Source organism: Meriones unguiculatus, chromosome 4 (assembly GCF_030254825.1).
Source record: "Meriones unguiculatus strain TT.TT164.6M chromosome 4, Bangor_MerUng_6.1, whole genome shotgun sequence".
NCBI lineage: Eukaryota > Metazoa > Chordata > Mammalia > Rodentia > Muridae > Meriones > Meriones unguiculatus.
The window spans coordinates 14005243-14075176 of record NC_083352.1 but is presented as its reverse complement, the minus strand read 5'-3'; the positions used below and the strand labels follow the sequence as shown (position 1 = coordinate 14075176).

The 69934-nt window shown below is 43.7% G+C and overlaps 6 protein-coding genes across 6 annotated transcripts; 4 read left to right on the top strand and 2 right to left on the bottom strand.

The window, feature by feature from the left end:
- The first annotated feature begins 8236 nt into the window (after positions 1–8236).
- LOC132653560 (putative protein FAM90A13P) lies at positions 8237–13024 on the top strand. Its single transcript, XM_060381339.1, has 5 exons — positions 8237–8308; positions 9329–9481; positions 10282–10493; positions 10710–10791; positions 11828–13024. The coding sequence occupies exons 1-5, from the start codon at positions 8237–8239 to the stop codon at positions 12779–12781; spliced, it is 1473 nt and encodes a 490-aa protein (XP_060237322.1). The 3' UTR covers positions 12782–13024.
- Positions 13025–23510: 10486 nt separating this feature from the next.
- LOC132653559 (putative protein FAM90A13P) lies at positions 23511–28211 on the top strand. The gene is made up of 5 exons (XM_060381338.1): positions 23511–23582; positions 24603–24755; positions 25556–25767; positions 25984–26065; positions 27102–28211. The coding sequence occupies exons 1-5, from the start codon at positions 23511–23513 to the stop codon at positions 28053–28055; spliced, it is 1473 nt and encodes a 490-aa protein (XP_060237321.1). The 3' UTR covers positions 28056–28211.
- Positions 28212–39451: 11240 nt separating this feature from the next.
- Positions 39452–41556, bottom strand: LOC110566874 (beta-defensin 13-like). Its single transcript, XM_021664780.1, has 2 exons — positions 41487–41556; positions 39452–39594 (listed from the first exon to the last, which is right to left on the bottom strand). The coding sequence occupies exons 1-2, from the start codon at positions 41554–41556 to the stop codon at positions 39452–39454; spliced, it is 213 nt and encodes a 70-aa protein (XP_021520455.1).
- Positions 41557–46494: 4938 nt separating this feature from the next.
- Positions 46495–49103, bottom strand: LOC110566873 (beta-defensin 12). The gene is made up of 3 exons (XM_021664778.2): positions 49019–49103; positions 48635–48676; positions 46495–46818 (listed from the first exon to the last, which is right to left on the bottom strand). Exons 1-3 carry the CDS (start codon positions 49086–49088, stop codon positions 46694–46696), a joined length of 237 nt encoding a protein of 78 aa, XP_021520453.1. The 5' UTR covers positions 49089–49103; the 3' UTR covers positions 46495–46693.
- Positions 49104–51359: 2256 nt separating this feature from the next.
- On the top strand, positions 51360–54015 carry LOC110566879 (beta-defensin 106A-like). Its single transcript, XM_021664785.2, has 2 exons — positions 51360–51423; positions 53771–54015. The coding sequence occupies exons 1-2, from the start codon at positions 51360–51362 to the stop codon at positions 53956–53958; spliced, it is 252 nt and encodes an 83-aa protein (XP_021520460.1). The 3' UTR covers positions 53959–54015.
- A 7551-nt stretch (positions 54016–61566) lies between these two features.
- LOC132653558 (sperm-associated antigen 11B-like) lies at positions 61567–68521 on the top strand. The gene is made up of 3 exons (XM_060381336.1): positions 61567–61612; positions 67134–67285; positions 68399–68521. The coding sequence occupies exons 1-3, from the start codon at positions 61567–61569 to the stop codon at positions 68519–68521; spliced, it is 321 nt and encodes a 106-aa protein (XP_060237319.1).
- The last annotated feature ends 1413 nt before the right edge of the window (positions 68522–69934 follow it).

Sequence of the window (69934 nt, the reverse complement as noted above, 5' to 3'; positions counted from 1 at the left end):
ATTAAGCATCATGACATAACAAGAATACTTGGCCTGAGCCACCCACCCGGGTCTGCAGTCCCCAAGACCAGGACAGATCAGAGGAAGCAGCAGTTCCCTGGCCTGCGCCGTTTCCTGGAACCCAGCCTGACCTGCGCCCTGAGACCAACCCAGTCCCCCTGCCTGCACCATTCCCCAAATCCCACCCCAATCTGAGGCACAGGAGACAGTACAGATTAGAAGGCAGCAGGAAAACCAGCAGACTCCGGCCATCAGGGACCATGAGCTCTATCTACAACCCCAGAGACATATTTCCATCAGAGCCCACCAGGCCTCCTAGTAACAGAAACTAAAGGGCTAGAGGTCAGCACAAGAACACCAGCAACAAAACTCAGAGCTGAATGGCACCCCCCAAAACGCAGATATCCTACCACAGCAAGCCCTGAGGATACCATCACACTGGAAGCACAAGAAAACAATCTTAAATTCGAGATTATGAAAATGATAGAGGCCTTAAAAGAAAAAAAAATAATCACTTAAAGAACTACAGGAAAATACAACCAAACAGGTGAAGGAATGAAATAAATCCCTAAAGGAAACACAGGAAAATACAATCAAACAGGTGATGGAACTAAGTAAATCCCTGAAAGAAATACATAAAAAGACAACCAAATGGGAAAAGGAAATGAATAAAACTGTCTAGTACCTTAAAATGGAAATAGAAGCAATAAAGAAAACACAATCCAAGGTAATCCTGGAGAAGGAAAATCTAGGGAAGAGAAAGGAAACTATAGAAACAAGCATCAATAACAGAATACAAGAGTTGGAAGAGAGAATCTCAGGTGTACAAGATATGATTGAAGAAACTGATACATCAGTCAAAGAAAATGTTAAATCTAAAAAGTTCCTGACACAAAATATCTAAGAAATCTGGGACAATATGAAAAGACCAAACCTAAGAATAATAGGAATAGAAGACTCTTAACAATAACGATAGACTACCTCAGAATAAAGGGCTAGAAAAAGGCTTTCCAAGCAAATGGACACAAGAAACAAATGGAGTAGCTATTCTAATATCTAATAAAATAGGCTTTCAACCAAAATTAATCGAAAGTGATGGGGAGAGCACTTCAGACTCATCAAAGAAAAAAATTGACCAAAATGACAACTCAATTCTAAACATCTATGCCCCAAATACAAAAGCACCCACATTTGTAAAAGAAACATTACTAAAGCTTAAATCACACATAGATCCACACATGCTACTATCAGGAGACTTCAATACACTTCTCTCACCAATAGACAGATGACAGATCATTGAGACAGAAACTAAACAGAGAAATAACGAAAGTAATTGATGTTATGAGTCAATTGGAACTCACAGATATCTACAGAACATTCCATCCAAACGCAGAAGAATACACTTTATTCTCAGCACCTTATGGGGCCTTCTCCAAAACTGACCACATACTCAGACACAAAGCAAGCCTCAACAAATACAAGGAAACTGAAACAGAACGTTGTATTCTATCAGACCACGATGGATTAAAGCTAGACTTCAACATAAATAGATGCAATAGAATGCCTACAAACTCATAGAAACTGAACAACTCTCTACTTAATGATCACTGAGTCAGGGAGGAAAGAAAGAAAGAAATTAAAGACTTTCTAGAATTCAATGAAAATGAAGGCACAACATACCCAAACTTATGGGACACAACGAAAGCAGTGCTAAGAGAAAAGTTCATATCATTCAGTGTCTTCATAAAGAGGAGAGAGTTCATACTAGCAACTTAACAGCTCACCTGAAAGCTCTAGAAAAATAAAAAAAAAGGAAACAAACACACTCAAGAGGAGTCAACAGCAAGAAATAAATCAAACTCAGGGCTGAAATCAATAACCTAGAAACAAAGAGAACAATACAGAGAATCAAAAAACCAAAAGCCGGTTTTTTGAGAAAATTAACAAGACAGACAAACCCTTAGCCAAACTAACTAAAAGGAGGGAGAGTATCCACATTAATAAAATCAGAAATAAAAAGGGGGATATAACGACAGACACCAAGGAAATCCAAAAAATCATTAGATCATACTTCAAACACCTATACACCACAAAATTGGAAAATCTAAATAAAATGAATGATTTTCTTGCCAAAGTTAAATCAGGTTAACAATTTAAATAAACCCATGCCCCTAAGGAAATAGAAGCAGACATCAAAAGCCTCCCAACCAAAAAGAGCCCTGGGCCAGATGGTTTTAGCACAGAATTTTACCAGGCTTTCAAAGAAGAACTAATGCCAATATTCCTCAAAGTATTCCACAAAATAGAAATGAAAGGAATATTGCCAAACTCATTCTATGAGGCTACAGTCACCCTGATACCTAAACCATACAAAGACCCAACAAAGTAAGAGAATTTCAGACCAATATCCCTTATGAACATTGACGCAAAAATAGTCAATAAAATACTTGCAAACTGAATCCCAGAAACACATCAAAAATATCATACTCTATGATCAAGTAGGCTTCATCCCAGGAATGCAGGGATGGTTCAACATACAAAAACCATGTAATCCACCATATAAACAAACTGAAAGAAGGAAAACCACATAATCATCTCATTAGATGCTGAAGGCCCTTGGCCAAACCCCTTCATGTTTAAAGTCTTGGAGAGATCAAGGATTCAAGGCACATACCTGGACCCAATAAAGGCAATATTCAGCAAGCCAATAGTCAACATCAAGTTAAATGGAGAGAAACTTAGAGCATTCCCGCTAAAATCAGGGCCAAAACAAGGCTGCCACTCTCACCATATCTCCTCAATATAGTACTTGAACTTCTAGTGAGAGCAATAAGACAAGTAAAGGAGATCAAAACTAGACAAATTGGAAAGGAAAAAGTCAAAGTATTGCCATTCGCAGATGATATGATAATATACATAAGTGACCCTAAGACACTAAGTGACACCAGAGAACTCCTACAGCTGATAAATACCTTCAACAAAGTGTCTGGATACAAAATTAACTCAAAAAATCAATAGCCCTCCTTTATAGAAGTGACAAAAGGCCTGAAAAAGATATTAGGGAAACAACACCCTTCACAATAGCAACAAATAATATAAAATATTTTGGTGTAATTCTAACCAAGGAAGTGAAAGACCTATATGACAAGAATTTCAAGTCTTTGAAGAAAGGAACTAGAGAAGATTTTAGAAGATGGAAAGATCTCCCATGCTCTTGAATAAGTAGGATTATCATAATAAAAATTACCATCCTGCCAAAAGCCATCTACAGATTCAATGCAATTCCCATCAAAATTTCAACAAAATTCTTTACAGACCTGGAAAGAACAACCATTAACTTAGTATGGAAAAATAAAAGACCCAGGATAGCCAAAACAATTCTGAACAATAAAAGAACTTCTGGTGGTATCAACATCCCTGATTTCAAGCTATACTACAGAGCAATAGTAATAAAAACTGCATGGTATTGGCATAGAAACAGACAGGTTGATCAATGGAACAAAATTGAAGATCCAGAAATAAACCCACACTAATACAGGCACTTGATTTTCAACCAAGAAGCCAAAACCATACAATGGAAAAAAGAAAGCATCTTCAACAAATGGTACTGGTCTAACTGAGTGTCTGCATATAGAAAAATGCAAATAGACCCGTATTTATCACCCTGCACAAAATTCAATTCCAAGTGGATCAAAGACCTTGACAAAAACAAAACAAAACAAACAAACAAACAAACAAACAAAAAACCATAGACTCTAAATCTGTTAGAAGATAAAGTGCGAAAAAGTCTGGAACTTACTGGCATAGGAGACAACTTCTTGAACAGAACAGCAACCGCACAGTCTCTGAGATCAACAATTAATAAATGGGATCTCATGAAACTGAGAAGCTTCTGTAAGTCAAAGGACACTGTCAATACAACAAAATGGCAACCGACAGATTGGGGAAAGATCTTCACCAACCCTACATCAGAAGACTAATATCTAAAATATACAAAGAACTTAAGAAATTAAACATCAATAAATCAAATAATCCAATTAAAATATGGGCTACAGAGCTAAACTGAGAATTCACAACCAAGGAATCTCAAATAACTGAGAAGCACATAAAAAAAAATGCTCAATGTCCTTAGCCATCAGAGAAATGCAAATTGAAACCACTTAATCATAATTCCATTTTACATCAGTCAAAATGGCTAGATTAAAAACTCAAGTGATACCACATGATGAAGAGGATATGGAGAAAGGGAAACACTCCTCCATTGTTGGTGGGAGTGCAAACCTGTCCAACCTCTCTGGAAATCAATCTGTCAATTTCTTAGAAAATTGGGAATAGTTCTATCTCAAGACGCAGCTATACCACTCCTGGGCATATACCATAAAGATGCTCCACCATACCACCAAGACACTTGTTCAACTGTGCTCATATCAGCTTTATTCATAATAGCCAGAAACTGGATGTCCCTCAACCAAAGAATGGATAAAGAGACTGTGGCACATTTGCACAATGGAATACTACTCATCTATTAAAAACAAAGAAATCATGGAATTTTCAGGCAAATGGATGGAACTAGAAAAGATCATCCTAAGTGAGGTAACCCAGACGCAGAAAGATGCACATGGTATGTACTCAGTTATAGTGGGTACTAGATCCGCAGTACAGAATAAACCAGACTACAATCCACAGACCCAAAGAAGCTAAGTAACAAGTGAGGAGAATAGTAAGTCAGTCTGACTCCATGGCAGGCTTCAAAATTGGCTTCAGATTGAACAGACCTGGGTTTCTATTTCTCAAAACATGAAACTACAGTCCATGTAAGCCAGATATTGTTTCCAGCTTTCCCTGAAAGCTAGAAACAATAACTTAATAAAGTTCCCAAGCACTTGACCAATCAAATTAAAGGTCAGTTAGAAACACGCTGCCTAGCTAGTCAAAATTACACTTCATTACCTGGGCACACTTTGTTACCTGGGCACTCCCTGCAGTCCCCCTAACTGCACACCAATCATGAGTTCCCCTGTATCCCCTAGATCAGTACCAACCAATCAACATAAAGATCACCTAACCACACTGGGAAATCCCCTAACTGTCTTTAAATTGAGCCTTTAAATTGCCCCAGCATGCTGGCAATTTCTGTAGAGTAAACACTCCTTGCTTTTGTATACTACCTGAGGCCTAGGTCTTCTCTCAGGGATTCCTGGACCTAGTAAAAGAAGGGCCCAATGGGTGGTGCTGGAATGTCACTCCGAAGGGGAAATAGAATAGACAGCAGAAGTGGATTGAGAGAGGGAACTGTGCAGGAGATGGAATGGGGATCAGATGTGGGAAGAGGGGGTCTAAAGCAGGATCTCTGAGCTGTGCACACCAGGCAAGAGGCTGCTCTCAGAAGGCCGGCTGCAACTGGAGTGGAAAGTTCCTCCCCAGGCTATTTACAAGGTCCAGTCAAGATTGTGGAATCCATGAAGTCATGTAATCCAATTATCACTTTAAGAGGAACACCTGATCTTGAGGCAGGATCACACAGGCTTTAGTCTGGATCTTAACTACCCTGAGGAGGAAAAAATGGAGATGACCACACACTCTAAGTGCCTCATTTTAGGCAGACAGATGAGTAGAGGCCACAGCAGAAGGCCAGAACCTTGGCTTCCACTGCATAATGTATGTTTGCATGGAAGGTGAAAATCTGGGGACTGGCCCATAGACACCTAAGCACTCACAAGGGTCACCTTGCCATCTAATCCTCGTCATCTGATCCACTCAACTGATTCCTCTTACATTTAGATATTTCTCAGCATTAAAATGAGCCTCAACCTACAGTGTGTTGACTTAGTGCTCATCAGTAGGGAGAGGAACCTAGTATTCTACCAGCTGAACCACCAAGCACATGAGTGAAGCTGCTATACTGGCAGCGAATTCTCTAATTCCTATGATAACATTTTGCAGTGCCATTGCCAAAGATGTGTAGTGAGACTGTATCTGTGAGAGAGGGTTGAGGGGAAGAATACACATGGAGAAAGAGGTGTGTGGGAGTAGATGGGAAGCTGGATGGGGCAGGGAAGGGACATAGGGGGGAAGGAGAGGTGGAGGTAGAGGAGGAGGAGAAGCAGGATAGAGTTAGAGACACTTGCAAGGGAAAGGCAAGATGAGCGGCCCAAAGAGAATGTGTGGAGGAGTTAGGGGAGCGGGAAATGTGGAGAGCAGGGAGGGAAGGATGAACACAGGGAAGTAGAGATAGAGAGATAGTGATGAAGATTGAATCATAGACAGAGAGGGGGTGAAGAGAGAGAGGAGACCGACAAAGACACTAAAACAAAGCGGACTGGACTGAATACAGGGTGTGGCTGAGACCAGAGCGGCCCTGCTTTGCCACACCCACGCCAGTGTCGCCATAGTAGCATAAGCTACAGGGCGGGGGATATGATTTCCCCGGAAATAATGCCCCCTGGAAGGTCCCTGGCAAACTCATCCCACTTGGAAAAGAGACGTGTTCTGAGATTTCTACGCTTCTTCAGTTGTGGCTCTGGGGCTGGAATAATAAATTCTTTGATCTTTCCCTGTGACACCTGAAACAGCACAACTAACTTTATAAAAAAAAATTATTATTAGTAGATTGTTAAAGGCTTTAATAAAAATAAGTTTAAGAAAAGTAATGAATTAAATTTAGTATTAATAGGCATTAAGAATAGTAAAATAATAATAGGCTCCTTCTTAAGAAATAATAGCATGAGAGGTGCAGCTGGCGGGAGTTTCCCCCTCCCTTCAGTGCCTTGTTCCTAGAGAAGATCATAAATCTTAAGCAGGACATATGGGAGGAGGGTTAACAAAGGTGTAGTTAGATTTTGTTATAGAGAGGGACTTTGGCAGGCATCTGACTTAGCTCCTGACTTTCCTCTTCATTGGTTAGCAATAATGAAACTATATTTGAGGTTTCTTTTCCTTTGTTGACTCTGATCAAAAAGTTTTTAGGCCAAGATTATTTGTGGGTACTGCTTTATGTTTGATTGCATTTTGAGTTAAAATGTAAACTTTGTATTCTTGGTAAAAGTCTAAATGTTCTGGGAAGTATGCCAATTTTAAGGTGCCTTTTGTGAAATCATTATAAAAATACTAGCTTGATTTCAGTAAAGTGGCAGCAGAGTCAAAACCATCAAGGTGTCTCTGTCTGTCAATTCTTCGCCGAAACCGTGTCTTCCTGTCTAAAGCCTTGTTCTCCCGCGGACGACGGGAGCCCGACTGGGCCGGTCCGTGGCAGCTGTTTTTGTTCAGTGCTGGGCTCCTGGACTGCTGTTTTCTTGCTCTTTTCAGCTGAATCTTTTAGTCCAAGTCTGTTGGCAATGGGAGGGAACTGCCTATCCTGGCAGGCCTACAAAACAGTCATTGCATTGCTCTCCACTGATGCACTGGTAGAGTTGACTCTTGGTTTACTCGGGAGATTCTGGATAGGCCGTGTGTGATGCCAGAAAGCTTTCTCCTGTGGGTCCCAGAAGCTGAGTTTGGGATTCTGTCTTGTCCTAGCGGTGAGCAGGATTCTGACTGGGCTGCTTTTTCCCACTGGGACCCTGGGCTTTTGACTCTGTGTGAAATGCTTCACTGACTCCATTCTTTTGGGGACCGCAATGGTTTGTTGATGCATGGTACCCTGTAGCTTTTGATCCAGCAGGTCTTGTGAGGCTGTGTTTCCACCATTCTGCCTGAGCACTGGCTTGGGGACATCAAAAACAGCCATGTTCTGACCTTCTTCCTGCCTGGAAGGCAAGATGCAGGAGGCATCAAAACTTTGGATGGCAGGGTTTCCAGGGCACACCTGCATCCCAGGAGACTTTCTGGAGGGTAGACTGCCACTGACCTCCTCCTCTTCCCAGGAATGAACCTGGGCATCTGTGAGGGTTATGGAAAAGACAGATATATGGAAAGATTAAGGGAACTGTGTCAGGGTGGAAATTCCTCCATTTGTATGGATGTGCCTTCTTTACAGGTACATATCGCTTGTCCTTAAGCATGATCTTGGATTTGGCTATGAAGATAAACACCTCTAATTCTTAATCTAGATTCACTCTTGGCCACACCTTTGCTGGAAGCCTATATAAGAATTTGGGAGGAGGAAGTTTTTGCTCTTTGCCTGTTTGCAGTAGAAACTGGAGCCTATTTCTTCGGGACACTAGCATCTAATGAAGACAAGCTGAGACACCGTGCTGCATAGACTGATGAAGCAGACATTTTTCAGACATTTTGCCCCATGAAAGAAATCCAGCACCATATTTGGAAAAAGACCCTGAAGACACAGGAGCTGCTCAGTTGCTCTGCAAAGGTGAGTCTTGCAGTAAGTCCTGTAAGAGGACATTTATTCACCTGTTTCAGTTGTTGTCTGGGAGGCTTCCTCTGTCTGCTAACCTAGCCCTACTCTTGGAAGCTTCCAGCCTCCATACAATATAACCGAGGCCTAGAATGATTTTAGCCTCTGAGACTGACTGCTATTCAGCTCATCCTGTCTAGTTCTTTCTAAGCTCATAGCTGGCTGATTCAATTCAGCTGTTCTGACCCAAACTCTCTCCCAGCTGACTTATTCAATCTGGCTTTTCTCTTGGCCTCTGAATTGTTCTGCTTGGCCTCAAACTAAATCCAGCAATCTGCTCTAATCCCCTGGCTCCTTCTCATTCTCTAGTTCATTTGGTCTTCACCCGAGTTCTCTCTCTGCGACCTGTCTCAGCATTACTGTCCCTCTAAAACTGCCTCCTTCCTCTCTCTGCATTGCCCCTTAAGTTTTTCTCTCTTCTTGTGAAAGTGGGTGTATCCTGTTTTGTAGAATCTTCTCAGATTTGTCACTTTCTTTTTCTGTGATTCAATTAGACATCACTTTCAAACCTGGGTGTTTCCTTTTACAAATTAACTTTACCTTCATCGTTTGGGGTTAAAGGTGTGTGCCAGCAGCTTTTCTGAACCTGAAACTTGCTCTATACCAGGCTGGCCTTGTCTATGCCTCCTGGATTAAAAGCATGTTTGTACTCCAGCCGTATCACATAGACCTAGAAGGTCTTTGGATCTCTTGCCAGAACAGTCATGCTCTGAATTAAAATTCCTCTACAAAATTTGTTACAGCTCGCATGTCCTATATCAAGGAGGCTGGCTCTGAAGCCTCTCTAAGCTGTTGTTCTGCCACAGATTGTGCCCTGTTATATCCAGTGAGCCCAGACCTGCATCGGGATGAAGCTCAGGTGCCAGGGGAGCTGGTTGCCAGGGGGAAGCACAGTCTAAGTTGGGAAAGGCTCCATGGAGTGGGAGCTGGACTAATTTCATTGGTTAAAACTCTTTTGTTTCCTTCTGATTCAAGAAATCAAAGCCAACAACTCCAGATTCAGCGATAAAGCAGGAGACACACATGAAGATTCAGGACCATAAAGCTGTTCCAGCCCAGAAAGTCCAGAGTAAGCCAAGAGGGCCCATGACACAGAAGGTTCCCCCATGGCAAGAAGAGAACATTATGGTAAGTAGAGCCCTTAATGTGTCATCAACCACTGGGGCTAGGTGAGACACGAACTGGGCTCCCTCAGAGAACCTATTTGTTGTGGGTTTTCCACCAGAGAAGACTGCTGGGAACATGGCTTTAAGTCAATAGAAAGTCCTGATTAGCCAGGTGGCAGAGTACTGACTGGATCCTCTGTATCCCAGGGGATCACTGAACCTTTCTTGGGGTGAGGTTTTAAGCACAAAAACAAAAACCAACCAAACAAACAAACATGTTTTGGGTTGACATACTTCTGTTACCCAGAACAGTAGGCCAGAAGCAGAAATGCACAGGTGAGAGACATGGGAGATTTTCCCAGGACTGTGGACTCAGACACATTGGGTCTTGTTTTCATTTTGTTAGGTGATAGTGTCTGTGGGTTGAGTTCTACAGTCTGAATGAAGCTTCCATTGTGGAATTAGTTGTGCCAGTGTCTGGGAATTTATTAAGTTCTGGGGCCCTGTGAAATGTTGCATCTGTCCATGGTCCTGACTGTAGCAGAGGTATCAGAAGGCCAGGCAAAGGAACTACTCCCCCTGCATGTGGACCTGAGTAGACACTGGGAAGTAAGCCCAGCCTCTCTTTAGCAGGATTGGTCCTTTGGCACATACAAGGCTCACTGACATCACTCATGCATCTTTCAAGTGTGCTTACCTCTTCCGGGTTCAAAGAAACAACCATTTTCTGGAGAGAAAACATTGCAGGCATTTTAACCCTTTATCCCTAAGAGGTACCTGGATCCCTTTTTGACTCACTAATATCTCATTTGCTACTCACAGGTAAAATGCAGAGAGTGTGGGGCCTTTGGCCACACAGCAAGGAGCAGAAGGTGCCCAATCAAGTATGGCCAAAAGCTCCTAGATCCACAGCCTCTGGGAGCCAGGAAGGAGAAAGAGAATCAGGATCCTCGCAGGACACAGGGTCTCCAGAAACCAGGGCCCATAAGCCAGGCCAAGACAGAAAAGAAACCTAGTCAAGTCACTGGACAGAGGTGAGTGATGGGGAAGGGCTGGCCAGAGGGAAGGCTCTGGGTGCAGCAAAGCTCATGGGGTACCATCACTCATCTCTCTGTCCCCAAACACTGAAAGGGCCAGACAGCTAGTAAGTAGTATACTAGCTACAGAGAGTGAGTGGAGAGTGGGTGAGTGAGAGTGGGTGAATGGGTGGGTAGAGCTGATGTGTTTCCACACCATTGTCTGTCCCACAGAGGTGATGAGCAGCAGAGGAAGGCTCCCTTCCAGAAACTCCCCATGGATCCACAGAGGAGGGGCCAGCACATCAACCTGGTTGTGAGTAGCAGCAGTTGCTCTGTTCCTGAAAGTCCCTTTCTCTGTGCTCTGCCCCACCTGCCCATTCCCTGCTGCACCACCTGCTTGCTCCATTCACGACCCCATGCATGTCACATCGAATCAGTCCTCTCTGATGCAGCAAGGACTCATTTGGTCATTTTCATAGTTCAGACTGACTTGGGTTTTGGGGAGCAAGTGAGCCTCTGCTGTGTGCTTCTCCTTTGGTAGACCAGTTCTCCTGGAGGATGGGCAGGCTCCTCCTCACCTGTCCTTGAGCATGACCTTGTCTCCTGGTCTCCATGTGGTCCTTCCTTCTGAGGTCATATTACAAACATGGCCTGCTCTTCTAGCCTTCTAATGATCTTCTCTCAGATTTTAATGTTTCCATTTTGAACTGATTCTGTGTGCTGCTTCCAAAATCTAGACTTTTATTGGAGAACTTTTAGGGCAATGAATATATCCTTTAAAATTTTTATTTTATTTTTATTCCATCCCAATATGTTGGCTGCAGAGTTGACTCTCATTTTGAGAGTCATATTCAAGTCATGTCATCTTAACATACCTTTTCCCCTGTTTTACATCCTAGGTGACATGATTAGGGGTTTTCAATACACTGGAAATTGCGTGGTAATTTGAATTGTTTTTCTCTTGACCACAAAAGGCTCATGGCCCTCTGCTTAGCTGTCTATTTATATCATATATAAATAAGTAAAGATTTCTGTAAAAATCATATATTCTTTACATAAAACACATGTACACATGCAGATACATTTGAGTGATGAGAGTTCAGCTCAAGGAAACTTCACAGTGAGGCTGAAACTCTTCACATTGCATGTCCCAATCCCTCTGCATCTCCCCCACCACAGGTTCTCATTCTGCAGCTTTTGGATAACTAATGTAGACCATTTCAGACTGAGTACCTTCACCTTAAAGTGAACTTATACAAGAGTTTTTCTGTCATGATAATCTTATGAGGTCCTTGTGTTATTTGGAAGACTTACATAGTCAATTTATCCTGCAATTGTTATTTTCACAGCATCCCAAGATGCCAGTGTTCAGTCCTGGAAACACAAAGAAGTCTGTGACCAACCAAATTCAGATTACTGTGTCACGTGCCAGAAAGTCTCCTGGGAAGCGGATGTGCCCTGGAAACCCTGGAGCCATCCAAAGCTCTGATGCCTCCTGCATCTTACCTTCCAGGCAGGAAGAAGGTCAGAACATGGCTGTCCCTGGGGTCTCACAGCCAGTGTTCAGGCAGGGTGGTGGAAACACAGCCTCACAAGACCTGCTGCATCAAAAGCTCCGGGGTGTCTCACATCAACAACCCATTGTGGTCCCTAAAAGGAATGGAGTCAGTGAAGCATTTCACACAGAGTCAGAAGCCCAGGGTCCCGGTGTGAAAACACAGCGCAGCCAGCATGCTGCCCTCCATCAGGGAAGACAGAACCCTGAACTTAGCTTCTGGACCCCAGGTGAGAAAGCTTCTTGGCAGCCCACACTGCCTAGCCAGAAATCCTCAAAGAGACTAAGAGTCAACTCTACCAGTGCACCAGAGGAGAGCAATGCAAGCACTGTTTTGAAGGCCTGCCGGGATAGGCAGTCTCTTCCCATTGCCAACAGACTTGGACTGAAAGATGCAGTGCCAGTGAGCAAGAAAATAGCAGCCCAGCTGCCCAGCACTGACCAAGAACAGCTACCAAGCAGGCCTGCTCTGGTCTCAGCCACACCCTATGCTGAGTCCTCTCAACCATCTACCAGCCATGCTGTACGCCAGTCCCTGAGAATGGTCTTTACTAGACTTAATGGTGACTGCTGGAGCTCCAGGTTCCTGACAGTGTCCCCAGCACTTGCCCATGAGAAGCAAACAGCTCCTTGGGAGGGCCCTGCCTTCCTGGAGAAAGGTGAAGCAGCACGCTCCCAGGTCCCAGTGAGTGTCCTCTATGAGGACCTTCAGGTCTCCTCCTCTTCAGAAGACAGTGATGGGCAGTGAGTGATGGGACAGCAGATGCCACCCTCCTGCTCAGACTTGACAGACACTTTCAGACTGGTCCTCTCTGGGTTAGCCAGCTAGATGACATGACTGGGACCTGTCAGATCCACTTCCAAATGACCCTTCTGGTGTGCGTGGACTCACATCTCTGCACAGAGCCTCACCTCAGCATGGACTCTGGACTCTGACCTGAGAAGACCTCTGAAGAAAAGTCACCTGTCCTCTCCATTGTGATTATCAATGACCTGTATACAGTATGTCTTTTCAGCTACCTCAACGTCCTAACTCTGCATGAGTTGTCATATTGTATGATGTTTTCCACTTCCAGTAATAAAATTGGCCTAGAAATTATGTCTGCAGTGGTGTTCTTGGGCCGAAGGCATGGGGTTTTCACAGGACCTATGGCCCAATAACGAGCCACAAACCCAAGAGGCTCTCAACCTACCCCATCAGGTTTGCCGTTCTGACACTGTGCATAGGTACCCCCACCTTGTGATCTTAAGACCATTGAGAGACAGGGCAGTTTGTAGGCCTGTCCTTCCAGGCTGCTGGTCACAGATGTCATGGTCACAAAGGTCAATTGCATCAATTTTAGGACTCAGTGGGCTTCTTACTGAGTTCCTATTCTGAGTTTTATCCACTATGAGGCCACTCACTGTCCCCATACCTCTGCTTTTGCTTGCTTTCCATTTATGAGGCCAGGACTTTGCATTCCTCACAAAGTCTAAATCCTGGCTGTTCATTACACCCTTTCATCTCAGCACCCTTTGTAGTTTGGGCTTGAAGGATGCATCAAACTGTTGTGTTCACTGCCCCTCACCCCCATATTGCCTCTCTGTTTGTTTTTGTGTGGCTGTGTGTATATATGTTTCTCATATTCATGTGAAAATCAAGGCACCTGGAGTTTCAGAGCAGAGTGCTGAAGCTCCTGGAAGATATTGGTTTCATCATGCATTTTTTTTGTAACTTATGTGCTTGAGGCAGTGTTTGACACTGAGTGGAAGCCCCACAGCTTGGCCTGTCTGACTGGCTGGCACACTTCAGTGATTTTCCTTTCTCTTCCCTGTTAGCCTGCTGAGATCTTTCAGAGCTGTGTCTATAGCTCTCTGTGAGTGGTGGGCCCCAAACAGATGTCAGCCAAGGTTTCTCTTTGTGCATCTCCTCAGGTACCACACCCTGTGTTGTCCTTGGGCTGCTACATGCCATGTGCTTCTCATGAGGTCATTCAATGTATTGTATCCAAGCTATATTTTATTAACAATACCAGTCATAAGACATTTCTCTTTTCTCATATAGAATTCAGCAGACAATGAAGAAGAGGGTAAAGTTTAAAGCAAGGGAGCTGGTATGAGAGCTCAGGCGTCTATGGGCTAGATTGGGAGATTCTCAACTTAAATCCATATGAACAATGTTTGGTGGAAGCCTAGGCTCTGTCATCCTTAGGATATGTAGAAGTAGGCAGAACCTGTCCATCAAGATCACCTCCAGCTATCTATATTTATAAATTTGGGAAGCCCCTGGGTGAGAACAATAGGCTTGCAGAGGAGACTGATGTCTCAAGGACACAAAAATCAGAACAAGTGAACTCAGGAAAAAAAAATCACAAGTCAGTGAGTGATAAGAACGGAGCATGAAGCAAAAAAAAAAAACACAAGCACACTTAACATTTGAATGGGTGTGAACCCTGTATCTGCCAAAGAACCAATCCTGCTGAAGAGCCTGGGCCTACTTCCCAGTGTCTTCTTAGGTCCACATGCAGGGAGAGCAGCTCCTCTGCCTGGCCTTCTGATACTTCTGCTATGGTCAGGACCATGAATGAACGCAACAAATTTAACAGAGCCCAAAACTTAGCAAACCCCTAGATATTGGCACAACTGACTCCCTGATGAAAGCACTATTTATGCTGTGAAACTCATTCCATAGTCACTACTTCAGTCGGCCATAATGAAAACAAGACCCAGTCCATTCAGGTCCATAGTTCTGGAAAAATATCTCAATGTATAACCCTTGCCTTTTGGCCTTGGCATTTCTGCCTTTGGCCTCATGTTCTGGGTAACTGAAGTATGTCGATCCAGAATATGATTTTGTGCTTGAAAGTTAACTCTGAGAAAAGCTCAGTTATCCCCTGGGATGCAGAGGACCTGCTCAGTGTACTTTGCCAGCTGGTTAATCAAGACTTTCTATTGACTTAAACCCATGTTCCCAGCAATCTTCTCTGGTGGAAAGCCCTCAACACAGATGTTCTATGAAGAAGCCCAGTCCATGTCTCACCTAGCCCCAGTAGTTACTGACACATACAGGCCTCCACTCACCCTAGGGTTCTCCTCTTCCGGTGGGGGCACATTCTGTGCCCATGGGCCTGTTGGCTTTCCCTGGTTGCCTGTTGCTAGAACTGCTCCATGGCCCTGGGTCTTCATGTGTGACTCCATCTTCTGGATCTGTTGGCTTTGATTTCCTGAATCAGATGCAAACAAAAGATTTTGAACCAATGCAATTAAGCATCATGACATAACAAGAATACTTGGCCTGAGCCACCCACCCGGGTCTGCAGTCCCCAAGACCAGGACAGATCAGAGGAAGCAGCAGTTCCCTGGCCTGCGCCGTTTCCTGGAACCCAGCCTGCCCTGCGCCCTGAGACCAACCCAGTCCCCCTGCCTGCACCATTCCCCAAATCCCACCCCAATCTGAGGCACAGGAGACAGTACAGATTAGAAGGCAGCAGGAAAACCAGCAGACTCCGGCCATCCGGGACCATGAGCTCTATCTACAACCCCAGAGACATATTTCCATCAGAGCCCACCAGGCCTCCTAGTAACAGAAACTAAAGGGCTAGAGGTCAGCACAAGAACACCAGCAACAAAACTCAGAGCTGAATGGCACCCCCCAAAACGCAGATATCCTACCACAGCAAGCCCTGAGGATACCATCACACTGGAAGCACAAGAAAACAATCTTAAATTCGAGATTATGAAAATGATAGAGGCCTTAAAAGAAAAAAAATAATCACTTAAAGAACTACAGGAAAATACAACCAAACAGGTGAAGGAATGAAATAAATCCCTAAAGGAAACACAGGAAAATACAATCAAACAGGTGATGGAACTAAGTAAATCCCTGAAAGAAATACATAAAAAGACAACCAAATGGGAAAAGGAAATGAATAAAACTGTCTAGTACCTTAAAATGGAAATAGAAGCAATAAAGAAAACACAATCCAAGGTAATCCTGGAGAAGGAAAATCTAGGGAAGAGAAAGGAAACTATAGAAACAAGCATCAATAACAGAATACAAGAGTTGGAAGAGAGAATCTCAGGTGTACAAGATATGATTGAAGAAACTGATACATCAGTCAAAGAAAATGTTAAATCTAAAAAGTTCCTGACACAAAATATCTAAGAAATCTGGGACAATATGAAAAGACCAAACCTAAGAATAATAGGAATAGAAGACTCTTAACAATAACGATAGACTACCTCAGAATAAAGGGCTAGAAAAAGGCTTTCCAAGCAAATGGACACAAGAAACAAATGGAGTAGCTATTCTAATATCTAATAAAATAGGCTTTCAACCAAAATTAATCGAAAGTGATGGGGAGAGCACTTCAGACTCATCAAAGAAAAAAATTGACCAAAATGACAACTCAATTCTAAACATCTATGCCCCAAATACAAAAGCACCCACATTTGTAAAAGAAACATTACTAAAGCTTAAATCACACATAGATCCACACATGCTACTATCAGGAGACTTCAATACACTTCTCTCACCAATAGACAGATGACAGATCATTGAGACAGAAACTAAACAGAGAAATAACGAAAGTAATTGATGTTATGAGTCAATTGGAACTCACAGATATCTACAGAACATTCCATCCAAACGCAGAAGAATACACTTTATTCTCAGCACCTTATGGGGCCTTCTCCAAAACTGACCACATACTCAGACACAAAGCAAGCCTCAACAAATACAAGGAAACTGAAACAGAACGTTGTATTCTATCAGACCACGATGGATTAAAGCTAGACTTCAACATAAATAGATGCAATAGAATGCCTACAAACTCATGGAAACTGAACAACTCTCTACTTAATGATCACTGAGTCAGGGAGGAAAGAAAGAAAGAAATTAAAGACTTTCTAGAATTCAATGAAAATGAAGGCACAACATACCCAAACTTATGGGACACAACGAAAGCAGTGCTAAGAGAAAAGTTCATATCATTCAGTGTCTTCATAAAGAGGAGAGAGTTCATACTAGCAACTTAACAGCTCACCTGAAAGCTCTAGAAAAAAAAAAAAAAAGGAAACAAACACACTCAAGAGGAGTCAACAGCAAGAAATAAATCAAACTCAGGGCTGAAATCAATAACCTAGAAACAAAGAGAACAATACAGAGAATCAAAAAACCAAAAGCCGGTTTTTTGAGAAAATTAACAAGACAGACAAACCCTTAGCCAAACTAACTAAAAGGAGGGAGAGTATCCACATTAATAAAATCAGAAATAAAAAGGGGGATATAACGACAGACACCAAGGAAATCCAAAAAATCATTAGATCATACTTCAAACACCTATACACCACAAAATTGGAAAATCTAAATAAAATGAATGATTTTCTTGCCAAAGTTAAATCAGGTTAACAATTTAAATAAACCCATGCCCCTAAGGAAATAGAAGCAGACATCAAAAGCCTCCCAACCAAAAAGAGCCCTGGGCCAGATGGTTTTAGCACAGAATTTTACCAGGCTTTCAAAGAAGAACTAATGCCAGTATTCCTCAAAGTATTCCACAAAATAGAAATGAAAGGAATATTGCCAAACTCATTCTATGAGGCTACAGTCACCCTGATACCTAAACCATACAAAGACCCAACAAAGTAAGAGAATTTCAGACCAATATCCCTTATGAACATTGACGCAAAAATAGTCAATAAAATACTTGCAAACTGAATCCCAGAAACACATCAAAAATATCATACTCTATGATCAAGTAGGCTTCATCCCAGGAATGCAGGGATGGTTCAACATACAAAAACCATGTAATCCACCATATAAACAAACTGAAAGAAGGAAAACCACATAATCATCTCATTAGATGCTGAAGGCCCTTGGCCAAACCCCTTCATGTTTAAAGTCTTGGAGAGATCAAGGATTCAAGGCACATACCTGGACCCAATAAAGGCAATATTCAGCAAGCCAATAGTCAACATCAAGTTAAATGGAGAGAAACTTAGAGCATTCCCGCTAAAATCAGGGCCAAAACAAGGCTGCCACTCTCACCATATCTCCTCAATATAGTACTTGAACTTCTAGTGAGAGCAATAAGACAAGTAAAGGAGATCAAAACTAGACAAATTGGAAAGGAAAAAGTCAAAGTATTGCCATTCGCAGATGATATGATAATATACATAAGTGACCCTAAGACACTAAGTGACACCAGAGAACTCCTACAGCTGATAAATACCTTCAACAAAGTGTCTGGATACAAAATTAACTCAAAAAATCAATAGCCCTCCTTTATAGAAGTGACAAAAGGCCTGAAAAAGATATTAGGGAAACAACACCCTTCACAATAGCAACAAATAATATAAAATATTTTGGTGTAATTCTAACCAAGGAAGTGAAAGACCTATATGACAAGAATTTCAAGTCTTTGAAGAAAGGAACTAGAGAAGATTTTAGAAGATGGAAAGATCTCCCATGCTCTTGAATAAGTAGGATTATCATAATAAAAATTACCATCCTGCCAAAAGCCATCTACAGATTCAATGCAATTCCCATCAAAATTTCAACAAAATTCTTTACAGACCTGGAAAGAACAACCATTAACTTAGTATGGAAAAATAAAAGACCCAGGATAGCCAAAACAATTCTGAACAATAAAAGAACTTCTGGTGGTATCAACATCCCTGATTTCAAGCTATACTACAGAGCAATAGTAATAAAAACTGCATGGTATTGGCATAGAAACAGACAGGTTGATCAATGGAACAAAATTGAAGATCCAGAAATAAACCCACACTAATACAGGCACTTGATTTTCAACCAAGAAGCCAAAACCATACAATGGAAAAAAGAAAGCATCTTCAACAAATGGTACTGGTCTAACTGAGTGTCTGCATATAGAAAAATGCAAATAGACCCGTATTTATCACCCTGCACAAAATTCAATTCCAAGTGGATCAAAGACCTTGACAAAAACAAAACAAAACAAACAAACAAACAAACAAACAAAAAACCATAGACTCTAAATCTGTTAGAAGATAAAGTGCGAAAAAGTCTGGAACTTACTGGCATAGGAGACAACTTCTTGAACAGAACAGCAACCGCACAGTCTCTGAGATCAACAATTAATAAATGGGATCTCATGAAACTGAGAAGCTTCTGTAAGTCAAAGGACACTGTCAATACAACAAAATGGCAACCGACAGATTGGGGAAAGATCTTCACCAACCCTACATCAGAAGACTAATATCTAAAATATACAAAGAACTTAAGAAATTAAACATCAATAAATCAAATAATCCAATTAAAATATGGGCTACAGAGCTAAACTGAGAATTCACAACCAAGGAATCTCAAATAACTGAGAAGCACATAAAAAAAAATGCTCAATGTCCTTAGCCATCAGAGAAATGCAAATTGAAACCACTTAATCATAATTCCATTTTACATCAGTCAAAATGGCTAGATTAAAAACTCAAGTGATACCACATGATGAAGAGGATATGGAGAAAGGGAAACACTCCTCCATTGTTGGTGGGAGTGCAAACCTGTCCAACCTCTCTGGAAATCAATCTGTCAATTTCTTAGAAAATTGGGAATAGTTCTATCTCAAGACGCAGCTATACCACTCCTGGGCATATACCATAAAGATGCTCCACCATACCACCAAGACACTTGTTCAACTGTGCTCATATCAGCTTTATTCATAATAGCCAGAAACTGGATGTCCCTCAACCAAAGAATGGATAAAGAGACTGTGGCACATTTGCACAATGGAATACTACTCATCTATTAAAAACAAAGAAATCATGGAATTTTCAGGCAAATGGATGGAACTAGAAAAGATCATCCTAAGTGAGGTAACCCAGACGCAGAAAGATGCACATGGTATGTACTCAGTTATAGTGGGTACTAGATCCGCAGTACAGAATAAACCAGACTACAATCCACAGACCCAAAGAAGCTAAGTAACAAGTGAGGAGAATAGTAAGTCAGTCTGACTCCATGGCAGGCTTCAAAATTGGCTTCAGATTGAACAGACCTGGGTTTCTATTTCTCAAAACATGAAACTACAGTCCATGTAAGCCAGATAAAATAACTCAATAACCTCCCTGAAAGCTAGAAACAATAACTTAATAAAGTTCCCAAGCACTTGACCAATCAAATTAAAGGTCAGTTAGAAACACGCTGCCTAGCTAGTCAAAATTACACTTCATTACCTGGGCACACTTTGTTACCTGGGCACTCCCTGCAGTCCCCCTAACTGCACACCAATCATGAGTTCCCCTGTATCCCTAGATCAGTACCAACCAATCAACATAAAGATCACCTAACCACACTGGGAAATCCCCTAACTGTCTTTAAATTGAGCCTTTAAATTGCCCCAGTATGCTGGCAATTTCTGTAGAGTAAACACTCCTTGCTTTTGTATACTACCTGAGGCCTAGGTCTTCTCTCAGGGATTCCTGGACCTAGTAAAAGAAGGGCCCAATGGGTGGTGCTGGAATGTCACTCGGAAGGGGAAATAGAATAGACAGCAGAAGTGGATTGAGAGAGGGAACTGTGCAGGAGATGGAATGGGGATCAGATGTGGGAAGAGGGGGTCTAAAGCAGGATCTCTGAGCTGTGCACACCAGGCAAGAGGCTGCTCTCAGAAGGCCGGCTGCAACTGGAGTGGAAAGTTCCTCCCCAGGCTATTTACAAGGTCCAGTCAAGATTGTGGAATCCATGAAGTCATGTAATCCAATTATCACTTTAAGAGGAACACCTGATCTTGAGGCAGGATCACACAGGCTTTAGTCTGGATCTTAACTACCCTGAGGAGGAAAAAATGGAGATGACCACACACTCTAAGTGCCTCATTTTAGGCAGACAGATGAGTAGAGGCCACAGCAGAAGGCCAGAACCTTGGCTTCCACTGCATAATGTATGTTTGCATGGAAGGTGAAAATCTGGGGACTGGCCCATAGACACCTAAGCACTCTCAAGGGTCACCTTGCCATCTAATCCTCGTCATCTGATCCACTCAACTGATTCCTCTTACATTTAGATATTTCTCAGCATTAAAATGAGCCTCAACCTACAGTGTGTTGACTTAGTGCTCATCAGTAGGGAGAGGAACCTAGTATTCTACCAGCTGAACCACCAAGCACATGAGTGAAGCTGCTATACTGGCAGCGAATTCTCTAATTCCTATGATAACATTTTGCAGTGCCATTGCCAAAGATGTGTAGTGAGACTGTATCTGTGAGAGAGGGTTGAGGGGAAGAATACACATGGAGAAAGAGGTGTGTGGGAGTAGATGGGAAGCTGGATGGGGCAGGGAAGGGACATAGGGGGGAAGGAGAGGTGGAGGTAGAGGAGGAGGAGAAGCAGGATAGAGTTAGAGACACTTGCAAGGGAAAGGCAAGATGAGCGGCCCAAAGAGAATGTGTGGAGGAGTTAGGGGAGCGGGAAATGTGGAGAGCAGGGAGGGAAGGATGAACACAGGGAAGTAGAGATAGAGAGATAGTGATGAAGATTGAATCATAGACAGAGAGGGGGTGAAGAGAGAGAGGAGACCGACAAAGACACTAAAACAAAGCGGACTGGACTGAATACAGGGTGTGGCTGAGACCAGAGCGGCCCTGCTTTGCCACACCCACGCCAGTGTCGCCATAGTAGCATAAGCTACAGGGCGGGGGATATGATTTCCCCGGAAATAATGCCCCCTGGAAGGTCCCTGGCAAACTCATCCCACTTGGAAAAGAGACGTGTTCTGAGATTTCTACGCTTCTTCAGTTGTGGCTCTGGGGCTGGAATAATAAATTCTTTGATCTTTCCCTGTGACACCTGAAACAGCACAACTAACTTTATAAAAAAAATTATTAGTAGTAGATTGTTAAAGGCTTTAATAAAAATAAGTTTAAGAAAAGTAATGAATTAAATTTAGTATTAATAGGCATTAAGAATAGTAAAATAATAATAGGCTCCTTCTTAAGAAATAATAGCATGAGAGGTGCAGCTGGCGGGAGTTTCCCCCTCCCTTCAGTGCCTTGTTCCTAGAGAAGATCATAAATCTTAAGCAGGACATATGGGAGGAGGGTTAACAAAGGTGTAGTTAGATTTTGATATAGAGAGGGACTTTGGCAGGCATCTGACTTAGCTCCTGACTTTCCTCTTCATTGGTTAGCAATAATGAAACTATATTTGAGGTTTCTTTTCCTTTGTTGACTCTGATCAAAAAGTTTTTAGGCCAAGATTATTTGTGGGTACTGCTTTATGTTTGATTGGATTTTGAGTTAAAATGTAAACTTTGTATTCTTGGTAAAAGTCTAAATGTTCTGGGAAGTATGCCAATTTTAAGGTGCCTTTTGTGAAATCATTATAAAAATACTAGCTTGATTTCAGTAAAGTGGCAGCAGAGTCAAAACCATCAAGGTGTCTCTGTCTGTCAATTCTTCGCCGAAACCGTGTCTTCCTGTCTAAAGCCTTGTTCTCCCGCGGACGACGGGAGCCCGACTGGGCCGGTCCGTGGCAGCTGTTTTTGTTCAGTGCTGGGCTCCTGGACTGCTGTTTTCTTGCTCTTTTCAGCTGAATCTTTTAGTCCAAGTCTGTTGGCAATGGGAGGGAACTGCCTATCCTGGCAGGCCTACAAAACAGTCATTGCATTGCTCTCCACTGATGCACTGGTAGAGTTGACTCTTGGTTTACTCGGGAGATTCTGGATAGGCCGTGTGTGATGCCAGAAAGCTTTCTCCTGTGGGTCCCAGAAGCTGAGTTTGGGATTCTGTCTTGTCCTAGCGGTGAGCAGGATTCTGACTGGGCTGCTTTTTCCCACTGGGACCCTGGGCTTTTGACTCTGTGTGAAATGCTTCACTGACTCCATTCTTTTGGGGACCGCAATGGTTTGTTGATGCATGGTACCCTGTAGCTTTTGATCCAGCAGGTCTTGTGAGGCTGTGTTTCCACCATTCTGCCTGAGCACTGGCTTGGGGACATCAAAAACAGCCATGTTCTGACCTTCTTCCTGCCTGGAAGGCAAGATGCAGGAGGCATCAAAACTTTGGATGGCAGGGTTTCCAGGGCACACCTGCATCCCAGGAGACTTTCTGGAGGGTAGACTGCCACTGACCTCCTCCTCTTCCCAGGAATGAACCTGGGCATCTGTGAGGGTTATGGAAAAGACAGATATATGGAAAGATTAAGGGAACTGTGTCAGGGTGGAAATTCCTCCATTTGTATGGATGTGCCTTCTTTACAGGTACATATCGCTTGTCCTTAAGCATGATCTTGGATTTGGCTATGAAGATAAACACCTCTAATTCTTAATCTAGATTCACTCTTGGCCACACCTTTGCTGGAAGCCTATATAAGAATTTGGGAGGAGGAAGTTTTTGCTCTTTGCCTGTTTGCAGTAGAAACTGGAGCCTATTTCTTCGGGACACTAGCATCTAATGAAGACAAGCTGAGACACCGTGCTGCATAGACTGATGAAGCAGACATTTTTCAGACATTTTGCCCCATGAAAGAAATCCAGCACCATATTTGGAAAAAGACCCTGAAGACACAGGAGCTGCTCAGTTGCTCTGCAAAGGTGAGTCTTGCAGTAAGTCCTGTAAGAGGACATTTATTCACCTGTTTCAGTTGTTGTCTGGGAGGCTTCCTCTGTCTGCTAACCTAGCCCTACTCTTGGAAGCTTCCAGCCTCCATACAATATAACCGAGGCCTAGAATGATTTTAGCCTCTGAGACTGACTGCTATTCAGCTCATCCTGTCTAGTTCTTTCTAAGCTCATAGCTGGCTGATTCAATTCAGCTGTTCTGACCCAAACTCTCTCCCAGCTGACTTATTCAATCTGGCTTTTCTCTTGGCCTCTGAATTGTTCTGCTTGGCCTCAAACTAAATCCAGCAATCTGCTCTAATCCCCTGGCTCCTTCTCATTCTCTAGTTCATTTGGTCTTCACCCGAGTTCTCTCTCTGCGACCTGTCTCAGCATTACTGTCCCTCTAAAACTGCCTCCTTCCTCTCTCTGCATTGCCCCTTAAGTTTTTCTCTCTTCTTGTGAAAGTGGGTGTATCCTGTTTTGTAGAATCTTCTCAGATTTGTCACTTTCTTTTTCTGTGATTCAATTAGACATCACTTTCAAACCTGGGTGTTTCCTTTTACAAATTAACTTTACCTTCATCGTTTGGGGTTAAAGGTGTGTGCCAGCAGCTTTTCTGAACCTGAAACTTGCTCTATACCAGGCTGGCCTTGTCTATGCCTCCTGGATTAAAAGCATGTTTGTACTCCAGCCGTATCACATAGACCTAGAAGGTCTTTGGATCTCTTGCCAGAACAGTCATGCTCTGAATTAAAATTCCTCTACAAAATTTGTTACAGCTCGCATGTCCTATATCAAGGAGGCTGGCTCTGAAGCCTCTCTAAGCTGTTGTTCTGCCACAGATTGTGCCCTGTTATATCCAGTGAGCCCAGACCTGCATCGGGATGAAGCTCAGGTGCCAGGGGAGCTGGTTGCCAGGGGGAAGCACAGTCTAAGTTGGGAAAGGCTCCATGGAGTGGGAGCTGGACTAATTTCATTGGTTAAAACTCTTTTGTTTCCTTCTGATTCAAGAAATCAAAGCCAACAACTCCAGATTCAGCGATAAAGCAGGAGACACACATGAAGATTCAGGACCATAAAGCTGTTCCAGCCCAGAAAGTCCAGAGTAAGCCAAGAGGGCCCATGACACAGAAGGTTCCCCCATGGCAAGAAGAGAACATTATGGTAAGTAGAGCCCTTAATGTGTCATCAACCACTGGGGCTAGGTGAGACACGAACTGGGCTCCCTCAGAGAACCTATTTGTTGTGGGTTTTCCACCAGAGAAGACTGCTGGGAACATGGCTTTAAGTCAATAGAAAGTCCTGATTAGCCAGGTGGCAGAGTACTGACTGGATCCTCTGTATCCCAGGGGATCACTGAACCTTTCTTGGGGTGAGGTTTTAAGCACAAAAACAAAAACCAACCAAACAAACAAACATGTTTTGGGTTGACATACTTCTGTTACCCAGAACAGTAGGCCAGAAGCAGAAATGCACAGGTGAGAGACATGGGAGATTTTCCCAGGACTGTGGACTCAGACACATTGGGTCTTGTTTTCATTTTGTTAGGTGATAGTGTCTGTGGGTTGAGTTCTACAGTCTGAATGAAGCTTCCATTGTGGAATTAGTTGTGCCAGTGTCTGGGAATTTATTAAGTTCTGGGGCCCTGTGAAATGTTGCATCTGTCCATGGTCCTGACTGTAGCAGAGGTATCAGAAGGCCAGGCAAAGGAACTACTCCCCCTGCATGTGGACCTGAGTAGACACTGGGAAGTAAGCCCAGCCTCTCTTTAGCAGGATTGGTCCTTTGGCACATACAAGGCTCACTGACATCACTCATGCATCTTTCAAGTGTGCTTACCTCTTCCGGGTTCAAAGAAACAACCATTTTCTGGAGAGAAAACATTGCAGGCATTTTAACCCTTTATCCCTAAGAGGTACCTGGATCCCTTTTTGACTCACTAATATCTCATTTGCTACTCACAGGTAAAATGCAGAGAGTGTGGGGCCTTTGGCCACACAGCAAGGAGCAGAAGGTGCCCAATCAAGTATGGCCAAAAGCTCCTAGATCCACAGCCTCTGGGAGCCAGGAAGGAGAAAGAGAATCAGGATCCTCGCAGGACACATGGTCTCCAGAAACCAGGGCCCATAAGCCAGGCCAAGACAGAAAAGAAACCTAGTCAAGTCACTGGACAGAGGTGAGTGATGGGGAAGGGCTGGCCAGAGGGAAGGCTCTGGGTGCAGCAAAGCTCATGGGGTACCATCACTCATCTCTCTGTCCCCAAACACTGAAAGGGCCAGACAGCTAGTAAGTAGTATACTAGCTACAGAGAGTGAGTGGAGAGTGGGTGAGTGAGAGTGGGTGAATGGGTGGGTAGAGCTGATGTGTTTCCACACCATTGTCTGTCCCACAGAGGTGATGAGCAGCAGAGGAAGGCTCCCTTCCAGAAACTCCCCATGGATCCACAGAGGAGGGGCCAGCACATCAACCTGGTTGTGAGTAGCAGCAGTTGCTCTGTTCCTGAAAGTCCCTTTCTCTGTGCTCTGCCCCACCTGCCCATTCCCTGCTGCACCACCTGCTTGCTCCATTCACGACCCCATGCATGTCACATCGAATCAGTCCTCTCTGATGCAGCAAGGACTCATTTGGTCATTTTCATAGTTCAGACTGACTTGGGTTTTGGGGAGCAAGTGAGCCTCTGCTGTGTGCTTCTCCTTTGGTAGACCAGTTCTCCTGGAGGATGGGCAGGCTCCTCCTCACCTGTCCTTGAGCATGACCTTGTCTCCTGGTCTCCATGTGGTCCTTCCTTCTGAGGTCATATTACAAACATGGCCTGCTCTTCTAGCCTTCTAATGATCTTCTCTCAGATTTTAATGTTTCCATTTTGAACTGATTCTGTGTGCTGCTTCCAAAATCTAGACTTTTATTGGAGAACTTTTAGGGCAATGAATATATCCTTTAAAATTTTTATTTTATTTTTATTCCATCCCAATATGTTGGCTGCAGAGTTGACTCTCATTTTGAGAGTCATATTCAAGTCATGTCATCTTAACATACCTTTTCCCCTGTTTTACATCCTAGGTGACATGATTAGGGGTTTTCAATACACTGGAAATTGCGTGGTAATTTGAATTGTTTTTCTCTTGACCACAAAAGGCTCATGGCCCTCTGCTTAGCTGTCTATTTATATCATATATAAATAAGTAAAGATTTCTGTAAAAATCATATATTCTTTACATAAAACACATGTACACATGCAGATACATTTGAGTGATGAGAGTTCAGCTCAAGGAAACTTCACAGTGAGGCTGAAACTCTTCACATTGCATGTCCCAATCCCTCTGCATCTCCCCCACCACAGGTTCTCATTCTGCAGCTTTTGGATAACTAATGTAGACCATTTCAGACTGAGTACCTTCACCTTAAAGTGAACTTATACAAGAGTTTTTCTGTCATGATAATCTTATGAGGTCCTTGTGTTATTTGGAAGACTTACATAGTCAATTTATCCTGCAATTGTTATTTTCACAGCATCCCAAGATGCCAGTGTTCAGTCCTGGAAACACAAAGAAGTCTGTGACCAACCAAATTCAGATTACTGTGTCACGTGCCAGAAAGTCTCCTGGGAAGCGGATGTGCCCTGGAAACCCTGGAGCCATCCAAAGCTCTGATGCCTCCTGCATCTTACCTTCCAGGCAGGAAGAAGGTCAGAACATGGCTGTCCCTGGGGTCTCACAGCCAGTGTTCAGGCAGGGTGGTGGAAACACAGCCTCACAAGACCTGCTGCATCAAAAGCTCCGGGGTGTCTCACATCAACAACCCATTGTGGTCCCTAAAAGGAATGGAGTCAGTGAAGCATTTCACACAGAGTCAGAAGCCCAGGGTCCCGGTGTGAAAACACAGCGCAGCCAGCATGCTGCCCTCCATCAGGGAAGACAGAACCCTGAACTTAGCTTCTGGACCCCAGGTGAGAAAGCTTCTTGGCAGCCCACACTGCCTAGCCAGAAATCCTCAAAGAGACTAAGAGTCAACTCTACCAGTGCACCAGAGGAGAGCAATGCAAGCACTGTTTTGAAGGCCTGCCGGGATAGGCAGTCTCTTCCCATTGCCAACAGACTTGGACTGAAAGATGCAGTGCCAGTGAGCAAGAAAATAGCAGCCCAGCTGCCCAGCACTGACCAAGAACAGCTACCAAGCAGGCCTGCTCTGGTCTCAGCCACACCCTATGCTGAGTCCTCTCAACCATCTACCAGCCATGCTGTACGCCAGTCCCTGAGAATGGTCTTTACTAGACTTAATGGTGACTGCTGGAGCTCCAGGTTCCTGACAGTGTCCCCAGCACTTGCCCATGAGAAGCAAACAGCTCCTTGGGAGGGCCCTGCCTTCCTGGAGAAAGGTGAAGCAGCACGCTCCCAGGTCCCAGTGAGTGTCCTCTATGAGGACCTTCAGGTCTCCTCCTCTTCAGAAGACAGTGATGGGCAGTGAGTGATGGGACAGCAGATGCCACCCTCCTGCTCAGACTTGACAGACACTTTCAGACTGGTCCTCTCTGGGTTAGCCAGCTAGATGACATGACTGGGACCTGTCAGATCCACTTCCAAATGACCCTTCTGGTGTGCGTGGACTCACATCTCTGCACAGAGCCTCACCTCAGCATGGACTCTGGACTCTGACCTGAGAAGACCTCTGAAGAAAGGTCACCTGTCCTCTCCATTGTGATTATCAATGACCTGTATACAGTATGTCTTTTCAGCTACCTCAACGTCCTAACTCTGCATGAGTTGTCATATTGTATGATGTTTTCCACTTCCAGTAATAAAATTGGCCTAGAAATTATGTCTGCAGTGGTGTTCTTGGGCCGAAGGCATGGGGTTTTCACAGGACCTATGGCCCCATAACGAGCCACAAACCCAAGAGGCTCTCAACCTACCCCATCAGGTTTGCCGTTCTGACACTGTGCATAGGTACCCCCACCTTGTGATCTTAAGACCATTGAGAGACAGGGCAGTTTGTAGGCCTGTTCTTCCAGGGCTGCTGGTAATGGATGTCCTGGAATGTCAGAGCCTTGGCTTCCACCAAACATTGTGCATATGGACAGAAGTTGAGAATCTCCCAAACTAGCCCATAGACACCTAAGCTCTCACACTAACTACCTTACTTTAAACTTAATCCTCTTCTTCCCTGTCTGCTGAATTCTATATGAGAGAAGAGAAATGTCTTATGACTGGGATTGTTAATAAAATACAATTTCGATACAATGCACTGAATGACTTCATGATTTAGCATTGTGAAATATCTTAGTAACATGAGTTTCTATAAATTAAAATACCCAGAACTTAGGGTGCTTTCAAGGTAGAGAAAGCTAATTTCTTTCCTGTGTTTCTATCTTGTGTTCAAGGACACTCTAGAAAACTGATGCAAATCCCGACTGAAAGTGAAAATGTAAATGGATTGGTATTACGTGACAGAGGTAAAGCGCTCAAGTGGAATGTGTGAGGCCCAATGATTGAATCATGGACACACACAGACCCACCCATAGGCAGACATACACAAAGCCACACAATCTGTATGAACGTACTGGATAAACAGCTAAGGCAGTGAACTGATTGATCAAAGAGCAAGGATCATATAATAAATAAAGCTTAAGAAACAAAAAACCAAGTAATGTTGTGGTATGACGGTTGCTAACTGTGCTTAGAAAGGGAAACACAGGAATAGGGCTTCAATGCTTCAAAAGGAGGCAAAATCCAGTGTGACTGTGTCAACATGGTGAAGCTAGCTGGCTGACTTTTTCACCTGCAAAGAAGTAACAGGAATGGGCTGTTACACTATAAAATACTATATAGATGGTATGGGTACTTCATTTATGTGCTGGATACAGTTGGTCAAATGCTATGTCCCCTCTGGATATATAGAAAAGAAACAGAGGGTAGGTGGCAGGTCATTTTGAGCTTGAGGAAGGTCTAAATGCAAACAGAAATCTACTAATTGAATTAGATGACATTATGGACCTCATGACCTTGACTTGACTTGGGAGATCAACAGCTTGGCTAGCCTTGCTGGCTTGCAAGCACCGGTGATCTGCCTCTCTCGAGCCTGCCGTTCTGGGTGAGGGCTGCCATAGCCACATCTGTATCTTTTCATGAGGGTTGCCTCCAGCCAGTGGCAGCTCAGGTAACTCTATTTGGGCCTCCTCTGTTGGACCCTCCTGTCTGGAATCATATCCCCAGTCCCTGCTGGGGTGCTGCTCATGTTCTCTGCTCCTCCTGGTATCTCTTTTGATTTCATTTCCTCTATATCAGCTTTTTTTCTCACACAAGAGCTTTTGTTTTCTTCATGCTCCATTCTCCTCTTCACTCACTCACTAGTGAGGAATCCTTTCCCGAGCTTACTTGTTTTGGTTTTGGTTTCCTTGAGTTACCAGTCAGGGCCTGCATGTCTGCTGTTCCCATTCAGGGTAGTCACGTGTTTGCAAAGGCTAGATAGCTGGAGAGGACCTTGATGGAAAGTCTCAGTTTGCTTCTAATGTTGAAGGTGACCTATTTAAAACCCTAATGAGTTGATACCCGGTTCTCTGCTCTTTCTATGAGCATCAGCACCTTGGAGGCAAAGGCATTGTGGTCAGGAGCTCATATCAACCTAGATAGAAAACAAGTTCAAGGTCAGTGTGGGCCACAAGAAATCGTGTCTCAGAAACAAAAACAAAAGTAGCATTTGCTTCATGTTTTCTATCTAAACAGTCATCCTATTTCTTTGGAGAGAGAGGCCAGAGGATTTCTGAGGGAATCATGTCAGTCTATCTTACAAAGTGAGTTCTAGGGAATCCTGGCCGAGGATTTGAGATTGGACTTGATGATAAACACTAATCATGTCATCATTCATTTTCTGATCATTTTAAACATGAGTATTACATTTACATATTTTCTCATCTTCTTCATGGCTTCCAAATCCTATGTTGTTTCTGCCATATTGTCCAAGATGTGACCTCATAATATTTTAGAAGTCTCTTTTTGAAATCATGATTTCAATCTCAGTTTTCTCATGAAAATGTACATATTTTTCCAATTGAATAGCTCAAGTTGTTTTACCAGTCATCATTTCAAAAGAAATAGTCTTCCTCTGTATCTCCCTTTCTCTCTCTGTCTTTTTATCCTTTCCTGCCTCTCCACCTGCTCATTCCCGCTTCCTCAAGTTATAGGGTTCCATTTAGATCCAGCATAACTCAAACATCATGTCAATGCAGATGACAAAAGTTATTGTAATCAAGCCACTCCTGATCCATGGATCAGGACCTCAGAACAGACTCAGGTGAATGTTACAGAGTTTTTAATCTTGAAAACCACAAACACCTGTGCCTAGTTACAGTTACAATTTTCCACCAATCAGAATTTAGGAACAGGATACTTCCTTAGGGAAATGTCTTTGTGGTATACTCATCCTGTTCTCATTGGATAGTTTATTCAACTATGGTGGAGCAACTTGCATTCATGTCTCAGCCTAATCATGACATCAGTTACCCATGTACCTGTCTCTCTCTGCCACTCAGGATGTCAGTTACCCAGGGAGGTCTTGGGAACTTAAACTTTATTTGATCCCTATTCAAAATGGAAGTTTTATTCCAAATGGCTTCAGTTTGGTTCCTTCTTATACTTCCTCTCACTGTTCGCCTCCCCATGCCTTCCCCTTGTCTGGCATCTTTACCTCCATGTCACTCTCCTTTTCTTCCTCCACTTCCTCTCCTTCTGCTCATCTCCCTTTTATCCCCTCCTCTCTCTACAGCTTCCTCTCCTACTCCTCCACATCCTTACTTTCCTTCTTCCTCTCCCTTCTTTCTCACAAACAGTGTCTATTTCTGCATCATTGGCCACCCCTAAGCTCTTTATGTACCTAAATCTGGCCTTGAAGAGCCAGCAATTCTCCTACCTCAGCCTTCAGAGTGAGTATTTATAAGAAAAAATAAACCAAAACTGTGGTTGAAATGGTCATTTCCCCTTCACATTTGACTTGAGTTTTCAATAGGCTAATTTCAGTATATCCTAAATGTGAGTATATTTTTATTTGGAAATTACATGTGTTCTCTGATGCAGTATATTTGATCACACTATGAACACCAAGATTATTTTGTTTACTGGAAAAAACTTGTTTCTAGTTGTGGTGTGGCTCACTGCTAGCACACACCTTTAATCCAAAAGCTTTCTGCTTGAGTTTTGTAAACAGGATTAAATGACGTCAACCCTAGGTCAAGAGGTACAACAACCAACCAGTTGACAGGGAGTAAACATAGAAAAAAAACATAGAGAGTAAGAGGAAGTCAGGAGGCTAGATAGAGAGAGACACATAGGAAATAGAAGGGAGGAACATTCAGTTTGAGGGTTTTTTGAGGTGGCATGGAGAAGGAGAGCTTCCTTTTTCCTTTTGGGATGTTGGCTGAGGAGAAAGGTCAGCTGGGTGCTTTCTCTGTCTCTTGGAGTTAGCAGGCTTTCACCCCAGCATCTGGCTCCCGATTGGTAATATTGAATGATTGAGATTTTGTTAAGAACATTTTTGGTGTTTCAACTCATGGCAAAACCAGAGAAATCACACCAACTTCAGACTAATTGAGGAGCCATCAGATTTGGTAAGTCACCTGGGAAATCCTCAAGGAGAGAGTTAAGGAAGAGAAATACCATAATACAGGGCATTGGGACCATGTATAGTGCTTCTTTAGGTGGCTTGAAAATAGAAGCAGAAAATGAAAAGCTAAATGACTTAACTGATGTTGACATAATACAGATTATAATTACTATCAGCCTAGTAATTCATATTTTATCCTTAATAGACATGGCCATCAGCTGCAGTCCAGCACAGAACATTACCATGGCCTTAGGTGGCAACATAGGCTACTCAGATCAGTTTGGCCCCCTGGCATCAGTATGACCCAGGACATCAGCATGCGCAGACCACTGAAATCTAGATGGCCTTCAGTGGTAACGTGGGTCACACCCATCAGCACAGACCCTGGCTGCTGTAGGGCCATGAACCAGGATATGGCCCCTTGGCAGCAGCCTGGGCCCCATGTACTTGCCCAGGCTCCTCGTATCCAGCTGTTCCTCACCATCCTGTGTCTCCAGTTCCTTCTCTCTCCACAGTGTAGGAACCACCTGCCTTCCATTTCTCTCCCATCTCTTCAGTGTGTAGACTAAAATAAAGTAAAAATTTCCATCGAGCAGCCCAGGAAATAGTAAACGTCCTCGTCGATTCCACCACTGTGGTTTATGGGCCCATGATGCCCAGGCTAGCCCCACTGCATGCTGTGTCCTGCTGCTGAAGATATTAGAATAACTGAGTTCATCCTCCTGCCCAAGTGTGCATATGGTGGTGTGTGTGTGTGTGTGTGTGTTGTATATGTGTATAGTGTATGTATGTGTTTGGTGTGTGTGTGTGTGTGTGTGTGTGTGTGTTGTATATGTGTATGGTGTATGTATGTGTTTGGTGTGTGTGTGTGTTGTATATGTGTATGGTGTATGTATGTGTTTGGTGTGTGTGTGTGTTGTATATGTGTATGGTGTATGTATGTGTTTGGTGTGTGTGTGTGTTGTATATGTGTATAGTGTATGTATGTGTTTGGTGTGTGTGTGTGTGTTGTATATGTGTATAGTGTATGTATGTGTCTGGTGTGTTTGGTGTGTGTGTGTGTGTTGTATATGTGTATGGTGTATGTATGTGTTTGGTGTGTGTGTGTGTTGTATATGTGTATGGTGTATGTATGTGTTTGGTGTGTGTGTGTGTGTGTGTGTGTGTGTTGTATATGTGTATAGTGTATGTATGTGTCTGGTGTGTGTGTGTGTGTGTGTGTGTGTTGTATATGTGTATGGTGTATGTATGTGTTTGGTGTGTGTGTGTGTTGTATATGTGTATAGTGCATGTATGTGTGTGTGTGTTGTATATGTGTATATTGTATGTATGTGTTTGGTGTGTGTGTGTGTGTTGTATATGTGTATAGTGTATGTATGTGTCTGGTGTGTTTGGTGTGTGTGTGTGTGTGTGTTGTATATGTGTATGGTGTATGTATGTGTTTGGTGTGTGTGTGTGTTGTATATGTGTATGGTGTATGTATGTGTTTGGTGTGTGTGTGTGTGTGTGTTGTATATGTGTATGGTGTATGTATGTGTTTGGTGTGTGTGTGTGTTGTATATGTGTATGGTGTATGTATGTGTTTGGTGTGTGTGTGTGTGTTGTATATGTGTATAGTGTATGTATGTGTCTGGTGTGTCTGGTGTGTGTGTGTGTGTGTGCGTGTGTTGTGCTCCATGCTCAGGAGTGGGTGCCCAGGCCTGTGCAGGTGCCTGCAGAGGAAGACTTGTGATGTCTTCTCTCACTCTCCAGCTTGTTTTCTCTCGTGAAGGTTATGTGACCTAGAAGTTTGTGTCCTGGGCGAGGCTGGTCAAACTCCCAGGCCTGTTTGCCTCTGCCCCTGCCCAGCCCTGGGCTGACAGGTCTGCTTGGCAACTCCTGGTGTTTTTAAGGGTGCTGGGGTTTGATCAGATGTCCTTATGGAAAGGCCCACATGGAAAGGCCTCCCTCCCGCATTCCCCTCCCCCTTTTCTATTTCAGTCTCTGTGTTTTTTGCAACCTTGGGCCTTGAATGGCCTGGGTATTTCAGCTGCTCTGTTTTCTGGCCTCTTTCTCCTCCCTATTTCTCTTGGCTTTAATCTCTGTATTTTCTGTTTTCCCCAACTCCTTGGTAAAGGTGGCTCCAGAGCGCAGTCTGGACCCAGTTTTTCCTGGACAGAAGTTTGTCGCTGTCCGTAATGTGTCGCTCAGATTGCCTTCACCCAATCTCTTGCCCCAACTTGTGTTTCAAGCTTGTCTCTAAATCCCCTTCCAGAAGCCAGCTCGCCTCTCTCCTGGCCTCTCACCAGTTCTCTTCATGCAGTTTCTGATGTTCCTGCAAGGACCCGACTTCCCTCTGCTCCCTCCTCCCCCAGGATCTGCTCTGACTGGTCACCCACTTCGAGGCCACATTACTCTCCCTGCTTTTCCCTCAGTGATAGACTTTGATCTCCCTGGCTGTACACAGTATCATCAGCGAATCCTCTACATGGGACCTATTCTAAGCTCTGAATCTTTCACAGCCGCAATACTTGTGTAGATTCCTAGGCTCTTCTCTTCCAAATATGGCCCTGCTTTTGCAGACAGGACCACACAGCAGCCTCGGATGCCTGAACAAGTTCAGACCCTCCAACTTCCAACCCTGCAGGTGACAGATGGAAGGGTTCAAAGGGAAAGGAAGGACGATGCTAGAAGGCACTGAGGAGAATATGATAATAATAATAATGGTGTACAAGCATGAAACTATAAAACAAAAGTTAAAAGAGAAATAGCATTGTGTGGAGATACGTGAACACATCTGTTTTCAGAGCTTTATCAAGTCTGTTAGAGACGAGAGCGTGGGCAGTATGGACCAAGCTGGGCATCAGATGGGAGGTGTTGGCATTTTAAGTAGATCCAAGAGGAATGCAGCTGAAGTAGCAAAACACACTTGCTGGCATTTTAGATGATGAAAAATCTCGGATACATTAAATCCCAGGGAAGACTTAGGTTGGGAAATTTGAGATTATGTCTGTCAAACTTTTCGCAGCTGGTTTTTTTTTTTTTTTTTGACATTTGTTAAAAAAATCATTTGTCAAATCATGTGCTTTATAACTCATCATGGTTCGCACACAGTAGGACTCACATGCATTCTCGTGTGTGCGTGTGTGTGTGTGTGTGTGTGCGCGCGCGCGTGCAGGCAAGCAGGTACAGTGCCTGTGTATGTTTGTCAGAACATATGTGACATTCATGCGGAGGCCAGAAGAGATTGTCAACGGTCGCTTCTCAGGTCTTATGTCTTTCTTTTAGAGACAGAGTCCCTCAGTGGTTCGCCTCTGGCCACACCCACCAGTCCGCCCAATGACGGAGCCCAGGGATCCGTTTGTCTCTGTCTTCCCAGATCTGGGATAAGCAGCATGGGCCTGGCGGTCGGTTTGTGTTCTGGGGGTCCCACTCAGGTCGCGATTTACAGGACGTCAGCGGCTTTACCGACAGAGGTGCCTTCCCAGCCTCAAGAGTACTCTCCACCATAACCTTCTCACTGAGCTGTTCGCTTTCACACTGATTTTAGCTTCATCATTATGGTCTACAGGAATTACGTCGACCTCTGTTTTAAGATTCTAGTTATCATTTTAACAGATAAACTTAGTTAAGGGGCCGCTTTCTAAACATTTCCACTGTTCACATTTGCCTCAAAAGGCCTTTTAACTCCCGTGAATCCCTGTCATTTCCCCCATGTGTGTTACTAGTCCATTAGTATATGTCTATCCAGACAGCAAAGGACAGAAACACAGGACAGCCAGCATGCCTTCAAAGAAAGAGTTTATTGAGAAAAAGGAAAATACTATTAAAAAACAAAACACACCACACACACACAAGCATGAAAAGGAAGAGTTATTGCGTGATATTTCCACTAGAGGGCGCAATTGCCAAGCTTCTGATTTGGGTTTTTCCCAACACTAAGAATCTTGCATTATTCAGAATCCACATTTTGAAATTTTTCTTTTCACTCAGTGATTTTTTTGTTCGTTGACCTCTATTTTGTCTGTCTCCTGTCTTTTCCCACTTTCTAGTACTATATTTGGACCTGAACCCCAAATCTCATCTCTACAGAGAGACTGTTTCAGTGGTCCCCATTTCTATTGCTCATGTCCAGAAAGAGATCCTCCTTTATGTGTTTTGATAAGTGCCATGGAATACTTTTTTGACAAAAATGAAAAGCTTTTAAAAGGGTCTTAATAATCTAGGAAACTCAGAGTTATAGCCTAAAAGAGACCAAGAGAATTGTGTATCATAAAATGGAAGTACTAATAAAAAGATAGAATATAAATTATAAAATGGAACAAAATAAAAATTGGGAGCTAAATAGTTGAGTATTTGAAATGCAAATATCCTCGTGGATTCTAATATCAAAACGAGGCCAGCAAAATGTGAAGAAAATATTCAAATAATGTTGAGTTTTGTAAATCACACATGTGCTTTGAATGGTGACCATATGTTTGCTAACTCAATATCTGATACCACCAAATTTGAGGTTTTACCAAGTCACTGTTTTAAATCTAGACCAAACAGGCTTGAGTTTTAGTCTTGCAGGGAGCCTATCTTCTATGCAGAGTATGTAGAACAGCATCCCACTTACACATATATACACACACACACACACATGCATGCACACACACACATGCATGCACACAGATGCAGGGTCTCTGGCTGTATCTTTTGTCTCATGGTCTCTTGATTCAGAGAGTACTCAGCTGGCTGCTTACAAACATCTCCTAGAAGCTCCCTCTTTAGACCTTTAATCTGTCTAAAGCAGATTAAATTATTAAAATGCTATGTGGCCCAGTGTTTAAAATGATTAAGAATTATTTCACTATAAACTGACAACAAGAAAGAATTATCTACCCACGTCTTAAACTAGCTCACAAATATTATAGCTCTTTATTTGCAAGCACCTGCTACCTGTATTAACAGCTCATGAGCAGTCATGGGAGAAAGCCAGCTGGGAGAAGAACAAGGAACTAAAACTAAGGTTGCAAGATGTCTTTGCGGCACTGACACCTAATTGACACTGAGCTTTTCTGGGGCAGTAGGCACTCATAAATTTCTTCTCTGCAAAACATTGAGAAGAATTATCTGTAAGATTCCTTTGCATATTGATAGTGAATAATTTCAGTGTCTGCAGGCAGCTTGCCCCTCCCCTAGTTCCTAAAGTCCTATAAACTATTTTGCTTATGGAATCTGTTTCTGAAGACCTTACGTATTCATTCCAATAAAAGAAAATAACCTTCAGCATATTAATTTACAACACATTTCTGAGTGTATTACACAGAGGCTCATCGTAGAGTTGGTTAACTTTCAGTGTTAGGTAATGAACTCATGCCAGCACATCACTTGCCTTAAATGCACACATCTGTATTGTGAAGATACAGCAAATGCAGGTGATGCAGCCCAGCAAGAAAACTAGGAACAGCCGGCAGAGACTGAGTGAGTGGGGAAAGGGAAGAAAATTGCCAGAGGGGCGCCCCCAAAGCCACCTAGAGAGAATGGAAAAGGCTGGGGCTGATCCACATTATAAGATGTCTCAGAAATGGCCAAGACTGCTGTAAGCAACAGACACCATTATGAAGAGAATAGTGGCTTCTTAACAGAGAAATCCTATCGGTGTGATGAAGGTTGACTTTTCTACGGGCTGCAGAGAAGACAGAGTTTGAAAATAGCGGGAAAATGTACATTGCATTTCTGAAAGAAATTTGACACTGAAAGAAAAGATAAAGGGAGAACCGAAAAGGGGGAAATGCACTCACAGATGCTCAGCTCATTTCCTTTGAAGCACAGATCAAAGCACAGATTATACGGTCTGTTGGGGCATAGATCTGGGAAGAAATGTCAGACCACAAGGCAAGTATTAACCCCTGGCTAAATTTTGACAATATGCCTTCTTAGCAAAACTTATTTATTAGTATTGATCGTACATTGTGCACTTTCGGGAGTTTTTGTGTTCCATGTACACACAGGTGCCCAAGGCAGCCAGAAGAAGCCATCAGATCCCTTGGAACAAGTGGGACAGCCATCTGTGTGCTGACCAATGTAGGTGCTGGGAACAGAAACGCAGTCCTCCGCCAGAGCAGTGGGAGCGCTTAACTGTTGCGTCATCTCTCCAGCTCCTATCTCTCATTTCAAAACATTAAAAAAAACCTGTCTTGCTTTAGCAAACAGTTTTATTTGGTTCTCTTTTATTTTAATCTTTGCAGGAAACAAGGTTAATGGGGCAGGCTAGGGCGTCCAGCAGCCCGGGCTCAGGGAGCATCTCTTTACTTACCGGAGGAGGAGGAAGAGAGCTCCATGCCAAAAGTGGCCTGTCAAGCACACTGGATTTACAATTCTAGCGAATTAGAGCAGAGGGCAAGCCAGAGTTTTTTCTGTAGGAGACCCGGCACAGGCTTGCAAGAGGCATTTGAGGTTAAGTACCTGCTTGTTTTCTTTTTCGGTGGATTGTCTCAACCTCTCCTTCCATTCCGCTGACCACTTTTGCTGCTAAGAAATGTCACACCTTCATGAACGGCCTTTTGCTATTCCTCACCCAGAGCTCTATTTAATGGGCACTCTAGGAGCACAAGACGCAAAAGCCAGAAGTCTAAATCCTGGGTGTGGTAAGTCGTAAACTGAACGTAGGCTCGTCTGTAGCAAAGTGCTGAGTCTGTGACTGTTGAGGTCAATCTCCGATTTATATTCTCGCCGTAAGTGGCCAGTGAGAGACACGTCCACTCTACAGCCAACCCGCGTTTGATAGAGCGAGATCGACGTTCTAGGCCAGGCAGTGTATGGAAGGCAGCCTAAATGATTTCTCACAGCATGTGGCAGGGCTATTGCTGACACCATCTGAGTCTGGCAGGCAGCCCATTTACAGTGAGGGTCAGGTTTCTTCTGCTTACAGCTATCAGCTACAGCTTCAATGGGAAGAAGACCCATTGTCAAAGATCCGCTTAAAGCTAGGGAGAGAGCTGGAGAAGGCAGCTCCTCCCGGCCACGGGCCAACTCTTCCATCTCACCTGCTTTTATGTGTGTTTTCTTACTTTTATTAGCCAATGAAACGGTCCATAGACTCTTTACCAGAAAGACAGTGTATAGAGTTTACAGGATGTAGTGTTGACCCCATAGAAGGTCAGACCCAGGGAGACCATTTTCCTCAATACTAGAGACGGAATGGACCTGACTTCGGAAAGTCCAAAACTGGAGAGGAGGCGGATGAGAAGACAGCCCAGAGATATTCTTTTCGGAGATTCTGCCTTGTACTTGGTGCTGAGAATTCAGTTTTTCTTTCTTTTTCTGCAGCACAGTGGTGTTAAGTCAGCTCGGCAGCCTCCAATCTTTTCTTCAAAGATAAGGCAGTTAATTTCACATCGGCCCTCCAGATGTTTACAGAGGTATCTTCTGTAAATTGCTCCTCTGGCTAGAGGAAGAGAGCAGCTGTTAGCTAGTAATCTTTTACTAATCTTTCATTACTAAATCAAGGAGAGAGAGAAACAGATAGACAGAGAGATAGACAGAGAGACAGAGAGGCAGGGACAGAGACATACATACACACACACACATACACACATACATATATACATACATACATACATATAAAAAGACAGACAGACAGAGGCCCAGACTACTGGTAATTCACGTGCAATCAGCACCTTTAGTAATCATTTGGGAAAGACACAGGTAATGCAATTCCTCTGTCCAAATCAGCTAGCTCACACGGAAAGAGAATGTCTCTTCCTAAGAAGGTAAGCAATCCACTTCCCAACTCCAAGAAACAAACTTTTTCAGCAAGATTTTTTTCTTTGTATCTCCAGTACTGTCTGATATAGATCAAAATTTAAAGACAGTACAATTAATATTATAGGCTAATCAACAGTAAATCATGCATGGTATCATATGATCTTAAGGTTTCAGGTATAAAATTAAACAAGAACGCTTTCATTATTAGCATTTGTAGAAAAGAAACATGAGGTCAAACACTGTGAGGATCAGAACAAAGGGTCGGACTCAGCTAGTGTGTTGCCTTCTATCGATTGTAGAATTCACTCACACCTCTGAGATTCCTTGTCATTGCCTTGGCGATGGTGGTCATAGTTTTCACACACACACACACACACACACACACACACACCTCCCCCGCGTACTGGGATTCAACTATGAGTAGTCTGAGATCTGGAGTAGGTTAGCTACTGAGCTTCTATGTGCTGGTCTGGATACAGTGAACTCCTGAGGCAGGAGGAGATGGAGAAGACAGACTGCATCGCTTTTCTATTCTGCATCGAGCTGGTTTGTAAGGGAGAGCTCAGCACAGACCCTGCTCCCTGGGTGCTCCTCAGTTCCAGGGCTGCCTCTTACCGAAAGCTCATTTAAAAACAGGTTCCCAGGAGACCTTTCTGCATCTCCTAGTCAGAGTGTGCCTTGCCCTGCTGTGGCTTCTTGGGACTTGGCTTCCTGGGCCTTAGGAGAGTGGTTTTGTGTTAAAGTTCCATGTATATTATTTTCTCACTCATTTACATATTGATGCATCATAAGTCTTTGAATAATTTCACTCTTTCAGGGAATCTGCTTCTTATTAACAAAAATAATACACCGATGTATTTCCAGAAAATTAAGGACAAAGGTTTTGCTTAAATTAAAAGTCTCTGCTCATTCTGTATAGCTGAGTGAATACGGCTGGGGACAGTGTCTCGCAAGTGGTAAGGGTTAGACTCTCAGGAGTTATGAAGGAAGGAGGGGAAACCTCAGAATACATGGAGCGTGTTTCAAGGTTATTTGGGGAGGGCTAGCCAGCTTTTGTAGGTTGTTATCATGCACAAACAGACCTGTTTAAAGTGCCCCCGAGTCTCAAGCGCTAACAAACGAGAGAGCAGGGTTCCCGTGAGATCATTTCCCATTATATATGAGATCCCAAAGAAAGTTTGGGATACTCTCAAGTTAAGATAGTTGAACCAACTCTGGAGACACGGAAAAGTATAATGTGTTTTCCCATTCTAAAGCTGTCGCTTTGTCATATGAGATGTGTTGAAGATTTGAAAATCAGGGTGGGGATCTAAAAGAACAAAGAGGTCCAAATCCCTGTGTAGACTGACTGGAGACGTGGGCCTGGTGTGTTTGTTGTCAGTAAGCTAAGTCAGTGGAACTGGATTCTTCTGTCTCTCAGCTCAGAAGAATGTTTCCTGTGCTGGTTTGGCCTGAGGCTGTTAAAGGCCAAGGAGGGGAAACGGTTGAGGTTTCCCTGGAGACAGCTTGCTTTTCCAAAGACAGATCAGGGTCAGGTTGCCAACAGGAGCTCTCCAGTGATTGTTTTCTTACCTGGGTGAAGCTGAAGGAGAAGCAAGAGCCCAGCAACAATTAAGGAAAAGATTCGCATGTCTCCGGGCATGGAGAGAGGTGAAGGAAGCACAGCAGTGGAGCCCAGCTCCTTTATCGAGGAGAGGAGAGTAAGACCCATGCTACTGCTCAGAAACAGCCTTAAGAGAGAACCGCCTCCATGCTCCACTGGGTAACGTGGGCCAGACGATTGGCATCGTCTAAGTCCTTTATCAGAGGCAAGGCACAGAAAGAGCCCTGCCTTCTTGCCCAGAATATTCTAGTCCCCTTTTTCTTAGGCTTCCCCCATTTCCCTTCATGCTCCCTCTCAATATCCCCATTGCCACAAAATTTACAACCATCCACTCGTTTTCTTTCATGTAGTAATGTTATATGTATAAAATGCTCTTTTATAAGTTTTAACCCCCACTTGTTAATTAACTGATTGAAAACTGGTATAGTGGCTTTTGGTATAGGATAAATTACCTCTCCCAATAGATATTAAATTTCATAGGAGAAACCAGCTCAGTTTGGGTTTCTTTTTTTCCATTAGGCTCTTACATCAGTGTTATTTAATTTTCTAGTGGGAAGTTGTCTGTTCAGGGTAATTCATGACTAAACTAACAATTAGATGTTAATTGTTATTAAATCTTTCAAGCTTGTACCTATGTAAGGCTTTGAAGATGGCATAATTCTAAATATTCTTTCCATAACCATTTGTGATGCAAAAGCCGTGTATGTTTGTGCTCCACAGATAGGTGCTATCAAGAGGCCTTAAATTTGTCTAAAACCAAAATAGACAGCATAGTTTTCTTCTTCTTCCTCTTCCCCCTCTTCCTCTTCTTCTTTTTTCTCCTTTTTCTTCTAAAACATTCCCAGGCTCTGGGAATTGAATCTGGGTCCTCTGGAAGAGCAAAAAGAGCTCTTAACTAGGTCCCTCAGTGCTCTTAACCACCGAGCCATCTCTCCAACCAGTAGAGGGTTTTGTGCCAGAGAGTTATCTGGAAGAGTAAAAACAGAAGGAGAGCTTAACGGACAAGTCTCATGCTAAGAGCAAATTAACTTCCGGGTATATGCAGAGCTGCAGAGAAGACGTGCAAGATGGCGTGGAGTCTGGCGTACTTTGGAGGAAAGGAAACGTCTAGGAAAGGGTATAGAGCAGGGTGAGTTACTGGCGATTTTAGACGTGTTAGAGTCTTGGCCCTCAGTGTGAGATATGATGGAGCCTTTAAAATGTAAAGCTTGAAAGTCCTGCTGTGGTGACACATCCTGTCCCGGTGCTCAGGAAGTGGAGGTAGAGAGCTTCAGGCCACCTTGTGCTCCATAGTGAGTACCAGCCCAATTGGGCCTCAGACTGACTTTGTCCCAACAAAACAAAAGTAAACCAAACAAAAAGTATGTGTAGCTTCGTGTAAGTTAGTTAGGTCACTGGCCTTAGAAGGAGTCAACCTGGTTCTTACGGGGCTCTGGCTCTTGCCAGAGAGGCTGTTACGATAAGAACGTCCCCTCCCCGCTCTCTGGCTTTTGGTTTTCCACGCTCTTTTTTTGCCCTCATCCTTGCTCTTCTTTCAGGAAGCCGTCACCAAGGTTTGACACGGCCTGGGAGACCTTCTCTGAAGCTGAACACAGATGTCACCTGATCCTGGACTTTACCCTGTGAGTGAAATAATTTATGTTTTTAAATAAAGTACTTAGACTCAGTCGTTGTGTGATAGCAAAGGAAAAATAGACAAGGCCTCTCTCCTCATCACTTTGCACCCTGTTCAACACTTTGTCAGAAACAAAGCCAGAAAAGGAGGTGCTTGCGGCTCTCATCACCCCGCTCAGGCCCAGGAACCCAGAGGCTCTGACCTCCAGGATGCAGGGTCCTCTCTTGACCCCTGGTGTCACTTTCTTTCTGTTTCCTTGAGTAAAACTGGTGCCATTAAAGTGACACTAAGTATTTTGCATTGGAAAGCAGGAGGGGTGTCTGGTGGGGTGAGATTCCTTCCCACTGAAGAGCCTGGGGTGGAAAAGCACAGACATAGGTGAAGGCCCTTCTGTGAAAGGGTTGTTTGGGCAAACTCAGAGCTCGCGGCAGCTGCAGTCCAAGAGGGCCCAATGGCTTCTCGACTTTGCGGTAGAATCCGGCATCATCTGCGTCACCCTAATTTTGTTGGTTTGCAGACTGCCTGAGTGGCGGGGTTGTGGAGACTTTCAAGGAGGTTCCAGAGAAAAGCTGGGGAGGCAGGCACAGGACTGCATAATGAGATCAAACTCCCCGCGAAGAGTCCTGGGACAGGCTTTGCCCAAAGAGTGAGGTCTATGCTTCCTTGGAGACCCTAGGGCATTAGGGAAACCAAGATTGTTGGTTCTCAGAAATCCTCAGGTGGCACAGTTGGTAAAGTACCACGCTCTAGGTCTGGGGGTCTGGGGTTCAAACCTAAGTAGAACTACTTTGCCGAATATGGTGGCGCACGCCTTTGGTCCCAGCACTGGGAAGGCAGAGGCAGGCGGATCCCTTTGAGTTCAAGGAAGTCTAGGACGGTCAAGGTCACACAGAGAAACCCTGCCTCTACTCACCCCCCACCCCCAAAGATTGTTGGATATCTGCCAAGGAAAGCCGCACTCACCAAACAAGCCAGTCTAAAAGAAGCCATCCTTGCTTCTGGAGCCAAGGCTGCCCAGACCCTCTGGAGTTCACAGCGCAGTCTCTCCGTGCTCTGGATGCTAGGCACGGAGCAGAAGGCTTAGTGTTTGCCCAGACGGATTCGGGCCTAGCTTTACGCCATCCTTCTTTGCTGTCCTCTCCTGCTCCTGATTCTTTGCTATCTTCTCCTGCTCCTGATTCTTTGCTGTCCTCTCCTGCTCCTGATTCTTTTTGCGATGGAAATGTTTACACGGTGACATTGTATGTTGGAAGGATGTCTTTTTTTTTTTTTTTCTGTCTATATATGTTCACAGCTAAGAGTTTTTGTTGACTCTTGGAAAAGACCAGACTTAGAGTTTTGAGTGTGTTAGTTTTCCTTCAAAGTATTTCTGCTTTTAGGCACAGTTCTTTTCTATTCTATCTCCTCTCCTGGACTGACACATCAGTCATAAAACACCTTCGTCTCTAGTAACAGTCCGTTTGTTTCTTTCAAAGTCTGTTTTACATGCTTTTGGTCTAGAATTTGTTTCCAAAAATTTTCAGTGAATGTAAAATTTTTAAAATATGCAACTTAAACTTTAATCTTTAAAGAATACATTCTGTTAATCTCTAATTGGGAAGGCTAATTGATTTCTCTTAGTGTAATTATCAGTTCAGTAGAACTTATATCAGCTTTGCCATTTGTCTAGCTAAGATTATGGAGTTAATCCCCTTTTCCTCTTTTGCTGCCATTTTAATGGTGTATATATATATATATATATATTTAATATATATTTTCACTAGTGAACTGGAACTATATCCCCAGTTCCGCACTTTTGTTTTTGGTGTAAAAATAAGTTGGGGGTTCTAAGTGAGGGATTCTCTTCCTGTTCTTGAAGGATGAGACAGCCGTGGACAAAGACAGCTGTGGCCAGAGGATGCTAAGTGCCCTCTAGTTGCTAGGACTGCTGAGGTTGGCCCCCGACTGCAGGACTTTGGAAGGCCTTTTGCCTCTGATGGCATTGCAGCTACAGCTGACGCTATAGTTATCAGTCTTGTGGAACCCTGAACAGAGGAGCCATCTATACCAGAGAAAGACTTCTAACCTGAGGTTGTTCAAGATAGCATGTGATGTTGTAAGCTTCTAACGTCACATCGTGTTGTCACACAGTTCCCCAGGTGGTTGGAAGTCTTTCTGATTGTGTTTGTTTGTTTGATTTTCTAGATAGGGTTTCTTTGTGTAGCCTTGACTGTCCTGGACTCCCTTTGTAGGCCAGGCTGGCCTTGAATTCACAGAATCCGTCTGCCTCTGCCTCCTGGAATGCTGGGATTAAGGGCCATGCACCATCACTCCTGCCTCTAATTGTCATTTTATGAATTCACCTCACTCCCACTCGACTCCCCAGAGCTTCATGCTAAACCTCATTATGCTGAGTTCTCTTTCTAACAGGCCGCAGCCAAGGATGCGTCCATAAGCCCATGTGATATTTTTATGACCCACAGGAAACATATGGCTTGCTGTGCTGCGCCCAGTGTTTTAGGCTCTACCTGCCACGGGAGTGCCAGGTGGGAGCTGACAGAAGAGCAATAACTTTAATGTGGAATATCAAGCCCCTGGCAGGGAAATATTCCTGTTCCTTTCTCCCCCGCCATTTTCTCAACAGATGGTATTGACTAATGCCAACCCAGAGTCAGGAGCCCTGGTAGATGGGTCTTGAAGAGAACAGTGCTGGTGTTTCAGCGTCAGAAGGGAAAGAATGAGACAAGAGTCTGAGTACAAGATGCGCTGGGCAGAACAGTGCTCAGGCTCACACGTACCCCAGAAAACTGACAAAGTGCAAACTTCGTGGCCATGAGGTTTTTGAAGCTACAAATTTTATTTCGCAAGGCAAAAGTTGCAGTTTTCACCTGCAGATATCCTATGCAAATGAGCATTTTAATTAACCCCTAGCAGTTTTCTTTTGCAGGCAAGAGGAACAATGCAAACCCAGTACCACAGGCATTAACAGAGTGAACAGGAGTTATTTTTACAGAGTACACCATAACGGTTGCAATCAGTGGATGATAGCACATTACCTCATCGAGAATACAATGGATGACTTTTCCTTGTATTCCGTAGAATTACAATACCATCGACATGGAGGTGAAGGGCACTTTTGTTCGTCTGTTAACTCCATAACAGTAAGTTAGACAGACACCCAGAGTGAGGTGGTGACACACAGGCTGCCCCTCGTCTCCCCGCTCCGGCTTCCCACAGGCAGCAACCTTTCTGGACCTCAGTTTCTTCAAACACGTGCAAGAAAGCGACAAAGTCGATTTCTCAGGTGATCCTGAGCTATATGAGAAAATTCTGGAGAGAGGACTTAGAAATGACAACAAGTATTCTAGAAATGTTCAGCAGCGTCTGATTGAGTAAAAGGCATTCATTTCTGTTTTGAGTTTTTTTTTAATCATAAAAAGTAGAATGAAGCACAGAAGCACAAGTGGGGTGAGAATGGGCCTGAATCTCTCTGACCGTGGCCCAGTTAGGCCCAGAAGCTCTCTCCCGGGACATCTTTTCAGCATGGCTGTTAAGGCCCGAAGAGCGCTGCTCAAAGAGTGTTCAGATCCTTTCTCGACAGCAGAAGAAGTTTAGCTTGCACTTCCCTGCAACCTTCTCGCTGTCCATGCACATCCTCCTGCATTTTCCCCGACCGAGCCTGCACGTCTCGCACACGGAATACTCCCCTGTGCCAGGAGAGAGCGGCTGAGACCTTTGCCGGGCCTTTGTAGGGATGGGAGGGAAGGACGCACCTCTAAGGCCACCCGAGTAGGCTGGGTTTGCAGGTACGGTTATGAAGAGGATTTTCTAGGATTCACTCACAGGCTTGGGGGATAGCTCAGTTTAAAAGCGTTTATCATGTAAACATGAGTTTCACCTCATGAGTCTGATCCTCAGTGCCCGGATGAAAAGGCAGGCCTAGTGGTCTACAACCCTAGAGCTGGGTACTTGGGATCACTTGGGTACTTGAGGCTCAGTGGTCAGCCTAGTTGAATTTATGATAGATTGAAAACATGCAAAACAAAAAACAAACAAAAACAAAAACAAAAACAAACAAACCCAAAACATGTCTCCTGGGAATGACATTTAAGTTTAACCTCTGGCCTTCACATACATATGAACACACACAGACACACAGACACACCACACAAACACACTGTGTAAGAAAAGCACTGCCCTGCAGCATCTGCTTCCCACACTGTGGGGGCTGGAAAGGGTTAAAGACAACAGTTAACCATCATCCATGTTCGCCGGGTGTTTCCTGCCTTTCATGGGCCCAGTGGAAGTGACCAAGGAATATCTATTCTCCAGAACTGATAACATGCACACCTAACACTACCGAAACATTTACCAGATGAAAATGAGAGGGAGAGCTTTTGGTTTCAGATCCTTGAAGCTGGGATGAATACTTGCAGTCTCAGTTCTTGTTTGGGCCTAGGACCAGCTGCACATTTTCAATCCATTGCTTACTTTACCTAGCCGCCTTTGACTGAGGGACACACTGGAAACACCTGCGCGCATTTTTAACTTGCTTAGGGGTGAAACAAAATCACTACTGCTTGTACTGTATGGTATTTGCTTTAGTAGTTAAGTGTTCGTTAAGGGCTGGAGAAGCTAGTGCTCCAGGGCTTCTGCATTTCTCTGGAATACTGTCTGAGTCTCTTTAAGTGGCTGTTAATTATTATGTCATATTAGTGTGTGCATGTGCGAGAGAAAGATGCGCCGTGGAGCATACATGCACACGAATATGTACACACAGGGCAAGGAAAGGCATTGGATATTCTCCCCATCACGCTCAGCCTTGAGGCACGTTCTCTCTTTGAATCTTAGCTCTTTTTTTTTTTTTTTTTTTTTTTTTTTGGTCTAGCTAGGCTGGTAGATTTCAAATGTCCCGTTGAACCTCCTAGTTCTGCCCTCACAGTGCTGGGCTTACAGGCTCAAGCAAGACTGTGTGGGTGCTGGAGCCCAACCCTGGGTCCTCATGGGTGCAGGGCAAGCACTCCTAAGCAGTGAGCCATTTCTCCAGCCCTCCGCAAATATTTTAATATGTCTTTCAAAGGTGCTTACGCTGTGCTGTCTTCCCATGTGAGAGGCCCTCCCAAGCACAGGCAAAGCCTGTGGCTAGCCACCATAAACAGCTCGTCTATCAGGAAGGCGACTTCCAGGAGACCATCTTCCCCATTCTGCTCGATCCTCCTCACCCAGCTGCACTTGTGCAGACCTCATTCAGTTTGGGTTCTAAGATAAGGGAAGTCATGCTCTCTGGGTCGTGCTAATTGATGGGGCTGAGGCTGAACCCCAGCAACATAAATTAACGGGGAAGTCCCTGGGAAAATACAAATATGATCACGGTCACAAGAGTAACAGAGGAGGGAGCCAATGGATCAGGACTCAGTCCTTTCACAACTACCTCTGCTCCTTGGCTTCATCAGTCAAAGATAGCTAACTGGGCCTGAGTCCCAAAGAGAAAAGGAGAAAGTGTAGGTAAAGGGTATAATTTACCTCCTGGAAATGACTGGGAATACTCAAGTCCTGCCCAAGACCCTAAATTAAAAAAAAAAATACATTTTAGGAAAGAATATTAAAGCAAGACACGACACTGTATAAAACTTCTACATGTGAAATGTCTCCTGAGGTACTACCGATGTTATGGCTGCCATCTTTATTTGATCTCAAGACTAGCACTCCTGGCAGCCAGAGAGACCAATGTACAAGGCAATAAAATAAAAATGAAAGCTCTATTCAGCTGTCTTTTAGGAAACATTAGTGCCGAAGAAGTCTTTGGGGAGAGATTTACTCTCAATTTCACAAGGATGCATGGAAGAATCATTGCGTTTCATGATCTGCCCCCATCACCGCATCAAAACCCCATCAACTTTGATTTACCTGGCGGCAGTTGAGCTACAATGAAGAACAAAGTAAAACCAAAATAGAACGTCTCTCTGCTCAGGGCCATGTCTGAGGGGAGAGTCTTCAGAAGACAGGATCAGGGTTTCTCTGAGGGGACAAGAAAGCATTTATATTTGAAAGTAATGGATTATGTTCTTGATCAGTGAAGTGAATCAATTAAGAAAGCACAGTTACATGCTCCATTTGCTAGGATCAAGAGCTGACGCAGTGTATGACCTTGGAGCTGGCAAAGGCCTCCTCAACACCTGACCAGCTTGTAGAATGGAAGTGGATGTTTGTCCAAGACTGGGAGAACCCTGGGCCATGCATGAGTCTAGGAGTCTAGTCTAGTGCAGGAGTCTAGGGAAGAGGACCTTGATAAGTCTCCGTATCTTCCCAAAGACCACGGCACACATATTGCTTTTGCAGCAGGGACCTGGTATGATTTCAGCTCACGAGTACTTTGAATGCTCACAGTGCGACAGGGCTCTGGCAGGGACTGGCAGGCAATCCACAGATGTGCACACTTACCCTCCTCATTCTCGCTGCTGGGTATCAAAAGGAATATTCATGTCACTCATGTCAACCCCTAAACTATGTCCTGCTTATTGCCACATTGATGCTTATAGTTATATGATATTCTGGTCTTCGGTCGTGGCGGCAAAGGCGGGCCTGGTGTCACAGGTTTGTAATTCAGCTCCTCCAGACATGGAGGCAGGAGCATCACAGCCTAAAGGCTTGCCTGGGCTACACAGTGAGTTCAAGGTCAGCCTGTGTAACTTTGGTTTTATCTAAAATCGGTAAAAGAGGGCTGGGATGTACAGCTCGGTAGTAAAGTGTTTGCCCAGTACACACAAACCTTACATTCAGTTCTCAGCAACCTCACCTCTCACATGTGAGAGAAGTGTACACTCTAAGGTTAGACAGATACCACCTTGGACACACCAACAGTTTTTGAAACCTCAGCTTCTTTATCCTTAAAATTGGATTGTAATATCAGCCTCCTGGGGGCATTTGAGAACATTGCATATGGCATAGAAGTACTTAGAAGAATGTCTAATGCTGATGATGATTGCTGCTCTTATGATTACATTCCTATTTGTATAGAACTCTGAACAACTACTCTGCTAAACGTGTGTAGTAATAATGATGTCTTCTGTACTCATAGATCAGCGTCTCACTCCACCCTCGCCAGAGACGCTTCTTCTCACATTAGATGGGAATGAACACAGAGCTCCACAACTGGGCAGCTCCCAGCCCTGCAGCTCCCAGCCCTTAGCGGGATACTTTAAAAACACCCCTTCGCTGAAATCTCAGGGGTCCATGTGGGAGAGGAGGCGGGAAGGTTGTTAAGAGCTGGGGAACTTGCTGGTCCACACACTGCGAGGCTGATGCACGCGTGAATCCACGGAGACTGTGACCGTGTGCACAAGACCTGCACAAGCTTAAGTCAGACGAAGCTGCAGCACAGAGAAGGGGAAGGGGACACAAAGCCCTCTCCTCGACAAGGAGCTATTCGTTTGTAATTGAGAACTGCTAGAAGAGGGAAACTCAGTTTTCCTGAGTGCAGTGACACTGGGCCTGTCAACCACACTGCAGGACAGGCCTTGCGCTCGGGATAGACGGGCAACACAAATCAGACAACGGGAAGCTGGGTGGGAAGCTGGGAGGATCTGGGAGGAGCTATGGGGAGGGGAATGAATGTGGTCAAAATATATTGAGTGAAATTCTCCAAAAAATAAATAAAAACATAAGCAAAGCAAAACAAAACAAAACGCCCTCTGAGATTAAGTAAAATGACCTAAGTAATGCTTGAAAAAGGGTGCATATGGCAAAGTCCAGAATTTAAAAACAAATAATGGAGTGCATGCTCAGGTCAAGCTCTGTTCCCAGGGTGGGCAGCTCACCAGGATGGAATCTGGAGTTTAGCGTCCACCTGAGTACAGGGCTCCAGTCCTGAACTGAAACTCTGAGATGTTGCCTACGTGTGCCCGCACCACTCCCGTGACCTGGAACCCTCAGGGGACACAGCCAGGATTAACAATACAAATGTCTTCACCTCGTGTTCTTCCATCCCCAACCCACACCCAGCCGTCCACTTCTGTCCACCTCTGTTCTACTCCCAGGCCTATTTTCCTTCTTGGGAACTTTCCAGCACCAGAAAAACCAGTACTGAACTGTAGGTTGCGAGACATCCCCTGAGGCAAATGGGCTTTCTGAAGTAGGGCGTGGGCTCATTCCTTCAGATGAACTTCACTGATCAAGACGCTGTTCGGTCTGGAGCAAATGTATAAAGGTGGGTGTTGGTCCTTTCCCATGGCCATTGCGCTGACCCTCCATGGCCCTCCAGGTCTTGAAGACCTTCCTATTTCTCTTGGCTGTTTTCTTCTTTCTGGACACAGGTAAAGAAAATGAGCATCTTTATATGGAGGGTGAGCGGTGGTGATGTCCCAGACGCAAGGTCTATCCTGCAAATGCCCAGGCACGATCAACTCTAGGATTGTAAGGATACCTTTGATCTGTTGGTTTGCTCTCTTGAAAGAGAACAGTTGTTACAGAAGGTAACTTTCCTACAACCTGTTTATCAACAAATCATGTATCTATGTATCTCATTTTCCATTGATGAAAAGTTGTCACAGGTTTGAATAAGTTAAAGGGCATCAAGAAAGATACTTTTTGATCCCTGATGCTTATCAACAAAAACATTGGACAAAAGTTAAGGGAGGGAATGAAAAGAAGACAAACATGCATTTAAAAATGTGTTTTAAGTATTGAATAAAATGGGTAACAGGGAGCTAGAAAAAGAAAGATGTGGAAAAAGAAAGTGGTTCAACAAACATCCATGCCCATCATGGCATCAGGCAAAAGAGCTCACTGGAGAGTGCTGTTTGTTAATTGCATATCTAAAAATGGATGCTGTGTTATAGACTCCAGGTAAGAAAATGCATTTAGTTCTGCACAGCCAGTGGCTTTAGGGAGAATTCTGTTCTGCTTTTAATTTAGAGATATTCAGAGAGGTTTTTTTTTTTTTTTTTTTTTTTGGCTTGAAACATTTACCATATATGTGTGTGTGTGTGTGTGTGTGTGTGTCATATGCATGGAGGCTGGGACCCAGATGGGTGGGGCTTCTTCCCAGGGCCACACAGGTAAGGTGGTATTGGTGCTCTGTGTTGGGAGCTGTACAGTGAGAGCCGTGTGGGACACCCTTCCCCCATCAGAGTTCTCTGTACTTTCTTACACTTTTGGCAAGTGTGAAAAGACGTAGCAGTATCAAAATTAAGGTTCAAGAGTAGACTCTTACCAGTTCCAGGTTGCTGAAGGAAGGGATTCTCAGGAGTCAACATGAATCCATGTGACAAATCCATGTGAGTGGATTCTGCAGCAGGATAGGGCTATCTAGACCTTCAGTGGGAGAACGGCGTCTCAGGCATCCTGCTGGCACTGGTGTGTACACTGGAGGCCGAGGAGAGGTATTAAGACCATTCATATGTCCTACACAGTTAGTCAACACACCATAAGATTATACAGGATAAAACTATCAGTCGTACCAAACACACCACACGTGACTCCATTTGGACCCATTAGAAGGCTATGGGCAAGGATGTTCTTTTTGGTCCAAAAGCTGCTGGTTCATCACTGTGCACAGGATGTGCTGCAAGGATTCTTGGTGGTGTAAGGTCTTGAGCCTCTAGTCTGACATAGCCTAACTATGTTAGGAGAGCAGAGAAAGTATTGAATACTGCAGAGAAAGCCAGAGCTCAAGGGGCTTTGAAACAATGGGCTCCCGTGCTTGTGAATTGAGACCCAGACAGCAGCTAGTCTGTCTGAGAGCAGTCACTCCCTGGGTTTTAGGTTTTGCATAAATTTGAGCTGGCAGCTTCGTGCATTTATGGCAAATGGAGCCTATGTCCGTTATGCCTCCACAGCATATCCTTCAAGCCAGCCACTCTTGAGATTTTGATCCTGGTAAGAGATAAGAGCCTGTCCTTAGCGTGCAGCAGTGGTCTGCTCTTGTGAATGCTGTTGACAAGGCGCTAAGGCAAGAACTGCAACTTCACGCAAAATAAAAAACAAAAGTCACTGGGAGCCGGTCTCAACTACTCACCCTTTCCCTAAAGTGTCTGATGTTTACAGTGGGATTTTGGTGGAATGTGATAGAGAAATGAGACAGTCTTCTCTACTTGGATATTTGCATTGGCCCATTAGAAACCCATGGACAAAGGTTTTCTTTGGCTTCCATCTGCCTGGGCCATCACTGTGAGTTGGATATACTACAGGCTTCTTCACTTTCTGTGAACTCCATTAAGCTTTTGTCCCATGTATACAGTTACCAGTTCTAATGCCAGTCTCGAGCCATTTCCCCAGTCTCAGACATTGCTTTCAACTCTTACTGAGCAGCAATCTTTGAAAGTATGTTAGAACAGTTCCAGGCTGTGAAAGTGCTTGTGAGTTGATTTGATAATTTTTCTAGCAGATTTGTATAAAAGGATGCTATTTCCTGTCTTCCAAAGTCCTAAACAACTCTGTTCAGGTATTGGCTATTTTTTTCCTGCCCGTCACCTTGTGTGACAAAAGAGAGGTATCACCTAGAAAATGTTTCTGCTAGCAGTTCACCTACTGGAGGACAAAAACACACACACAGGGCTTATGTAAAGAGACGGTTGCTGATGGTACAACAATGACGGGATGGTTAGCCACACTTAAATTATTTAAAGAACTAACCTTGTCGGGGGCTCTTCTTTTGTGTAGCCAACAATGCTTTTTTCGATGAGAAATGCAACAGGCTTAATGGGCGATGCACAGATAACTGTCAGAAAAATGAAGAACTTGTTGCTCTCTGTCAGAAGGGTCTGAAGTGCTGTGTGACGCTGGAGCCATGTGGACAGATCAAAGTCAATGAATCGGAAGATGTGGGGTTCACAGGCAATCCTGAGTGACCTTGCTTTCTCTTTTCCCTGTGGCACCTGCTGGGAGCAGATATTTCAATGAAAATAAATGGCTGATTTTCCTCAGCTTGTCAAGTTTTTCTTTCAGAAGGCCAAGAATGGCTATCCAAACTTGATGGTCCCTCTATCCTTGCTCATTTTTTCTACAGTTTTGTGGCGTAGCGATTGTCCCAAAGTTATATGATATTTCTCCTAAAGCAAGGAGACTAAACTCCTTTAGCCTTGGGCAACTGACTTCAACCAAAGGGAGGGAGGAAGGAAATAGTTAAATGGAGAAATGAGCAGGTATCTCGATGAATGTCTGTATTAGTGATAGGTAGAAGATAGGCAATAGATATTAAAGACTTGTGTTTGTTGACACCTGTCCTAAGTAATCACCATGAATTGTGCCTTTAATCAAGGTTGATTCACTATTTCTGTGGATTGCCTCTACCTTTCCTAGATTGTTTCCTGATACAAACACACATTTGCAGGTGTTTTTTTTTGGGGGGGAGGGGCATGTTTTTTTTCAGGGCTACAGTTGTTGGGTCACGTCATAGCTGAAAGTTCACCTTAAGAAAAATATACCCACTAAATTCATTTCCAGAGTTTTCACACTTTTTTATTGTCACTGTCAATACGATCCACTTGAAATGTACTTCAGCTAGTATTTGGTTTGTCACTGCTGTAAGCACAAGTTATCTTATTATTAGCAAATTATCATTTTATTTTAGCTGTTTTGAGAACTGTGTATTCACAGGTCTTTCATTTAAATCTACAGCCATTTCAAAGAGTTAATTTTCCTCTAAGATGTGAAATTTGCTCAAATTACATTTTGGATTTTGAATTTGAATTTTTTTTTTTCTCAGCATAACTTGATAGACAAAGGTCACATCTCCCTTGAATTGCCTTGGCAAAACAGTTTTCAGTATTTGAATGGTTAAAAAATTTATGTACACACAAGCAGCACCAACTTTTTTCTAGAATGTGTATAGTGGTTTTGTCCATAGGCACCAAATGTTGGAAGCAATAAAGATATCCTTCAGGAAGTCAGTTGCTAAACAGAAGAGTGACATACGCACACAGTAGATTATTATCCTGCAGCAAGAAGAAATGACCTATCAGTTCATAGAATGTCAAGGATAAAATTCAAATGCATACAGAGAAGTGAGAGAAGCCAGCCTGGGAGACGTTATACACCTTGTGTTCCAAATTTTGTGTAAAACTATAAAGACACCATCAATAATCAATGGTTGCCAGGGACTTAGTGATGGAGAACTGTTCTCCCTGACACCAGAGTAATGGAAACGTGCTCTATTTTATTTTATATTCTATGTCATTGAGTGCTTAAAATATTAAGAGTGAGTGTATTGGCAAACCATATCCTGGAGAGGAAGACAGTCCTGACCTAAGTAGCTGCGGAAATGAGTATTGTCTGTAAATCTAAATGTACAAGATGCCATGCAGAAAGCACCACACTAGTTAATGAAATCGATGCCCGTGGGAACACACAGGGCTGTTTGTTTAACAACTAGGGTACTGCTGTGTACATCAACACTGGCTACCAGTGAATGGACAGTAGATGACTGGAGTCAGGTTGCTTACTGCAAGAGTTTACAGATAGGCAAAGGCAAATTGAAATGATGTGTAGTGATAGGCTAAAGGTAGAGATGCCATGATAAGTTCATGTTTAGCTCAGTTTAGACATATTATTACATACACACAGATTTACCGGTATGTAAATATAGATATTTCCTTGCTCTTCCACTTAAGGGAGCCTAGAAACAACAGAACTCAAGAGGTGTTTTCAGAAATGTGAGTCCCAAGCCTGGGGTGTGATACAAGATATGCTTAGAGAAATAGATGATGCCAGGACAAATGGGCATGTGTCAAAGGATGAGAGAGTGCCCAGCGACTACAGCAGGGTTACCATGAATCAAAGAGGAGCAACAGTGGCTCATCCGCTATACACTACAATAACAATCTGCAGGCAAGATGTTCCCAGTCCACAGAAAGGAACAGCAACAACAACGCAACCTAGTATTATAAACCTGGCTAACAACGTGTGACTAGGGAGTCATCGAACCTAGGGAGGAACTTACTGTTGAGGTCATGCTAAATGGAGGTGGTAGCAAACTACCTTTAGCTATTGATGATCATGTGGTAGATCAGGGCTATTCTCAGCTTTTGTCAGAGAAGCATCTGTGTCCAGTAGTTAGTGGCCGATACAGAGCCTCATAGCCGGGCAGATTGCTGGAAATAAATGACTTATCCCTAAATGGGACCATCAGTATCACTCATTGCAAGTCCCAGGAAACATCAAAGGAAGAGGAGTGGAAAAAATGTAAGAGATGGAGGATTTGGAAGAGTCTGTCTTTGAAAATGCCGTCTTCTGTACATAACACACCAGTGAGATTACAAACACACAGCAACTGTGGCTAGTTGCACAAGACATCCACAAAAAATAGGACAGGGATATAGGAAGAAGACCTTTTGGAAAAAAAAAGTGGTGTGCAAGAGTGGGAGGGAATGAGAGGGCACAATACATTACATTTTTAATAGTTCTTTTTTCCACAATTTATTCATTATATATCCCCGAATGAAGCCCCTCCCTCAACTCCCCCTAGTCCTACCTCCCTCCCTCTTTTCCTCTATCTCTTTCCCCTAGTCCACTGAAAGGGGGAGTTCTCCTCTGCCATCTGCCCATAGCTTATCAAGTCTCATCAGGACTGCCTGGATCCTCTTCCTCTGTGGCCTGGCAAGGCTGCATCGCCAGGAGCAAGTGATCAAAGGGCAGGCAATTGAGCTCCTGACAGAGGCAGCCCCTGCTGCCCTTACTTGGGAGCCCTCATGGAGGCTGAGCTGCCAATTGGCTACATCTGAGCAGGAAGTCTAGGTGCTCTCCATGCATGGTCCTTGGTTGGTGTATCATTCTCTGTAGGAGCCCCTGGGCCCAGATATTTTAGCTTTGGTCTCCTTGCGGGGGTCCAATACATTATATTTATACATATATAAACTGTCAAAAGTATGTTAGGAGAAAAAAAAGGAGGTGTTATAACAGCTGAGAAGTGTGTAGAAACAGAAAGGCTACACAGAGAAAAGAAAAAAACAGCCCCCCTCTCCATTGCCAGTTCATAGGAGAAGGAGCTGAAGCCACAGACACAAGGCTTGGGCATTTGTTCCGCATGGGTACACAAATTGCGGGGCCTCTGAGGCATGTGAGAGGCTCTCTAGGGTCAGCAATGGTTCCATGTGTGGAAGGCTGCCCTCACTGGCAGCCCTCAACCCTCACTGGCACTGCTTTCAGCTCACACATCTCATGGTGAGCAGTGGGGACTGCTGGAGCCAGCTAAGCCCCACCCTTCCGCAAGATGGAGAATTCCATGACTAGAGGCCCAGGAAGAAGCTTCTCTAATTTCCAGAAGCTGGAAACAGCCCAGATGCCCCTCAGTGGAGGAATGGATACAGAAATTGTGGTACATCTACACAATAGAATATTACTCAGCAATAAAAAACAAGGAAATCATGAATTTTGCAGGTAAATGGTGTTGAAAAAGATCATCCTGAGTGAGCTATCCCAGAAGCAGAAAGATGCACACGGTATATACTCACTCATATAGACATATAATATAAGATAAACCTACTAAAATCTGTACACCTAAAGAAACTAATCAAGAGGGAGGACTCTTGCTAAAATGCTCAATCCCTATCTAGAAAGGCAAAGAGAATGGACATCAGAAGAAGGAGAAAAGGGGGAACAAGTCAGGAGCCTGACACAGAGGACCTCTGAAAGGCTCTGCCCTGCAAACTATCAATGCAGATGCTGAGACTTATGGGCAACCTTTGAGCAGAGTGCAGGGAATCTTATGAAAGAAGTGGGAAACAGTAAGATCTGGAGAGGACAGGAACTCCACAAGGAAAGCAACAGAACCAAAAAAAAATTTTGAGCACAGGGGTCTTTCCTGAGAGTGATACTCCAACCAAGGACCATGCATGGAGATAACCTAAGACCCCTGCACAGATGTAGCCCATGGCAGTTCAGTATCCAAGTGGGTTCCATTGTAATAGGGACAGGGACTGTCTCTGACATGAACTGATTGGCCTGCTCTTTAATTACCTCCCCCTGAGGGAGAAGCAGCATTACCAGGCCACAGAAGAAGACAATGCAGCAACTCCTGATGGGACCTAATTGACTAGGATCAGAAGGAAGGAAAAGAAGACCTCCCCTATCAGTGGACTTGGGGAGGGGCATGCATGCAGAGGGTGGAGGAAGGGAGGGACTGGGACAGGAGGAGGGAGGGAACCACAGGGGGGATACAAAGTGAATAAAATATAATTAATAAAGAATTAAAAAACCCACTCACCCTCCTTCCTCTCACTTACCCCTCCCCTCTCCCTTTTTCTTCCCACTCTTCTCCGCCTTACTGCATTTTAATATTGTTTTAACCTTTAAACTAATTTTATCGTAAAAACACTTTTTATTCATCTTCTTACATTTGCCTGCTTTCTTTATGTATATCTGTCATCAGAGGCTTTCCTCTCTCGTTCCTATCATATTATTTTCTGTGGTTATCAGTGGTTGGCTTCAGTGGTTCTGATTGTATGTCTGTATCCAGTTTATTTGCTGTTATTGCTGCTATGGTGGTTTGTTTTCACCTATCTGAGTGACACTAGGGGCTAAGCTCTCAAGAGAAGACCATTCACTAGCGTGACTCTCAGATAACAGCCAGAGTTGATCCCCAACAATACACAAACCACGAGTTAGAAACATGATGTGAAATAGGAAATAGGAAATAGGAAGGGCACATGACTTCTCAAAACCCCACACAACTCTGAAGTAGTTAAATTCAAACATCCTGATGTGTGAAGTGGCAAAGAATTAAAATATACTTTTAAAAATAATCAATAAGCCCACTTCAGATTCAAATAAACAAAAAAAAAAGAAGAAAAAAAGCAATCCATAACCTGGAGTTGGATAGCAACAACTTGGGTGAGAAATTAATCAGAGACATAGAGACTCTGGAAAAGCAACAAAATAGCAACAGAGATCATAGAAATATAATCTATGATTATATTTCTATGATTTCATATATATTTCTATGATTCATAGAAATATAAATCATAGAAATGAATCAAAGCTCAATGCATCAAATAAAAAGTTCAATACAAAACATCACCTATAGACTATCCTGGGAGGACTAAAAGATACTGGGGATGGAAGACAAAGATGAATAATTACTACACTTAGGTAACAATAAAAATGAATGACTGTAACATTCAAAAGCCATGGAAAATTACTGAGAGAATTTGGCTAAAAGCATAGAAAACCTAGTCAATAAAATTATAGAAGACCATCTCCCATATCTAGGGAAAGAAATGACATTTAAGCATATAAGTCTGTTAGAACTCAAATAGTCATGGCCAGAGGTGGACATGTCCATATGATAATCACACTTAAAGTGCCAGGAATATAGAACAAAAAAGAGTATTGAATGTTATGAGACAGAAGAGCTCGGGTGCTTACAAAGACAGATAACAGAATAACAGCAGGAACAGTAAGTGCTGGAAAAGCAGGAAATGACTTAGTTTAAGCCCTGGGACAACATAGCTGGACACAAAGACTACAGTGCCCTTCAATGTTAAACTGTAAAGGTCAGAGGCGATATGAAAACCTTTCACGATATACATATATCATCAGAGCAATTCATGGTCACCACACCAGCACTGCGGGGGACACTTAAAGGGGTACCGTACAGTAATAAACAGTGTTGATTCCCCAGTTAAAAGGTTACGAAGAAATATACAACTGTTTGATATCTAAAAGGCAAATGTGACAGAGAAGATTTTAGACAAAGTTAGAAGGAACAAGGAAAGTCACTGTACATTCTTAAGGGATCAATCTAGATACACAATCTAGACAATATAATGATTGTAAATAGATGTGCATGGAACTTTAATTCACCCAGTGTCATCAACCATAAGGCTTAAAGGACAGACAGGTCCAACACAGTAACAGTGTGTGACTTTAGTACCACACTTTCACCAACAGATGAGTCATCCAGACAAGAAAATTTAAAATAGAAACGGCAAGGTTAAATCGTGACATGGCTCAAATCACGTTCAGACTGTCCCACCCAACAAGTTCAGAACATAGTCCTCTCAGCAGCCCATGGAACCCTTCCCCTTCTCCGTTATTTAGAACATAAAGCAAGTCATCACAAATAAAAAAATCCAAAATAACTTCCTGTGTCTTATCAATTAAAGCACAACTAAAAAGAAATAGCCAGAAAACTACAGAAACTATAGAAATACATGGATAGTGAGTAATTTATTCTAAACTCGTATACAGTTGGTTTTGTTTTCCAGTTTTTCTTTGTTGCACTAGCTATAACATTTGTGGATATTTTGCATGTGTGTGTACCCCCCCACACACTAAAGACATTGGCATTTTGTTGAACATATAATTAAAACCATCATCTTTTTTCCAGCCTAACGGTCTCTCCCACATAGCAGTAGATAAAGACGATGCCACTGCCCATTAAAGCATGAACTAGGATATCGTTTCCAGGGCTCATTCCCTTACACAGCGAAGCAGATTCAACCTGTTACCTACAAGATTTCAAGACTGTTCATTATGTTCACAATTTCCACCTGTCTACTGTGAAAACACACCAAGCAGCTTCCACCTGAGACATTTTCTGTGTGAACGGTAAACACCTGGGCTGCTTCTGTTCAACCCATAAGCACTCCACGGATGCGGGGCTAGGACATGTCTGCTGACATGTGCTCCTCTTTCTCTGAGGTCTCGCTTTAGCAGTCCTGAGGCCTGCTGGGCCTCATCCCATCCCTCCAAGCTACTCACAAGTATGAACCAGTACCATGGATTCAAGACAAAGGCACAGTGTTTCTCTCTCTGCCCCTCACACTTTACATTTCCTGAAAGGTACCTTAGAGATCAATTCTATTTCCTGTCTAGTTCTTGCTCCTCACAGTCTCCCAGCCAGGTGATTTGGTGCTCTCCAGTTGTCTTCCCCGTTCCTGCATAAGGGGGAGCAGTGACAAACAGTTGCTCTGCAGGACACACAGTGCCCCCTTTAGCTGAGGTGTATGAGCAAAGTGCCGCCTGTCCGCTCTGTGATCCAAGATGAGGAGGCTCTCTTCACGGATGTCAGCTTCCAAAGCCAGGCATCTATATTCTCTCTAAAACACGGTTCATTTCTCTTACGGTAAAGTTATCAGGAAGGGTGCCCAAAGGCAAATGCAGGCCCCTGTGTTGAGTACCTTGCCTGTGGATAGGAGCCGGAGTCAAACCCCAGTCAAACCTCTTCTCTGGGAAGACAGAGACTAGTTCAATGAATCCTCCCTCTGGGTCACTCTTGGTCACTCCACCATGCCTACTTGGGACAACCCCAAAACGCAGGCTTAATGTCACCGATTGCTGTCTTTATCTCACATGCTTTCTGTCCGCAAACTGCGCTGACAGCTCCTGCTGTCATTCATCACCTTCATGTGCCAGACCACTTTTTTTTTTGACACGATGTATTTTATATATATATATATATATATATATATATATATATATATATATTTCTTTATTTTTGATTTGGAGGCTGCTCGGGGATGATGGACATTAACCCCATTTACCAATACTTCAAGACACTACTCAGTAAAGTATATGCAGAGCCATTAGATGTCAGTTCAAATGAAACAGAATTCAATGTTCCTTTCTTAGACTCACAGAATGTTGGAATTTAAAAGAGTCCTGGAGATCATCTAGTCTGGGTCTTATTTTAGGTGAAGAAACAAGCAAGTATTGTCGCTTTCTGTCACACTCCCCACCCTTAACATTTAGGTCAGAACTCTGCAGTCCTCCTGGCCTGGAATGGCTTTAATAACCTGAAGACACACTGTCCACAGGTCCAGCTCCTCCCCACACCGGGGAGACCCCCACCCGCTTTCTGTTTCTCTCTAGACTCCCCTGACACTGTACTGTCCTTCTTTTACTTCCTCCAGATAAAGAGTGACTCTCAGCTAGAAACACAGGCAGCGGAAGAAGGCGGAAAGGGCTGAAGAAAATAAATCCCGCGAGATCCAGCAAGCTACTTTAACCACAGCGTTTGCCTCGTTGTCTTCAGTGACTAAGTTTGGAACGTCGCAAGCCGTAGTCCATGTACCTACCTCCTGTAATGAAGCTTAGATTAGAAGAAAACAAAAGAAAACTAAGCAAGGCAAGGGTCGAGACTTCTCCGAGACATCAGTAGGGGGCAGGGATCCTCAATGTCTTTGGCAGCCTCTAGGCTCCCGGTTAGGTGTTACTCTTGAGTTTAGGCCATGAGACTCATTAACCGTTCTTCACTGTAGGACAGATGCAGGTACAGTTGGCTTGTGAAAACAGGGTGCCTTCTCTCACCTGTGTCCTCCTGCTTTGCTCTGTGCCCTAAGCTTGACCCTCTTCCTTATCATGTCAGAATACCAAGGATTAAGAGGAACACATTATGTTGACAAGTAGAAGGGAAGGTTATTGATAAAAACAAAATGGTGGGTCCTGGCTGGACCCACTGAGAAAAATTCTAGAGTTAGAGTCAGACCAGGGTCAGCAGTCTCTGGCTCCCCTGCTAGTGTGTGCACCAGGAAGCATCACTAATTCCCTCTGCATGAAAGCTCCCCCAGATTCTCTACAGTACAGTGAAGGGAGAGAATGCCCTTGGAACCGGTGGTGATTTAAATGAGAATGTCCCTCATAGGCTCCAGCATCTGGACACTTGGTCCCCAGCTGGAGCTGTCTGATGAGGTTTAGGGAGGACATGGAAACTGGTGTTGGGAGTTCAGAGCCTCATGGATATGATTGTTTCCTGCTCTCCCTGCCACGCCTGCCCTGCTCTGCTCCCCCACCATGAGAGACTCCTGTCTCTCTGGAAATGGGACACAAGGAACTCTTTCCTCCTTAAGTTCCCATTGTCACAGCAATAGCAACATCATCAGTACATAACCGTTCCACAAATCCAGCTGTACAAAGAACAAATCAGCAGGCGTTAACTCCACTAATCCATATGATCACTCCTCCCTTGCCACCCAGCACATTTCTTAGGCTCCAAGACTGTACGGCTGCCCTCCTTGATTCTCTTCTTAGTTGTCTGTAAAGATACAGAGTGATCAGCTCTTAGACTGTGTGGGTTCAGCTCAGTTCTTCTTTGTCTTTCTTTGTCATTTCCCACTGATACTTCTCTAAAATCTTACTGCTATAAATACATCCTGGATTTAAATAAATATATATATATATATATATGTATGTGTATATCTATATCTATCTATAATTTTCCTTATTCACCCAGAAACCAAGTCACCATATGACCACACAACAAAAAGTCTGTCAAAGTTCCAATTCTAGGGACCAGCATCCCTCTATGGCCAGGACATGCTCTGTGTGTCTCATTCCGAAATTCACTCTAAGGGAAGCTGACTGGCATAGTGGCAGGTAGTGTCGGGTGCAGGTGAATGCAGCGTGCTGGGAAAATGTGGCTCCTCACCTTCACTCTAGGCTCAGCATCATTGTACAGGTGTGCACCTTGCTGCACAGGATCCAATATCATATGATTTGGCTAATTGCTCCAGCAAGGATTTAGAGCTTAGGATTTATTTATCACTTACTGTACATACTGTATTCTCCCTTTTGTGCATTGGCAGTTTACAAACCACAACAACTAGGTGTTGGCTTGAGCTTCCGTGCTTACATTGCTGAACAACTGACAGATCATCACATTCTTCTCTGAACCTTCACTCTCACTTTTAAGTAAAGTCATACAGCAGCTTTCTGTGAAATATGGTCCAGTGTCCTGAAGCCCATGTTCCCTGTCTAGTCTGTTCTCTGTCCACCATCATTCAAGGCTTCATTTTGTTTCCTGAGGTCACAGAGCTTCTTGGTCAGCTCTACCTTCAACTACATGGGTCAGCACAGGTCCTGGGCATGTATACTATACCTTTCAGTTTAGTTTTATGAGACTCCTGAATCTTTGATTGAGTGGTTCTTTAATTCCTTTGCCTTCTCTTGGGGCTCTTTTATTTTTCTGTTGGTTTGGCTTGTCCAACTTTAATGTGATGGTTTTTGTTTTAGCTTAATATATTTTATTTGGTTAAGACTGTAAATCTTCTCCTCAAAAAAGTGGATCCTAAATGATTGCATTATACAAGAAGAAGAAAAAGAAGAAGGAGAAGCAGAAGGAAAAGAGGAGGAGAGGAAGGGGAGGAGAAAGACGATGATGATAAAGAAAAAAAGAATAAAAATTGAATCTGTATGCTTTTCAATTTAAAATTTATACATAGTAGGGGAGTGAGGGGGATGAGAAAGTGGTGAGAAAGAGAAATTGAAGATTGGCCGAGGAAATATGGATGATCAGATTCCCCACCCAGTTTCTTACTGGAAAATGCCAGCAGAATCTTAAAGAAGGTAATATTTCCAACATTGGTTCCATGCTCTTGTGTTCATGTGTTTGGACATCTGGTTTCCAGCTGGTGGCAGATCCTTTAGGAGGCAGGGCTACGCTGGAGGAAGAGGTCACTCAGGGTGGACCCTTAGGTTTGTTCTCTGCTGCTTGCTTCTTTGGAGTGTTAGAAGTCCTGGCAGCAGGCTTCCTCTGCCATGAGTTTTGCCACATCTTGCCCACCATACTGGAATGTAGCCTCTCATACTGTGAGCCAAAATAAACCTCTTCTCCCTCGAGCTGTTTCTCAACAGGGATTTTTGTTACAGCCACAAAAAGTCACAAATACTCCTCCCATTGCTAAACACTGAAAACCAGGAATGTGTTAACTTAGCCTGGGCTCAAAAGCTTCCCTTTGGTGAGACTCAGTTGAATGAAGCACATGTTCACATGTAACTTTCTTATTCTTTAGCTTTGACTGGTTCTAACAAAGTCACAAAGACTTCAAGGGCTTCATTCACATGACATATTTCCCTAGGAAAACACAAGTGAGGCTCTTGGGTTTTCTGCCACAATAAAAACCAAAGATATAGAGAGCTAGAAGTTGAGGTGTTGGGAGGGAGTGGAGCTGCCTTATGACCACTTTTAAGGGAAATGTGCTAACCATTGAGAAGTGACAAAGGCCAACACTCTTTTCTATCATAAGAAGTTATTTCAAAAGAACCGAGCCAGCAGGGAAGAATGGCACCATTCCTGTGAAAATTACATTCACTCACTCTGTGACCCCAAATCACTACGCTAAAAAAATCAACATCCATCGGGTGATGTCACAGGGAGCCCCGGCCTTTACTGAAGAGAAATGGAGGAACAGTGGATCTGAGGGAGAAGGAAGGCATGGGGTGTGGGGAGGGAAGGAGATCTGGGAGGAGTAGAGGGAGGAGAGGCTGCACTCAGAATGTAGCATATGAGAGAAGAAAAAAAGTAAAAATATCAACACATAAGTTGTAATTCCTTTTGTCAGTACAGGTGCTACTTTGAACCAAGTACATAATGTAGATTGTGTGTAAGTTAGGGTGATCAGCACTTCTCTCTCTTTCAGCATTAATTTTGTGAGCAGTTGAGAACCTTAGAACATTTCTCTCCTAGTTCTCATAGAAAACACAGCTGAGTTTTGTAAACCCCGGTCACACTACTGGACTGTCAAACGCCGGAGCTAATTTCCTGCATCTAGCTGGTCTCTAGGTGCCTGTCATCCACCTTCTCCTGCCAACCTTCCTCCTCCTAGCCTTCCGTGGCCATGTCTATCCCACTTCCACGAAGTCCTACACTTCCTAAATGAACTTCCCCCTCTTCTCTTCAGCCTTACCCAAGAAGCCCACTGCGTCATCTTGGTGTGCACGCAACACAGTCTCCTGAGTGTAGACACTCTCTGTCTGCACTTCTTAAAACAGTGGGTGTGACAGTTCCCTACATAATGTATTATTATTTCCAGAGCACAGAGCAAATTTTCCTAATGGGGTTCTGGGGCAGAAGTTGGTGAGATGAGTTCTCAGATGCTCCAGGGCCATTAGTTTTCCTCACTCTTCTTCTTCTTCTTTTTTTTTTAAATTAAAGTTTTATTTTTTTACATTAATTACATTTTATTCACTTTGTATCCCAGTTGTATCCCCCTCCCTCATCCGCTCCCAATCCCACTCTCCCTCCTTCATCTCCTCCCATGCCCCTCTCTAAGTCCACTGATATGGGAGATTCTCCTCCCCTTCCATCTGACCCTAGCTTATCAGGTCTCATCAGGACTGGCTGCATTGTCCTTCTCTGTGGCCTGGCAAGGCTGCTCCCCCCTCAGGGGGAGGTGATCAAAGAGCCAGCCACTGAGTTCATGTCAGAGACAGTCCCTGTTCCCCTTACTAGGGTACCCACTTGGAGACTGAGCTGCCATGGGCTACATCTGAGTAGGGGTTCTAGGTTATATCTATGAATGGTCCTTGGTTGGAGTATCAGTCTCAGAAAAGACTCCTGTGCCCAGATGTTTCTGTTGCTCTCCTTGTGGAGCTCCTGTCCTCTCCAGATCTTACTATCTCACCCTTCTTTCATAAAAGTCCCTACACTCTGCCCAAAGTTTGGCTATGAGTCTCAGCATCTGCTTTGATACACTGTTGGGTAGAGTCTTTCAGAGGCCCTCCAATCCTGTACAACAACAGATCATCTGGAAGTATCTCTATCCCTGATCTCAAGCTCTATTACAGAGCAATAGTGACAAAAACTTCATGGTATTGGCATAGAAACAGAATAGTGGATCAATGGAACTGAATAGAAGACCCGGAAATAAATCCACACAACTACAGATACTTGATTTTTGACAAAGAAGCCAAAGCCATACAATGGAGAAAAGACAGCATCTTCAACAAATGGTGCTGGTCTAACTGGACGTCTACATGCAGAAAACTGCAAATAGTTCCTCACTTTTCTTTCTTACACAGAGGACGCTGAGTTTTAGATCAGTTTTGGCAAGTGCATTTATGATGTCCAGGACAAAAGCTGAGCTTGTTGTAGCTGAGGTATCCACCACCACTGTTCCTGGCGCAGTTTTTCACTTGCTACTTCTTCCACTTTCTCCACACATTTGTACACGTGGACAAATACATGCATAAAGATATGTGCAATCCCTTGCGGTGCATTCCGGACTCTTGCCAACTCTCACTCACTGTTTAAACATATCCCATCCTCTTGGGTTGCTGAACGGAGCGTTCTAAACATCTCTCACTCCAGCAGGGTCGGCTAGTGCCTCATCCATTAACTGCTTAGCAGCTGATTCTCCCTGTTTCCCCAAGAAGGGATTTCCTGCACAGGGAATAAATGGGTGTCAGCTGTTGCATCGCAAAGTGAGACGCTTATCACTCCGCACATGCCCCCTTTCTATGGTAAGTCAAGCGCCAAAGGACAAGGCAAGCGCATCCACTTGGAAAATATTGAGTGAGTGTGATGGGAGGTGGCAGTGTGGATGGGATGAGGTGAGCACCATTGTTTGGGGAGACATGGTATGGTTGATTCAGTCTTCCCTAGATACGGGGAAAGTCAGGAGATCACTCAGCCTCTGCTGAAACTGGATCATTGAGGGTCTCAGGAAACATAGGAGCCTTGAAGGGCTGAGATGTGAATTGTCTAAGTTCACTATGGTAATCTCTTGCTTGATTCAAATACTAAGCAGAGGAGATAATTGTCCTGCTGCTTCTTTGTTCCCCCAGGCTTTGAGGTCATTTACTCAATAGGAATGTATTGAATACTTGCTAAATTCTAGGTGTTGGATGAAGTTGTGGCAGGGGTTCCTGGGGAATCAGGTAGAGGGCAGACAGTGCTGTTTGCCAGCTCCAGGGGGGACAGATACAAGGGATTGGCAAAGTACCACAAGACCAGGCCATTCTTCTGGCCTCTTCCGGTCAGATCCATGCTTCTTCTCTGTCTCTAAATTCTAGCCCAGAGCCAGCCTCAAATCTACAAAGCTTGGAGGAGCTGGTAGTTTCTGAAATTATCTTAATCCCCAAGTCATTTCTGATCTTGAGACAAGATCAGTGGATCAGGAGGACAACTGAGTGCTGGCCAATTCCTGGTGACATTCAGTAGTTCCAGTTCTACCAACTCTAATCCTGTTTTATTTTACCACAATCTCTGTTCCACTGGAATTCACCCCTTGTCCCAAGGGATTTAATAGACTGAGGAGAGAAAAAAAGTGCAGCTGGCACACTGCAAATATAAACAGGCACAATGGAATGCATATGCTGTTCTGTCCGAAGGTGTGCTGTGAGGCATAGCACCACCTGATTTTGTTAATATAGGAGCTTAAGAGACTTTGAAGGAACAGAGCTGTGTGTCTGGACTTGCATTCATGGTTTAGTATTTGAAATTATGAACCCTACAAGCTAGAACCTTTTTATTGCCATCCCCCACAACATCGTAGCCTTACTTTGGCAATTACCATTGACTGATAGTCTTGGCATAATCTCATGATGCTAATTCGGATATTCCTCTATACAGAGCCTGAACCAAATTACCAAACCTTCAACTGCAAGAGAAGAGAAGGTTTCTGTCAGGACTACTGTAATTTAATGGAAACACAAGTGGGCTACTGTTCGAAGAAGAAAGATGCCTGCTGCATATGAGCTGACACTGCTGGTCACTGACACTGAAGCCCAGCATGCCTGTCAGCTCTCCTGTACTATAGCGTCCCTCCAGGCATGGGGGCACTGGAGAAGCGGCTAACCAGAAAAGGGCCGAGGCATTTCTATTCATGTTGGGCAATCTAAGCATCTTATTATTACAAAACTAAATAACAAAAGTTGTCTACACACTAGCTTACACGAGGTCCACTAGCTTCAGACACATCTTCAAAGTCCCACCATTCATGCTGGAAGATTCAGCTGTAATAAACCTTCATAGTAAAGCGTTCAAATAGTGCGCTCTTTCATTTAAGGTATAATTGGGTTACATCCCTTTGTCATGGGTACTGAGAAGTATGAATTAGTAACATGGGCAAGACACACACAGAAATAAATATCTGAAAGGACAGATATAACGAACTGGGATTTATGCTTTCATATGGATGTACCTTAGACAGTAGTCACAGAGAATTCTTTGACTAAGTGGCTCCTGGGGAAAACTGAGAAGGCTTTGTAAGATGACCAGGAACTTGTTAAGTTGGGGTAGGGGCAGAAATTTCCAAGCATAGGGTACAAAGGTAGAAGGACATGGAAGGATGATTAGGCGATTAAATGGGAAGGGTTCAAGTACAGCTGCAAGGGAAGTCAATTCAAAGACGCAGGTGTGCTTTGATAGGACCCGGTGCAGTGCCATCGGGGCTAACAGATGGCTAAAACCTTGGACTGCTAAACAACAGGGAGTTATAACAAATGCTTCAGCAGGGCAACAGCCTTTCAATGCTCATGCTATCAACAGAATTAAGAATGTGCTAGGGCTGAGAAGCAAAGATACCAGAGAAGAGGGGGTTGCCACCATCGAAGCTGAAGAAAGTTAGTCAGGATTGAAACCAAGTTAACAGTTGAGAGAAAGTAACCAATCAGAGGACCCTAAAGAAGCAGAGTTCACAGACCTGGTGACCACGAAGAAGGAGGAACAACAGGGCAGGATTAAGTTATGTTAACCAAAGCTACCTACACAGCTCGAGGGAGGGCATAGAGATTGTTTGGACATGTTGAAATCTAAGGCAATCATAGAGGGCTGGGGGGTAGGTGTGTGTAAATCCAGGGGAGAAGAGAAAATGAGAACCCTAAGTTGCTGTCATTTGTCAGTAGGTGCTAAAACCTGTAGTTAGAGACGACTTTCTGGGAAAAAGAAAACTATAATTCAGATATGGCTCTCCGGGGGTTGTGGGGAGGCACTAAACAAAGTTCACATGAAATAACACAACCTCAAAAGATGGAGAATGAAGACAGTTTGGTGGACTGGAAGGCTGAAACAGGAAGTAATCCAGTAAACTAGAAAGCGATCTCGGAAAACAGTGGTGGATCGCTCATCTGTCCTTCCTCCTTTGCTGAGCTACCACCCCTTGGTAAGGA

Bases quoted from the DNA above. Each gene is read 5' to 3' on its own strand.
- LOC132653559 (XM_060381338.1), top strand. From the start codon at position 23,511: ATGAAAGAAATCCAGCACCATATTTGGAAAAAGACCCTGAAGACACAG. The intron at 23,583-24,602 runs GTGAGTCTTGCA...TTCTGATTCAAG, and splicing joins TGCTCAGTTGCTCTGCAAAG to AAATCAAAGCCAACAACTCC. The intron at 25,768-25,983 runs GTGAGTGATGGG...TCTGTCCCACAG, and splicing joins AGTCAAGTCACTGGACAGAG to AGGTGATGAGCAGCAGAGGA.
- LOC110566879 (XM_021664785.2), top strand. From the start codon at position 51,360: ATGGCCCTCCAGGTCTTGAAGACCTTCCTATTTCTCTTGGCTGTTTTC. The intron at 51,424-53,770 runs GTAAAGAAAATG...TCTTTTGTGTAG, and splicing joins TTTCTTCTTTCTGGACACAG to CCAACAATGCTTTTTTCGAT.
- LOC110566874 (XM_021664780.1), bottom strand. From the start codon at position 41,556: ATGCCCGGAGACATGCGAATCTTTTCCTTAATTGTTGCTGGGCTCTTG. The intron at 39,595-41,486 runs GTAAGAAAACAA...CTCTTCCTCTAG, and splicing joins TCTCCTTCAGCTTCACCCAG to CCAGAGGAGCAATTTACAGA.
- LOC132653558 (XM_060381336.1), top strand. From the start codon at position 61,567: ATGATGGACATTAACCCCATTTACCAATACTTCAAGACACTACTCA. The intron at 61,613-67,133 runs GTAAAGTATATG...CTCTCACTCCAG, and splicing joins ATACTTCAAGACACTACTCA to CAGGGTCGGCTAGTGCCTCA. The intron at 67,286-68,398 runs GTAAGTCAAGCG...CTCTATACAGAG, and splicing joins GCACATGCCCCCTTTCTATG to CCTGAACCAAATTACCAAAC.
- LOC110566873 (XM_021664778.2), bottom strand. From the start codon at position 49,088: ATGGCCCTGAGCAGAGAGACGTTCTATTTTGGTTTTACTTTGTTCTTC. The intron at 48,677-49,018 runs GTAAATCAAAGT...TTTTTAATTTAG, and splicing joins TGTAGCTCAACTGCCGCCAG to GGTCTTGGGCAGGACTTGAG. The intron at 46,819-48,634 runs GTAAATTATACC...CTCCTGGCACAG, and splicing joins TTCCCAGTCATTTCCAGGAG to GGGAGTATTCCGTGTGCGAG.
- LOC132653560 (XM_060381339.1), top strand. From the start codon at position 8,237: ATGAAAGAAATCCAGCACCATATTTGGAAAAAGACCCTGAAGACACAG. The intron at 10,494-10,709 runs GTGAGTGATGGG...TCTGTCCCACAG, and splicing joins AGTCAAGTCACTGGACAGAG to AGGTGATGAGCAGCAGAGGA. The intron at 10,792-11,827 runs GTGAGTAGCAGC...TTATTTTCACAG, and splicing joins GCCAGCACATCAACCTGGTT to CATCCCAAGATGCCAGTGTT.